Consider the following 70595-nt stretch of genomic DNA (forward strand, 5'->3'; position numbering starts at 1 on the left):
CATGAGAATGCCCTGAGCAAGTCAAGGGTGATCAAATACTTGAGGGGAGGCACAAACCATGAGAATGCCCAGAGTAGGTTAAGGGTGATCGGATACTTGAGAGGAGGCACAGTCCATGAGAATGCCCGAAGTAGGTCAAGGGTGATCAAATGCTTGAGAGGAAGCACGAACCATGAGAATGGCCCGAGCATGTCAAGGGTGATCAAATGATTAATTAGATGGTTGAGGTGAGGCATAGACCATAAGAATGCCTGGAGCAGATTAAGGTTGATCGAATGTTTGAGGGAAGGTACGAACCATGAGAATAATAGGAATCATTTATTTGAGAGGAGGATTATTGGAAACACAATCAAAATTTCATATTAGAAATATATAGAAAAGATCATAAATTTATAGGATGGAAGATTTCTCTATTAGAATGAGACATTTTGAGTAGAGTCTAAAAATAAATTTATGAGAGTTTAGACCCAAAATGGACAATATCATATTATTATGAAGATATATGAATTCTTTTGGTCATAACACGGATGTTTGTGTTTATATTGACAAGAAGTGACAAGAACTGGAGTTTCTAGTCTTGGAGCATACTTGAAGACACAAAAATTGAAGGAACAACATTGCAATATGATCAGGCCGTAGTAGCCACTACAATCGTAGATAATCCATGGAGTCAAAATTGCACGAGGAGCACCAAATAGAGCAGCTAAGAAGAACCATGGCGAAGTCATGACACTTGCCACGGTTGTGGACGTCTATTTTGGATTTTTGACGAGTGGAAAGCAACAAGATCCACAGACAGGCCGTGGACCTTACTGATCACAATGAAGAATTAAGCCAGAAGGCGCGCACCATGGCTGCCGTGGTGCGTTCCACGATCGTGGAGCTTCAAAACGGTGCCTCCCCTTACCTTTTTTAGGAAATTTTGTTTGTCTCCCTTTATTTTTAGAAAACAAATTTTAGTCACTCTTTTATTTTAGAAAATTATGTTAGAGTTTGTCCTACTTTTCATAAATCTCTATTAAAATTCTGAAACTATAAGAGCAGTTTAGAGGAATATGGTGATCAAAGGATCTCACGATTCATCCCGTGACAGGGGATAAGGAGCAGGCCACATCCATGACTTTAGAAGAGCTACGACGTTAATGGCTGATATTTCCAACCCTATACTTTTTTGTCATATTGATAGTATAGTTTGAGTTAGGTGTTTCCTATGTTTTGATATATGCATTAAGTGTGTATGAATTTGTATAGTGCACATGAAGTTGATAAAGATTAGAGTCGATGGGTTCAAATTGTGAACTTGATGATCATGGAGATCGTGCTCGATGGCTCAACAACCTAAATAGTAAAGTGATGGAGCTTTAGAAGAGTTAAAAGGACCAAGGATATGGAGCATGGATCGTGTGGTTGTTGTTACAATTGTAAAGATTATGTTCTCAATGGTTTACTAGAGCATTGGAGGAGCTCAAGAAGTCAAGGATAAGGACCCGAGATCAAAGTGCGATCGATCAAGAAAGACGGTACGAGGAAAAGATTATATGATCTTTTGTCGCCGAAATCATCGAAATGTTTATAAATTGTAGCCTTATGGGAACAATGACGACCTAAGTAGACCATGCATTCGAGTTCTTAAAGGATGCCCCATGAACAAAAAAGAAAACTATACTCGATCAACTAAAAGAGTAGGCCAAGCTCTTCACATGGAATCACAATTGGACATGTGGCTTGACACTCGAAAGCCATAGAGCATTAACTCCACCTAAATTTGATTATTCCTTAAATAATTAATTTAGGGGAAAAGATAGAAATGTATATTAAGCAAATCCATACACTACCAATAAATAAATAAATAAATAATAAATACATTGTCGAGGTGATTGTTTCTTGGAGTGAATGAATTCATTACCATTGGTGAGAATATTAAAAATGGATAAGGATCTATGCATGCGTGCACATGTACGTTAATGATAATTAAAATTATTACTATCATATATTCAAACACTAGAAAAGTAAATAATAATAAATAAAATTCAAGGATTTCTATGGGTCAACTATTTGAAAGAGTCAAAGCCTTGACCAATGCCATTTCATATTACTATATATTTTGAATTAGACAAACTATTTTAAAAAACAATTAAAACTTAAACTAAATACTAGCACTAATCAAGAATACTTTATGACTTATTCACTCATCTCATCTCTCTCCATTTCTAATTAAAGTTCACACTATTCGTGGATTTAGAAAGAACTCGAAGCCAAGAAATGAAAGAGCATTGAATTACATCACGCGCATAATTGTCCCTCCTCCAAGTTAACTTTCGATTGACATGAACATTCCATCTCATACTTTGTCTTTTTTAATAAACTTCTCACTTTTAATTAATTAACTAAGTCATTCTAAATGCTCATGTGTTTTCTACTCGAAATCAAACTCTTTACAATCTTATCCATCCACCGTGACCACTTTCGTAACTCTACGACTAATTACTAGATGTGTCAAATGAACCGAGCCACCCGTAACCGAGTTATTGGCTCATCACTACACTATCATCAGCACAGCCCTTGTCTTATGTATATTCCTTCACCAATATATAGATTCATTCATGTTTATTGAATATAATAATTTGATGCCTCATTCATGCACCTGTCGCTTGTAAAACTTAGACTCTAATTAGTGGATGACAACCCTATTTACCCCTTAATAGAAAATAATTATGGGCACGATGAGATTTATGACTGTGGCCTCTTCGTCTTTTACGGTTTTATCCCTCTCTCTCCCCATGCAAATCCATGCACGTCACTGTTTTTGATGCATCGATGTCATATATCTTCCAAGCTAATGACATCCACTAATCAACAACTTAACCATTAATTAATTAATCCATTTCCACACACTTAATTATCTTGACAAGTCTTTCGGGACCACCATCAAATATTCTTCTTCTTTTGTTCATGGCCTGTTAGATTCCACCACGCGTATTATTTGATAGTGATTAATTAATTAATTTTGGTTAATCACGTATCCATTAAAGGAAAGAAGAAGATGTGACCGTTTTGATTTTGTCTTCATGCATGACTACTCATGATCAAATATTGAAGCAATAAGTTAATATTCTCAGCTAATATCGAAAATCCACGTGTCGCTTTCCTATTCGAGGTGAAGGTAGGTTTTTCTTGTGCTTTGACAAGTGACTTGGAAATGGTCCTTCATGCCAAGAGTCCACATTCATTTTTTTGGCTGTAGTTGATGTGGAGTAATGGAGCTAAGGCTCACACCCCATTGGCACACTTGTCGAAAGAGAAAGCAATCAAAATATAATTAGATTACGGTCGATCGGACGACGGTCGTCGGCGGTTTGTCTAGCCAATCGGATGGCTATGCGAAGGGGAAGGCCATGTTATATGTTACATGGATGTCACACAAGAGGACAAAAATCTTAGCCTTTAAAAGCTCATCCACCCTAGGCACCTAAAAATTTCAATCTTTTCATCTTTACTAACTAGTTCTTTCCTCCTCCTCCTCCTCCTCCTAATTGTCTGTTTGCGATTTGGGTTAACGATGGCCGGTGATCCAGCAGCACTTCCACCGGGGTTTCGGTTCCACCCGACTGATGAGGAGCTCATCTTGCACTATCTTCGTAATCAAGCTGTCAGTCGACCGTGCCCGGTTTCCATCATCGCCGAGGTTGATATCTACAAGTGTAATCCATGGGACCTCCCTGGTAGTAATTAAACAGATCTACTATAAATTGGTTTCAGATTTCATTTGTATATACAATGATATATGATTATATATAATTAATACAACATGTAGCCAAGGCAATGTTTGGAGAGCAAGAGTGGTACTTCTTTAGCCCGAGAGAACGCAAGTACCCGAATGGAGTGAGGCCGAATCGGGCTGCAGCATCGGGCTACTGGAAGGCGACCGGGACCGACAAACCCATTCGGTCTAGCCGGGGAGATGGACACATCGGGGTCAAGAAGGCCCTTGTGTTTTATAAGGGAAGACCACCCAAGGGGCATAAGACAAATTGGATCATGCATGAGTATCGACTTGCAGAGGCCCGACCGAGCAACACCTATCGGCCCCCAAAGTTCTCTAACACTTCCATGAGGGTAACTATATTAACTTTCATCCTCGTAATTTATCTGTCTGTATCTAACCGGGGGTCGATAATACTGGACCTATCTTTCGGCATATATATAGATACTAACTTTTGAACGGTCCAGTGTTAAAGCTCCTTAGAAAGACCATACTAAAGTCTGATGTGTAATCATGTTTTGCAGCTGGATGATTGGGTGCTGTGCAGGATCTACAAGAAACACAGCCACCAGGAGCAAACACCTTCTCCGGTGGATGAAGAACAGGAACAAGAAGAGTTCATCGACACGATGAGGAACGATCGCGGCAACACATCGAACTTTGAGATCGCCAACAGGCACCAATCGGGCGGTCTCCAGTTGCAGAAATCACTATCGGTTTCAGACTTCCTCGAGGGCATCGGAGCTGCCCACAGCCTGTTCGACACTTTGCCTGAACTAATCCCCAACCCTTGCATGAACCAGCAGCTCCTGTTGGCCGAACCAAAGCAGAGATCCAGCGAAGAGTCATCTTCCTCCATCTCTGCAAATTCCACTCTGATGCAGAACAGTAATTACACTACCGATGCAGAAGAAATCCAATTCAAAGATGAAGTCTCTGTGCTGAACCAGAGGTTCTTCTTTAATCAGCAGCTACTGCTCAACCCTTACTCGGGATTGCATTGAGTTGCTCTTCAAATGATCCAAGAGAAAAAAAACCATAAGAAGAAAATGGATGGGAAAAAAAAATTGTATTTTTATATACTTTTCGGAAGGAATTCGAGTTTAACTTTTAGCTGTTTCACAGTTTACATTATATACTCAAATATCCTCTTCTTTGTTAGCCGCTGCTAACTGTTCGAAACAGACACTTCCATGATTTAGAACTGACAGAATATCAACCCTTAACCTTCAAAAACAAGTACAATTCAGAATTGTCGATTACGAATCAATTAAAAATTAACGACCATTCAAGAATATTATTTTTATTTTAAAAATAATTTAAATATTTTAAAATTTTTAAAATATATATATATAAATTTTGAACTCGTTGAAACTGTTTACCTATCCTAGGCCTAATTTACTTATCATTTTACTCTTATTATTTTAGAAAGTCATATTAATCTTGTCGAAAATCTGAAAAGATGGAACTGTCGAAATGACGTGGCTGGAACACGGACCAAGTTGTCATGACCCAGAGGAGTGTGATGAGCTATCTTCTATATTGACCGAGTTGTTATAAAGCCTCCGGTCAATGTTACATGTAGACAGGACCCAAGTTTCCTCGGTCCTTGACACCCCGATACTCAAGACAGATCCCACGAATATATAAGGAGTAGGATAATAGTTAAATAATGAAATGAATGGAGAGTAAGTACGATGACGTACCCTGGCCCAGGAGGTACCTTCTAGTAGACCGATGAGCTAGTCGTGATGCTGATCGAGTCGTCGTGACATGGAAAAGTGAATAAATGTGAACAGGATAAGGAGCTGAGTCCGATGGCGATGTCACGAAGACGAATGTAGCATGAATTTGGATGGCGACACGTAGCCAGAATACAACAATGACACGAAGGTCGAATCGTAATAACGACTCACAAGCCGGATAATATCAACAGCTCATAATCATAATAATGGTGCGAAGAGCGAAACACAACAGCTCGATGACCGGAACACAGCACGCAGGACATAACACAAATCATGGAGGCAGAGTGGAATAGCAGTGACCCGAAGGCCAAATCAGCGGTGGCTCGAGCACCGGATCAACGCCGAAACTGTATGCCAACATGGATCGAATATCGGATTGACGACGAAAGTGTATGATAGTGCGGATCGAGGGATGAAATAGGCGTTGTGAATGTCGCAGCGACGCTAGATGGTCGGATTTGACGATAGGGGGTGCCAACAGTGGCGATGGCGCTGTGCGACCGGTGAAAACTGTGGGTTGGCCGGTGGTTGTCGCTGGAGGAGGCGGTGGTAGCGGTGGAGGCCGTTGTGGAGGCGGCGACGACAACGGTGGAGGTCGCTGTGGAGGCCGCGGTGAGGGCATTAGTAGCTGTGGGGATTGCGATGGTCAACTAAGGAGGCACTCGTTGGTGACGGCAGCGTTGGAGAGCGCCCTAAGTGGCCGACGGAGGCCACTAGAGGTGGCACCAGAGGTGACGGCAGTGCTCCTCGACGGCATCAACATGGAGAAAGGAGCAGGTAGCGATTGTTCAGTGCGTCCCTGTGCGTGAGGTGTCGAGGTGTACATGATGGAAGGGGAGAGGAGCAGTGTAGGAGTTGTCAGTCGGTATTGACGTCGGATTGCCGAAGGCAACAGACCATAACCCTTTCCTCTCCCTGGCCGCACCCTCCTAAAAACACGAAGCCAAAGCCCCTTCTCCTTCTTCCTGGCGGCGGAAGCCAGAACGGCAAAACCCCCCCCCCCCCCCCTTTTACACATGAAATGACCAAAATGCCCCTCTTTTTTCTCCTAATTCCTCAAGAGTCCCTCAAACATATCTTCATCACAAGCCTCCCCCTCAATTCTAGTCGAAGGAGGTGCGAGTCTAACTGACTGGACAGTCTATCGAAAAGGCTGAATCACTCTCGTTAATAGAGTCAAATTGTTGAACTCACCATACAATGTCATGCAAGCGGTCGCTATAGTAATGGTAATGATGCCAAGCGGAGTACGAAAAATAGTACCAAGTCGATAACCGGACAGATGCCGAGTGGGCGACAAAAACGTCAAGCGAGCAATGAGTAAAATGATAGTCGACCGAGCGACACGCGGAATGCCGAGTTGAGCGAGCGACTGAATAAGCGATGTCGAGCGGGCAACCAAGAAAGTGCTAACCTGGCAATCAAAAGGATGTCAATCAGGTCGAGACGCTGGGCGAGCGGTGTCGAGCGCGCGACCACGAAGATGCCGACCGATGGATCAGGAGAATGACTGAGCTGTTAGGACCAAAAGTAGCTAGAGGGGGGGGGGTGAATAGCTCGTCGCGTTCGCTCGTTGCTCGGCGTTGCTTGGCGTTGCTTGTTTCTTCAAGAATATGCAGCGGAAAATACAGAAACAAATGCAACAACGCTAACACGGTTGGTTTACTTGGTATCCACCTCACAAGAGGTGACTAATCCAAGGATCCACACCACGCACGCACCCTCCACTATGAAAACACTCCTTTTCGGTAACTACCGAGGGCGGAGAAGCCCTACAAGACTCTCAGTACAAGAAGAAAGGAAAGGGAAACAAAATACAAGCGCAAAGCTTACAATGAGTACAGAAAACCCTAACCCTAGCTTCTCTTCTTGCCTTTGATCCGCCTCTTGACTTGGAAAGCTTCCAAGATCCTTCAAGAACTGACGATCTGATCTTTGAGAGCGCTGTGGAGGAGCTGGTGAGTAATCTAGAGTGAATCGGAGAAGAGCTATTCACCCCCCCTCTAGCTACTTTTGGTCCTAACAAGTGGTATCAGAGCAAGGCCGCTCTTCACCGGAATCATCGCCGGAAGGGTCAAGCATAACAAGAAAAGCTAGAGGGTGAAGAAGTTGAAGCAAATTCTTCAAGTTCAAGACTTTATCAAGCTCAACTTCAAGATGCAATTCCAAGATGGACTTGGATTTGACACAAGGGTGGCTCCACCATATTCATCTACAAGCTTCGATTCTTGGAAATCAAGAATCGAAAATTTTCTTATGATGGAGATAGAGCAATGGTTTGCTCTTATGGAAGGTTTTGAAGCTCCCACAAATTCCAAGGGCAAAGTACTCAAAAGGAGCAAGTGGAGCAAAGACCAAATCCAAAGATGTGAGGTCAATGACAAAGTGACCAAGCTTTTGGTCAATTTATTGCCAAGCAACATCTTGGAACAAATTGGAGAGTTTGAAGATGCCAAGGAGCTTTGGAGCAAATTGGCAAGAATTCATGAGATCCCCTCCACTGTATCAAATCAAGGAGAATCCAAAGAGGGCGACTCATTGGATCAAGACCAAGAGGAGGACTCCGAGGTTGAGAGATGCTCAACCTCCGAAGAAGAGGAAATCCAAGAAGCTTCATCCTCAAGGGAATGCACCGAAGGGAACGAGGAGGGAGCATACTCCTTGTTTCACGTTTAAAATGATGAAGCCTCCACCTCTAGGATTGAGGGGGAGCAATTCTTGGTGACGCCGGATCAAGAAGAAGGAGAAGCTTCTACATCCGGGTCAAGTGAAGAAGAAGAAGATAGTGCCACATCCGAAATTCAAGAAATATCAAATGGAGGAGCAAGTGTCATCCCTATACAAGAAGGTATAAATGTTTCAATTAAAAATAAAAATCATATAATATGTTTTGAGTGTAGGGAAAGTGGGCACTACAAGAGCAAATGCCCTAAATTGGCCAAGAAGAAGGGCCAAGTGGCACAAAAGGGCAAGGAGAAGCCCAAGGAGACCATCCCCGGAACAAAGAAGAGCAAGGAGCACATCGTGTGCTTCTCTTGCAATCTAGGGGCATTACCAAAGTCAATGCCCTAAGGGGAAGAAGGTGGTCAAGGCTCATGGAGGAAGCTCTAGTCAAGGGGGAGCCTCTAAGGTAAAAAGGAAGGTAACTTTCATTGAGCCTATTCCCTTACAAAATGGTAAAAAGCATGCTAGGTCAAATTTCTATCATTTTAATGCTATTTACTATGAAAATAGAAAGCATGATAGCGTTAAAGAAAAACATATAGCTTTTCATGCTAAAACTACTACACCTAAGGCTAGGATTGTAGGTAAAAATCTAGGCGAAAACTCTAAGGATTTAAGATACATGCCTAGAAACAAAAATGCTCATGGATCAAATACTAAAGACTTAGTGAGAGAAAATCAAGTCTTGAGGTCAAGACTTGATAAAATGGAGAAGACCCTAAAAATGATGGAAAATATCCTATTAAGGCAAAGTGAGCATAACTTAGGTTTAGGAAAATCAAAGTCATCCAATGGCCATAAAGGTTTGGGATACAAACCAAAAGCTAAGAAGGATGTGCCTAGTTATCATAGGGTTCCATATAGTTATGGAACGAACCCTAAGTCTAGAGGTCAAGTCAAGGATACAAGGGAAGATATCCCTAGAAGTATCTTTGCAACCAAAGTGACTAAGACTTCTAAGAAGTCTAAGAAAGTCACGAACAAGGTTACAAGGGAGGCTATCCCTAGAGTTGACCTAGAAAATGTGACCAAGGCTTCTAAGAAGCCCAACAAGGTCACTAGGAAGGTATCTAGGGAAGTTATCCCTAGTGAGTACCTAGAGCATCTAAGGAGCACCAATAGGTGTTGGGTTCCTAGGAGCATCTTCTCTACCCCATAGATGGGTTAGAGAGTGTCAACTCCGATTAGAAGGGTAGTTAACCCAACTTTGAGGAAATTGACACTCAAGGAGCATTTTCAAGGTTTTAGTTAACCTTTGAAAATGAAATGGACCTATTGATTACTCCTTGAAAGAGTAAAAATGTGCCTAATAGTGGAAGAATTGATTTTAATCTTAAATGGCACATATTGGGAAATTCATAAGAACTATCAAGTTTGGATTTTGGTATGTTCTTAGGCAATTTAAGGCAATCCGGGCCTTAAATTTAAAAGTGCTACTCTTGAAGAAAAATGGAATATGCCAACATTTGAGGACATGTTTATTTTCAATTGGCATACATTAAATCAAGGAAATTAGAAATGCCAATTTAGGTTTTGACATTCTCTTGTAGCACTTTAGGGCAATCTAGGTTTAAGGTGTAAGTTTAGCTAAGACTTTAAGGATACTTAGATAGTTAATATAGGTATATTTTATTTATGTTAAACCTTGCCATGATTGTTTGCCCATCATATGCCATGACATCATGTCTATTTTTGCATTCATGTTTTATTATGAAAAATCCAAAAATACCATGTCATGACATTCATACATCATGTAGTAATAGGATATTTTCTTTTGAAAATTATTTTCTTTTGATGTATGCCATAACATAATCATGCATTAAGTTTAATTCCTTGTAATTAAGGACGAATGACATTTAACGACACTTATTGACAAGTGACATCCTGGGTGGATGTCTAATATCTCTAAAATGCCTAGATAGATATGCATGATCCCTAGAATAGGGCAAAACCAAATTTTACATCTCACAAAGACCTCTAAGATGACTTGTATGTGTTTTGTCCACAATAGATACAAGTGAGATGTTAGGAAGATGAACAAAACTCAAGATGTTGTTTTAGTGCATTCTTTTGAGTTTTAGGTTCATCAAAACACATAGTTATGTGTTTTCCCATCATTGGGAAAACTAATGTACAAGTCATGTGCATTATGCCCAAGGAACATGATGGGATATTGGTTTTGAAAATGTTTTTAAAATGTTTTTGGAAAACCTTGGTGAAGGCTATCTTTTGATAGTAATCACCATTGAATAGTTAGACACAAACTTGAAGAAAAACACTAAAGTTTTTGCAAGTTCTCAAGTTTGTGTCAATCTCTGAAAATATGATGTATTTTCATATAAAGCTATTTTTCCATGATTAAGTATGCCCTAAATAATGTCTACACGAAATTTCATAATTTTTGAATTTTTGTAGAATTTTCTAGGGGTTTCTAAAGTTGACTGAAATGGAATTTCAGCAACTATCAGAGCTCCGATCGATCCATGGATCGATTGGAGTTCCTGAATCGATCCGTGGATCGATTCAACAGCTTGCACAGAAGCTCGCTGGATCGATCAGCCGATCGATCCAGGGAGTCTGAATCGATCGGTGGATCGATTCAGAAAGGTTCAATCGATTGGAACCCAACTCAATCGATCCAAGTTCTGGTTTTGGCTGGGAAGGCCTGATTTCAGCATCTTTGAACCTATTTTAGTCTAGGTAACCATTCCAAACCCTTAAATACATTTGTATACATACAAAGGGTGTTTTCATGTTGAAAACAAGGATAGATTGGTTAACGAAGACTAAGTAGAAGTTTAGGTTGAGGTTGTTTCAAATTTTGAATATTTGAACCTCAAAACTTCTAAATTTGGGGTTTTCTAATGTTTTAGGGATTCCAAGTCATTGTTGGTGCATTGACAGAAGTTACCACCATGTCTTTAGGGGGAGGGACTCTTTAAAGACATGAAAATTATTTTTCATAAACCTTGGAAGGTGGTTAACCTTCTGTTGTGAACTTGCTCAAGGTTGAGCATTTAAACTTGAAATGGGGAGAAATGGGGAGTGGATATCCTCATTATTTCAAGTGGACACTCAAGTAGTAGATAATGCTCAAGGTTGGGTAGTTGTCTACATTGAGGGAGAAGTTAAGGATAAATGAAGGGTATGGGACCTTCATTATCGTGTTGATCACAACGAGTGATGTTGTGAACAACGATGAGCAACTCTGCAGGGGGAGAGTCTTCAACAAATGGGTTTGTTGAAGTGTGCCCAGAATTGGAGCATAGGTTGATGTGTGTCCAACGATGGGTTGATGTGTGCCAATAGGGGGAGAATGTATGGTTAAGTTTAGGCTTTCATTACCTATGGGAAGGTCACAGGGGGAGAATGAAAGGACTCATGAAAGGGAGTAAGTTAGGCTTTCATTATCTAGAGGGAGTTTGCCCTCTTAGGGGGAGAATGAAGAGCTTAATTTATTCTTTCATTACCTAGTGGCATGAAGAAGAAGGCTATGGGATTAGCCTAACTTACATATGGGATTGTAAGTGTTATAGTGGTATTGTCAAACATCAAAAAGGGGGAGATTGTTGGTGCAATATCCCTCAGGTCAAGGTTGACCTGGGTAACCAAGCTGAGTCTTGGTTTGGGTTTAGATGTTTGACAATAAGATATTGATTGAAGAAGAGTCAAGTAGGTCAAGGTTGATCGGATACTTGATCGAAGTCCTAACCGGGATGTTAGGCAAAATGAAACACTTAGTGAGTGAAGCTAGGCGATGAAAGTCCCGGTGAGTGAGCAGGTGAAAGTCCCGTGAGTGAAGCCAGGGAAGAAAAGTCCCGTGAGTGAAGCCAGAAGGAAGTCCTAGTGAGTGAAGCTAGGCGGATGGAAATCCGGTGAGTGAAGCCGGTGAAAGTCCTAGTGAGTGAAACTAGGCGATGGAAAACCCTAGTGAGTGAAGCTAGGTGAAAGTCCCGTGAGTGAAGCCGGGCAGGAAAAATCCAGATGGATCAAGGATGATCGGACATCCGGTGTGGAAGTCCAAGTAGGTCAAAGGATTGATTGGATACTTGGCATGAAAGAAAAGTCCAAGTAGGTCAAAGGATTGACCGGATACTTGGCACAGAGAAAATCCAAGTGGGTCAAAGGATTGACCGGACACTTGGTAAGGAGTCCTAGCGGTCAAGGGTGACTAGATGCTAGGCATGACATACCAACAGTCAAGGTTGACCGGGTGTTGGTTTGGGAGGTTTGGGACTTGGTTTTGGACAAAATCGCCGGATCGATCGCTGGATCGATCCAGGCTCCGGATCGATCGATGGATCGATCCGGCCATTCCTCAGAGCCTCGGATCGATCCGTGGATCGATCAGAGGTCCCAATCGATCGATGGATCGATTGGACCGCGCTTTCGCGATAAGCGCCGGATCGATCCGTGGATCGATCCAGCGCTTATCGCATCAGAAGCTCTGGATCGATCCGTGGATCGATCCAAAGCCTCCCCGATCGATTGGGAACATTCGAATCGATCGGGATCCGACCGTTGGCATCGTTTATAGCTGCAGGCGTTCGATGGCTGCGGCAGCTATTCTCCGATTCACTCTAGATTACTCACCAGCTCCTTCACAGCGCTCTCAAAGATCAGATCGCTAGTTCTTGAAGGATCTTGGAAGCTTTCCAAGTCAAGAGGCGGATCAAAGACAAGAAGAGAAGCTAGGGTTAGGGTTTTCTGTACTCATTGTAAGCTTTGCGCTTGTATTTTGTTTCCCTTTCCTTTCTTCTTGTACTGAGAGTCTTGTAGGGCTTCTCCGCCCTCGGTAGTTACCGAAAAGGAGTGTTTTCATAGTGGAGGGTGCGTGCGTGGTGTGGATCCTTGGATTAGTCACCTCTTGTGAGGTGGATACCAAGTAAACCAACCGTGTTAGCGTTGTTGCATTTGTTTCTGTATTTTTCGCTGCATATTCTTGAAGAAACAAGCAACGCCAAGCAACGCCGAGCAACGAGCGAACGCGACGAGCTATTCACCCCTCCCCCCTCTAGCTACTTTTGGTCCTAACAAGAGCCACCGAAAAATGTTGACCGGATGACCGTAAAATACCGATCGGGCGACCATAAGGATGTCAGACGACATTGTTAGATCGTAGAGTTCGCTAGAGGACGGGTGAATAGCGATCGTTAAGAATTCAAAAATCGATTCGAGTATGCAGCGGAAATAAGAAAAGTAAAGGTAATATAATGCTAACACAATCAATTTTACTTGATTCAGAGTTTTCGTCGACTCCTACTCCAAGGTTCGCACTCATTGAATGATTTCGTTGAACAATCACTAATAATTAGAAAAAATGATTACAAAATGAGTACAGGAATTATTTTTTAAAAAAATACCAACAACAGAAATAGAAGATTAAATCGCAGGTTGTCGGAGAGGCTTCGCAGCGTCGTAGGAGTAGTGTGCAATAGAACAGTCGTAACAGAAGTTGTTGTATTTTGCTCCATGTGGTGGCCTCCTTATATAGGAATGCTCCGGGCGCCTGAACTGTGACGTAGGCTCAGCCAACCAGCGCGCTCCACGTTTGCGTCGAGATAGAATTTTGCATTCCGAGCGCCCGGATCCCTTCCAGGCGCTTGGACCACCATTTTCCAGCAAATTCTTTTCCTGCATGAAAATGTTAGTCCGAGGCAAAAACAAAGTTGGATCGACGCCTACTGTTCCCTCGAATGGAGAACACGTCCTCACCAAGTCACTCCCCTCTAGTGATTTACCTTAATTTACCTACTAGACATCTGGTCAGCTCGTCGACCTGTCTGGACTTCGCGCCAACTATCTGGCCAGTCATTCGACCTAGCGAGGCTTCGTGCCAGCTATCCGGTCGTCCCGTCGACCTAGCTTGGGCTTCGTGCCAAATATCCGGTTAGCCCGTCGACCTATTTGGACTTCGTACCAGCTATCTGATCGACCCGCTGACCTAGCTGGATTTCTCCTGCACACTCAGTCAAAGTGTTAGATCACAACAAAGCTAACTTAACCTACTTTGTCATTCATCAAAACCTAAGTTAGATCTGCACCAATAGATATAAGTGAGTGCCTAAGCGGACGGTCATGCAATAAGGATCAAGCGACTACGAAAGTGCCAACTGAGAGGCCGAGAGAATGTCGGCTAGTCAATCCTAAAATGCTGACCAGACCATCTAGAGCATGTCAAGTGTTCGACCGAGTAGCTCAAGTGAACGACCGAGCGGATAATCGAGCGATACTGGTCAGACGACTTTGAAAGTGCTGACCGAGCGACCCAGAGAATGCTGAATTCACGATCATAAAATACTGATCCAACAATCGAATAGCACCGAGCGGGATAATGCCTCCCGGGAGAGGATCGCAAGAGATCGAAAAGCACGATGTCGGTGTCCTGAGTGGGTGCGAGGTTCGTGCGACCGAAGGGCATGGAACCCGCAGGATACCCTAGTCGGAGACCAGTGAAGATACTCTTGCCGAGACCGATGGCGATACTCTGGTCCGAAACCAGTGGAGATACTACGATCCGAGAGCATTGGAGATAACTTGAGCCCAAGTGAGGGAGATGGATGCTCCAATATGCTGGTTCGAGACCAGTGAAAATCGCTTGACTCCGAATGGGTGAGATAAGGGATCTAATAAGCTGGTTCGAGACTAGTGAAAACCGCTCAACCCGGGGGAGGGGGGGGGGGGATAAGAGATATGATATGCTAGTTCGTGACCAATGAAGACCACTCAACCCCGAACGGGGGAGATAAGAAATTCGATATACTGCCCCGAGACCGGTGACGACCGCTCGACCTTGAACGGGGGAGATAAGAGATCCGATATGCTGGTTCGTGACCAGTGAAGACCGCTCAACTCCAAATGGGGAGAGATAAAAGATCTGATATGCTGTTCCAAGACTAGTGAAGACCGCTCAACCCCGAACGGGGAAGATAAGAGATTCGATATGCTGCCCTAAGACTAGTGAAGACCGCTCGACCCCGAACGAGAGAGATAAGAGATTCAATATGCTGGTCCATGACTAGTGAAACCGCTCGACCCCGAACGGGGGAGATAAAAACATTAATAAGCTAGTCTAAGACCAGTAGAAATGACATAGACAGGAGTTTATAGTCGTCGTTCGACTGTTAGCGTAGACAGGGGCTTATAGTCACCGCTCGACTGTTGGCGTAGACAGAGGTTTATAGTCGCCGCTTGACTTCTAGAACCCGTGACTCTAATATAATTCAAACCTGGTCGATCAGCACGGGAGTCTCTAACTCAAGGGTTTATAGTCGTTGCTCGACTTCTAGAGCTCATGGCTCTAATATAACTCAAATCCGGTCGATCGGCACGAGAGTCTCTAACTCGAGGGTTTATAGTCGCCGCTCGACTTTTAGAGCTCGTGGCTCTAATATAACTCAAACCTGGTCGATCTGCACGGGAGTCTCTGACTCAAGGATTTATAATCACCGCTCGACTTCTAGAGGTCGTGGCTCTAGTATAACTCAAACCCGACCGATCGACATGGGAGTCTTCGATACTGAGCTCATGGTGCTAATATAATTTAAACATGGTTGATTGGCACAGGAGTCTTCGATATTGTACCCGTGGCTCGAATATAATTTAAAGTCGGTCGATCTGCACGGGAATCTTCGATATTGAGCTCGTGGCTCGAATATAATTTAAAACTGACCAATCAAAACGGGAGTCTTCGATCGGGGAACTGTGGCAAATCCTATGACCGAAAGAGAAAATATAACAGAAAAATCGACCTACCGACCAGCAGAGACTTTGACTCAGTTTCTTGACTCTCGAATACCTATGGAGTGAGGAGAATATGATATGTTCGCTGAAATCCACCGAGGTCATGAGGATGGCAGAAGTTTCCAGCGTTGTCCATCTTCATGTTCCAGATCAGGCAAAGTTCCCACAGACGGTGCCAATATGATCCTGTCGGGAATATGAGAAAACGGAACTGCCAAAATGACGTGGCTAGAACGCGGACCAAGTGGTCATAACCCAGAGGGGGAGTATGATGAGTTGTCTTCTATGTTAACCGAGTCATCATAAAGCCTCCGGTCAATGCTACATGTAGACAGGGTCCAGGTTTCCCCGGCCCCTAAAGTCCCGATGCTCGAGGGCAGATCCCACGAATATGTAAGGAGCAGAATAATAGTTAAATAATGAAATAAATGAAGAGTAAGTATGATGACGTACCCTGGCCCAGGAGGATGCCCTCTAGTAGACCAATGAGCTAGTCGTGATGTTGATTGAGTCGTCGTGACCTAGAAGAGTGGATAAATGTGAGTTGGATAAGGAGCTGGGTCCGATGGCGATGTCACGGAGCCGAATACGGCATGAATCCGGATGGCGACACGTAGCCAGAATATAGTAATGTCACGAAAGCCGAATCATAATAACGGCTCACAGGCAGGATAATATCAACAACTCACAATCATAATAATAATGCGAAGAGCGAAACACAACAGCTCAATGGTTGGAACACAACACAGCACACTAGGCAGAACACAAATCATGGAGGCAGAGTGCAATAGCAGTGGCCCGAAGGCCGAATCAGCGGTGGCTCAAGCGTCGGATCATCGCTGAAATCATACGCCAACATGGATCGAATATTGGATCGACGACGGAAGTGTATGACAGCACGGATCGAGCATTGAAACAGGCGCCACAAACGTGGAAGCGACGTTGGATGGTCGGATTTGGCGATAGGGGTGCCAACAGCGGCGATGGTGTTGTGCGATCGACAAAAGTCGTGGGTTGACCGGTGGTTGTCACTAGAGGAGGTGGCGGTCGCTGGAGTCGATGGCGGCAGTGGTGGAGGTCGCTGTGGAGGCGGCGACGACAGCGGTGGAGGTGGCGGCGACGGCTGGTGGCGGTGAGGGCGTTAGTGTCCGTGGGGATTCCGACGGCCGGCTGAGGCTTGGAGCAGGTCAGGGTGATCGGATACTTGCGGAAGGCGAGTAGGTAGGGTGACCAGATGCTCGCAGGGAGGCCTGGAGTAGGTCAAGAGTGATCGAATGCGGATGCTCGCGGGGAGGCCTAGAGCAAGTCAGGGTGACTGGATGCTCACGGGGAGGCCCAAACTATGAGAGTAATTGTGGTCCTTTGTTTGATGGGAAGATTGTTGAGATTTATTCAAAATCCCACATTGGAAAGATGTGGGAAAGATCATGGGGTTAAAAGGATGTAGGATATCTCTATTGGGATGAAACCTTTTGGGTAGAGTCCAAGAGCAAAGTCATGAGGATTTAGGCCCAAAGTGAGTAATATCATACCATTATAGAGATATGTGGGCATCCTTTGGGCACAACTTAACCGATAAAGGGTTCGGTTGACCGATCCGGTAAAAACTTCGAGTTATCGACCAATCAAACGAAGGTAGTCGATATTTAGTCCACCAAATCGGTTTTTTGGCCAATCGATAAATTGATCATAGGTAGATATTTATGCACAAGATAAGGTTGAATTTAAATTTTCCGTCGACTAAACTAGCTATTCAATCGATCGAATAATTGAAGATAATTCAATTTTCAACGATGAACTTATGTTTTCAGTTGACCAAACAAGATTTTCGATCAACTGAAAAAATAATTGCTTGACTTAGCCTGTACGAGACGCAATTCAGAGTAAAGGCGGAATTTTGTCAATCGAACCAGGCATTCGGTCGACTAAACCGGTTTAAGTTTCAATTAATTTTTAAGTTTTGTTTAAAGTTAAATTTAAGTTTTTTTTTTTATTTTAGTTTTTAATTTTAAATTAAGTTTTAGTTAATTATAATTTAAGTTCAGTATTGACTTTAAGTTTTAGTTAAGTATTAAGTTTAATTTAAGTTTTAAATTATTTTTTTGTTAGATTTTAATTAAATTAATTAAGTTGATTAAGTTTTTGAATTAATTAAGTTTTAAAATTAGTTTTAAATTAAATTTGAATTAATTAAGTTTAGTTTAAAATTAATTAATTTTAGTTTAACTTTAATTTGTTTTAAGTTTTAATTAATTTTAGATTTTAGATTTAAATTTTAGTTTTAATTAATTTTTTATTTTGAGTTAAGTTTAAATTAATTTTTAAGTAAGGTTTTTTTAAAAATAATTTAAAGTTATATTTAAGTTTTTATAATTAATAATTTTAATTTAATTTTATTTATCTCAAACTTAATGTTGATTAAATTTTAATTAAGGTTAAAGTTGATTCAATTAAGTTTTATTATAAACTCATCACCTTTTAATCCATGTTAGATTTAAATTTAGCTTTGGGTTAATTAAGCAAGTTCAATGGCGAGATATATGAACTTCTTGTGTATAACGATGGACCACTTTCTGAATATTTTCCAAAATAGTCCTGTCCAAAAAACCTAATACTAGATTTTTATCTAAGTAGCTCATGTTTGACTGAGATAGTTTCAGTCAGATCCACTAAGTCTAGTACACCAGGTATAATACACAAGATTCAACCTAAACATGTCTTCGATAAAATTTCCTTAACATACAATCAACTCAACTCATTCTGATGTTATATTATTAGAGTTTGGTAAACATTTTTAACTAACCGTTCTAACCTAACTAGAAAAATAAACCTAATCCTAAGTATGCATTATTGATTAATCAAGTATATTTAATAATTTTCTATTTGCTCCCCTTAAGTTATAGCTTAAATATGATCTATCTAAGTAGTGAATTTGATTCTTTGGAATCAAATATTAATTTGATTTGATTGGTTTGGTTAAATATTTTTAAGAACCCATGCTTAGACTTAATTTATAACATTTTGACTAATTAAAGATAAATATAATTTGTTTGTTTTGTTTGGATTATAGTCAAGTCCTGATTTATTGTACATGACTTATTACGATCCAAGTACTATATTTAAACATTTAGATCTCAGATCAAACTCTTTCAACGTTTTCTTAAATCGCTCGACTTGATCTTTCAAATTAAAATTTTCTTCCTCAAATTTTGCACGCATATAATTTATGTGTCATCTAATTAAAATTTGTAAGACTTTATTAAATAGACATTTTACACCCATATCTTCCGGTGGAAAAATAATTTTCTCAAAATATTTAATAAAAAAAATATAATTTTAAAGATGGAGCATCCCGAATCTCGGATGTTTCAGTTCTTCCTTACGGATGTTTCAGTACTTCCTTACATCTTAAATTCATCATTGATAAATTAAATATTCTCAAGATCCATATTTAAAATTACTATTTCCTTACCAAACAGAATCCCAGATGAACTTCATTTAATTAGAATTGAAGTTAAAACCAATCGAGATTTCAGAATTTAAATATAAGAATAGAAAAAAGTGGATGTAATTACAATGAAATAAGTAACTTATTTATAAAGTTTAGGGAATAAGAGCCAATTAATAGTCATTATTGATTAAAAAAAGGGTGAAATAATCTCAACTATTTAAAAAAACAAAAAAAAAACATAAAAGTTGCTTTAAACAGTTAAAACCTGGTATTTAAAAAAAAATGATGAAACTAATAGCTCAAATAGTTGATTCACAATTAGAATTGGGTTAGGTATTCAGATCCGATCCAGAGTCAGGTCTACCCTTCACAAAATGGACAAAAGTGAACTCTTTTCAAGTGCCAAAATGGACAAAAGTGAACTCTTTTCAAAACCTAACAAGAAAGCTTAACTGTGTTAGACCTCAAAAATACAGGCTAATTGGATGGTAAAACTTTGATCCTCGCTTACTATTCTGGAACATTATAATATGAGATCTGATAGCCGATCGATAAGAACTGTCAACGAATACTCCATATTATCGGTTCCATATCAACTTCACTTTGAATGCAAAAGCACAGAAGAGACTTAACATAGAAATTTATACCTAGTTTGAATCCAAATCACAGAAGAAACAAACATATATTTTCGTCTCAAGACTTAACATGAGACTCAGGAAGCAACATGTAGCCAAAGACAACTTGCCTACGGTATCGCTCTCTAACTCTTATTCTTCGAACAAGGTGATACTACTTTCGTAGGCAAGTCATCCTTGGCTGCAACATACTTCCTGTGTCAGATGTTAAGTAGTCATCGATGACCAGAACAATGCATACATTTTCTATTGATTCCTACAAGAGCTGAAAAGCTAAGAGAAAGGAAGGCAGAGAAGGGAGAAGGGGTGGAGGTGGAAGAGACCTTTCAGTTCCTTATATAGGGTCACTTCTAGATGTATCCAGTGCAGATAATAGAGAACTTGCAAGAAAAGCAGAAGGAACAAGAACATGAAGACTTGCGCGTCGACAGATAAAACATAGATATCTTTCAGCAAGAACACATGCAGTTGTCATCGAATAAGCAAGCATACCTATCTCATGGATTCTCCGAGAGTTAGGAATTTTTGTCTGCTTCTACCTCATTGGACGACAAGGCACTTGTTAAATGCACATGGAGGATGAAAGGCCGCCTTTAAGTTAAAAATATCATCATCGTCAGAGTAAAAATTTTAAATTATAGAACAGAAACAGTTGGTTTTGTTTTATACAATAATGAAAGCACAGCATCGAATGCAAATCCCTACCTCAAACCACCCCATTTTAGGCAAGTCATTGGTCTTACTCACACAGCATGAAGGGGCCGCATCATGTGATTTGTTATTCACTCAGAAACTATTGATATTGGTTCGATAAGAACAGTGCTGCAACTGATTGAATTCATATAACTAGAGAATTGGAGCAAAAATTATAACATATATATCTGCTTTTACGTTTTACTACACAGCTAACTCTATAAAATAGAAGGAACTAAGTGAAAAGATATATATGGAGGTCGCTGAATTCTGAAAGAAATTTTCCACAAAGAATAACTGTGAAATAAAATATCAATGGTGCTGCTCTAGGTGATAAGCTTTTACCTTTATTTATTCATCACAGTGTTTTTTCTCTTTTCTTTTTCATAATTCTGATCTATATCTTCAACCGAGGAAAGAACAAATTTTCTTTTCCAACCATTTTATCCAAATCTGCTCGTCTTTATCATAGCCGGTATGGCTAAAAAGCAAACAATGAGTTTGGAATTGACAAAGGCATTGGCATTTTATCCTTCCCTGCTTGATATGGTCCCTCTTTTAAAACTAGTAGCATAAGCGAGCATTCAAATAGCTATAATAACCTTTAAACGCACAACATTTTCAAAAGCGCATTGACTTGTGCTGGAGGATTATGTCAAGAACATAAGTTGGAAATCAAAATACAGCTTAATCTTTTGGTTTTAGTGCAATAAAGATAGCAGAGATCACATATAGTCACAGATCAGTAAGACATTCCCATGTCTGATCTAACAAGCCTATATCTCCCCTCCGAACAGCCCATAACACAACATCGAAAGTATAAATCAATAGAAAGCTGGATAACCTAATGACAACCAAGAAAACAATGAAACATGTAGAGTATAAAAATTCTACAAGGTGGAATTCTATATGACTGCGTGTTCTCCTATGTGGACCGAAGAAGCAAATGCAATATTGGCTTGAAACCCACTTGGTTTCCCCTTTTTCAATTTTCATCTCAGATTTCCTATTTTTATACCCTTGATCTCTGGCAGGCCAGAAACAATTAACTTCAGTTCCAAAACAGGATCTTGCCTTAAATAACAACAAACTTATCTTTATCTTATCCTATCAGATTAGTATAACAAACTGTTTTGTGATCAGGAAATACCATCTATGCGTCAACAGAAGCTAAATGCCTAAATGGCATTATATAGCAATGTAACTACAGTTACAATCACAGAATCATTTGCCTATAAATATCCATCTGATGTGGGGTGAGCCAATCAAGATTAATGATCCAAGTAATAGAGAAGCTTTTTGAATTTTGAGATGAAAAAAAATAAGAAAAAAAGAAGATATTTATTGGGATTTACTTCAATCAGTTAAGATTGTTGTGAAAGGAGCTAGAAGCATTGCACATGCTGATGATCTTAATAGAGAGATAATCAATAGGTTGTAGATCCAAGTGTCTAAAACAGCTATTTGTACAGCATTCATTTGCATGTGATCAAGAGGGTGTTCGGTGCCAATTCAAAGTGTTGGTATCAGAATATTGGTGTTCAGAACAGTCACAAATTTGGTAATAATGAATCCAAGAATTAGAGAGAACAAGCTTTTTAAACTTCTAGATAGCAACAAGGGAGCCGGACTTACATAGGACCACGCCAAGATTCAGATCCTCATCAGTGTCTCAAAACCAGACAGATGCCCAAAATTCAGTTCAGCAGCATGCATTTCCAGATTCACTGGAGTGGTTTGTCTAGGGTTCCAGGTTAACCAGTTGAGCCAGTATGGTTTCAAGAGCACTGTTCTTCATCTCCATAGGCCAATGGATGGGGCATATCATAAGCAAGAGAAATGCCGTTTACTAAGGAGTGCAATAGACTGAAGGAGAATAGGGTTCTTTTTCGCTGAATTCAGCATCATTTCCAATCCTTAACAAAAGACGCTCTTTGAAAAAAAAAACAAAGAAAAAAAGGAAAGAAAGAAATGGAATAGTAGAACAATGAGCAACGAAATCATATCGCAGTAACTCATAGATTCATCATTCCAAGAATACGCTGCGTATATTCTTAAAAGTTGTCATCTTTATCTTACGAGCGAGAAGATGGCGAATCGACATTAGATTAATCGATCGAAAAGAAGAAGAAGAAGAAGAAGAAGAAGAAGAAACCGATTCCAGGAGCCAGAAAGTACCAATGAGGCAAGAGGATGAAGGCAAATTCCGCAACCCAATTCTGAAACCCGATCGAGCAGAAAGAGCAGGAGCCAACTCAACGAATCCTTCAACTTCTGTTGGGCCAGCAGTGATCAAGATCGGCCCAACCCGATATATATACTGCTCTCGTTCTTCCTCTCCCACGCACAAATCCCACTCTCGCTGAACTATCTGTCAATCAATGAAAAACTGTTTTTAATTCTGAAACTTTATCTCCCTGAACAAAATTGTTTAGTTCCATGTCGCATCATGCTCGCTTTCCATGTTTATGTGATAAAGACTGGTAACTAAAGCACCTTGCATTGTTAGCGCCAAAGAAAGATTCTTTATGATGCCTATCGGAGAGCTAATCGAGTCTTTCAATCCACTTTCTCCCTAGGTCAACCATTGCTGCGCCTTCATCCTCCAAGTTGTTTTCTCGCTATCTGACAAAGCAAACATCTTTAATCATAACTACTGTACTTTTAATTGAGTGGGGGTGCTTAAGAACAAAATAAACTAGAGTTCAATCAACAAAAGTTGTTTATGAATTGAAGAAAACAGTAGCAGAGCTGTTTGTGAGTCATCGTTCTCCTCTGGATAAAAGATACACCTGCACTCCCAGTATCGTCCTTGTCAGGACCGTTCTCTAAATGCAATTTGAATGCTCTTACACGGCTCTTCAATGGCGAGGACTCAGCCTGCCTCATGTCTCTTTTAATGCAGAAGTATCTCACTCGTCTGTCTCACGGGTTCAGAGTTAGTGCATTAAGCATTCGGGTCTGGCCTCTCTCCTCTCTCCCGAAGACCTTACTGAGACTAACTCTTCGCCAACACCATGATTGTGAGTTGGGAAGCTGACGCTGTCAGTGCTCAGTGCCTCTGAGCACCCAACAGCCTTCGAAGTTGGGATGATGATGAGTGATAACCAACTACGCAAGGTTTCTTTATCTCCTTCTCTTCCAAACCCCTACCGATCTCTTGCCAGATACGGATTGGGCACTGAAAGTGGAATCATGACCGACCTTGGAATTCTGTCAGTCCAGCTTCAAAACCTTCCATTAATTGCCTACTGGCCCCCCTCTATGATGTGATGGATGCAGGAAAAGGAGCCGCTGTTGGCCTGGCTGTTACACTGTGACGATACGACGAGAGTTCTTAACGTGGAGCTTCACCCTTGGATTAATGGAAGCATGCCTCAGTTCAAAACAGAACCTATTTACTATTGTGAGTTAGATTCATGGGTTTGGGCATGTCGTAGCAAACTAGAGACTACTGGCACATTACAAGTAGATGAAAGTATCCATGATTTGTTTAGGTTTCAACAAGAAGAGACACAGTTCCACTGATTACTATACCATAGTCAAGACTCTTACAGGTAATCTTGGTCAATAATGTGAAGCTAGCCTCACTTGATCTCGTCTGCTAGTTTAAACAAATAATCACAAGTTCTTAAAGCAGGATGAATAACCATTAACAAAGGATCAAAGTTCTTCAAGGGCGACGTTTGAGTGAGAAGAGGACTTCTCTCCATAACCCCCTTCTTCAATGTTTACCAGCACTCTTTATAGTTCTACATGTGCATTTAACACTTATCCTACCTTCTATGTTGCTCCAACACCTAGGAAATCAATAAAGGGCATCATAATTTTCTTCCTCCCATGTTCTGTTTCGTCATGAAGCCAAGCATTGCTGCTCTGGTAGGTCACTGGTTGATTTGCTGAGGCCTCAGGAGGAGACTGGCCACCAGGGAGAAAACTCTTCCTTGCAGTGAAGACCTTTTCATCAAACCCTCCATGAGAGTGTAAGAGACAATTAATCAGTACACCAAAGCCATATATGACACGGTAAAATGGAAGGCAAAAGAAAACATACAATTGATCATGGAATAGGCAAGGAAAGTGGTGCTGGTGAAGGAGTTGAGGGAGAGGTCAGTGCAAGTGGAGGATGACTCATCTCTGGTGCTGGTGATGACCGAGTCCCCACTGCACGCATTGGTGTTGTTGCTGGTTTTGACATCTTTGCTGTTGGGGAGGAGCAGGGTGTGAGAGAAGGAAGAGATAGAAGAAGAAGTCAAAAATGGCTTTCTTCTCCTGTAAGCATTGCTCTGCTCCCTTTGTTTCCTGGCCATGATGACATGCCAATGGTTTTTGACAGCATTGTCTGTCCTCCCAGGGAAGAGCCTGGCAATCAAAGCCCACTTGTTGCCATACATCCCGTGGGCAGCCAGAAGCCTCTCCTCTTCCTCATCACTGAATGCCTTCCTGTTGATCCTTGGATCAAGCTGGTTGAACCACCTCAGTCTGCAACTCTTCCCTGCCAAAACAAGATGAATCACACAAAAGATCGTTTTTTTCTTCTTCTTTTACTTTGTGTTTGAGCTCCAAGGCATGCAACTACCTGATCTTCCTTCTAGATTCTCGGCCATCAGGTTCCAGTTTTGGGGGCCATGCTTGGAGACTAGCTCTTTGAGCTTGGCATCCTCAGCTGGCCTCCAATGCCCTCTAGCACACAGCTTCTGCCGCCTCCTCTGCAGCTCACTTTGTCGACCATCACCGTCATCTTCCTCCTTCCTTTGGTGGTTGTTGCTCTGTTCATCCTCAGCGCTCTCATGCCCCATGCCATCTCTGAGCTTTACATCACTCGGAGCCATTCCTAGACCTGTTTCACAATGGGCTTCAAAAATGGCCAGCTAAGGACTATAATGCTTCTGTCAGGAAGCATTCAAGCAGAAAGATCAAGGTAGCTTTGAAACTTTGAAAATAAGAAAAAGAAAGAAAATGGAGAAAGTAGAGAGAAGAAAACTTAGGTGAGAGAGACAAATGGCTATGGCAAGCACAGGGTCCAATACAGAGCCACTCGTGTGGCTGTTGGAGTTGGGAGTCTCTCCTCTTCCCTACACACACTTTTATAGATGATATCTGCCCCTGTCTCTCTAACACTCAACAGAGTCATCAGAATTTCTTTTGTGTTCTTGCGTCCCCCACCATTCTTGCTGTTCTGGAGCAAAGAAAGAAAGAAAAAAAAGTTGCCATAAGAAACCAAAAAGCAAGGAGAAATAATAAAGTTACAGCAAGCATTTTACCCTGGTTTTTTGCTGCCAATTTGTACGCAATAGTCGGTTGGCGTACCATAGTTTCATGGTTTTAGTGGAATTGGTACTGTTCTTCTTTTGGCCGTGTCCTGTATCAGACTTCCATGCTCGTGCATTCTCTGCCTCTCTTGCTCCCAAGTAAATCAATGTAGGGAGTTTATAGGACAGTTTCATAGTTTTTAAACTTTGTTTTCTTCTCTTTACCATGTTGCATGTAAACTCCATCTAAACTTCTCTTTGAACAGGTCTGCTTGAATCAAACTTAAGACAACTTTTACAGGAAAACTAGATTATTTTGTTTGCTTGAATCAAACACTTTTTTCTTTCTTTTCTTCAGACTGCTTTTATATTTAGTTTCTGAACTGTTCTGTTGAAGGTGAAGAACATATGATAACCAGTCAAAGTTCGAGGAAGGAATCATTGGAGTTGCAAAGAAAGGGAACGAAAGGACAGCTCCTGCTTAATGAATCTTGAAAGTAGTCTCGTCCTTAAAGATTTAGTTTTTATTCAGTAAAGAAGAAGAATAGGAAGAACAGTCGCAGGGCTCTTGAGGATTCTGTCATCGTGATAGGGTTCAGGTTCATGCACTTGAACCCTATTTGTAGGTTTGTGCTTGTCCTTTTGGACGTTGCACGTTAACCTTTTTTTTATTATTATTCTTGTTTGGAAATAAAGAGAAATAGAGTTTTGAAATTGTCGAAATATATTCCAAACTTTTCGATTTCATTATTTTATTAGAGTTAGAAAGATGCCATCACAATAGAGTTTGGATCCAAGGAAAGGTAATTTTCCTCTCAGATTCGAATATCCACGGGAAAAATCCGAAATAGGACAGATTCAGAAAGGCATTATCGAATACTGATTCAGAAATTTTTTAAAATCCCCGTAACAGACTGGGAGAGATATGAAAATGCCATTTTGATCCCTAAATCCGTTCTAATATCTCTGATTATAATAATAATTATTAAAAGAATTCCGGAGATAAGAATTTAATCCCTGAGATTTGGAGATCCGCCCCATCCTCATCCTATTGTCATCTCTACAACGAGGATGGAAATGGAGATGTGAGTTTAATTTTCGTGGATTTGAGGATGTGAATTCTCCAATTACCTAGAGATGGGTAAGAATGAAGATTTACTTCAAGGACAAGGACTAGAAGCAATAAGATCTATTGATCTATAAAAAAAATAACTAAGAGATGAATCATTTATAATTATGATAGAATCATGACCACGATCCAATCGTAATTGATTACGATTCCTCAAGACGGATGACTGAAAATCATCCTCTGCTCTACACTCAATAACCTAGCCATTTGCCGACCCTCGATGACCTTCAACGATTCGTCCTGATCCAAATTATAATATTAAGGGACGATAAATCCAAACAAAGATCGTAACAAATTATAACCGAATCATATCTATCTCTTGATTTATTTTTTTTTAAACCAAAAAATCTAATCTACAAACCCACCTAGCCACTTGCCGACCCTCGATGACTTTCAACGATTCATCCTGACCCAAACTATAATCTTAAGGGATGATAAATCCAAAAAAAAAAAATCTAACAAATTATAATCGAATCATATCCATCTCCTGATTTATGTTTTTTTAAACCAGAAAATCTAATCTACAAACCCACCTCCGTTAGCCCAATGTCATCTCTAGTTGGAAACAGTATGATTTCCTATTTATCATTTTCTAAATATTAAATTTAAAATATTAAATTTTAATACAAATTATTTTAAATTTTGCATAGTAGACGGACTATAAATCAAAACCAAAAGAAAGCTTTTAGACTAGAGCAACAATATTAGATATGATTTGAACTATAATATAGTAAAATACAACTTAATGACAAATATGATTAACAACGATACATCTTTTTTTTTAAAAAAAACTAAACTTAGAAAGCAAGGAGGCAGTTCATCAGATGCCCAATATGCAGAAAGGTTCTTGACTAATTATTGAATAAGGCTTGCATAACTCCAAGTGATTCATTAGTGCCTAACCATCAACACATCATCCAACAAAGACAATGATTTCATCATAATAAATTTGTGATTTCTAAAATGAGCAATGATATGCAAAGAAAAAAAAAATCCAATAAAAAACTTAGAAAATGATAAATAAATTTATAGCCCATCATTTCACTTTTGTGAATCTCATCATTTTATGTGTCTATTCCTAAATTTTTCTCTGAGATTTTTTTCCCTCTATGTATCATTTTTCTTCTAAAATATACAAAACTATTAGATAAAACAAGATTGTCAGAGTCTACTTAAACTCACCAAAAAATTTGAAATATGTTGATCATATGAGCACTAAAATATATAAGACTACTAGACAAAGCCACATAAACGAGGGTCTACTTGAGACTCACAAGACTGAAGAGGCTCATGTCTCGTGTGTTCTAATTACTATTAACTGCACTCGAGTTGCTAGTTAAAAGCTGAAAGCTGATAATGGTTCATTATTATTACACAAAAGTGAGACATGTTATTTTCATCCACAACATGAGCCATTTTTAACTACAAACTCGAACACCTTTTCAAAGAAGCCAAACCTCTTCTTTTCACCCTCTCCACGCGTCTTTCATTGACCTAAGTTTCATCAAGGCCTCAATCGGAGAATTGCAGGCAACTTTAGCCTGCAAAACATGCAAATTTACTCTTCAAATCAACAATGTAAATTGTACAGGAAACAGTCACTAGACATTGTGTGAGTTCCGAACAATGAGTGCAATGTACCAAGAACAAAAAAAATTATCACAAACAAAAATTTCTTTGTGCAAAATATTTGCTTTATGATTTTTAGAATTGAAAAGAAAGGAAAAAGAGAGAAACAGAGAGAGAGAGAGACTACCATCTCATACACCACCTGAATGTAAATTACTTCCCCTGAAGGGCTGAACAGGAATAAACAACATTGTGAAAGACTAACAACTCACGCCAATATGCATTAAACAGATGTATCAGATAAATAACTTAAATAACAAACTGTTTTAGAATTTTATCAAGAGACAACTTCATATTCCTGTGTAGATTACTATTGCACTAGGGATTGCAACAAATGCTATACTTGCGATAATTTTGCTTAAATATATTCTTTTGGGGGAGGATTTGCATTTTCTGATTGTTGAGAGTACTGGTTCAATACTCCACTTAAGAAGATTAATTTTAAACCACTGTGAAAAAAAGTTACTAAGCAAATTGACTAAATCAGTATTCAGCTCAATCAAGAGAGTTGTCTCAGCTATGCCGAACGCCATCTAAAGAGCAGAACATATGCCATCATAAAGCCACCTATAGCAAACAAAAAGTACGTAAAACAAGAGTGAGCAGAACCTGTATCTCTGGTAAGTCAACTCGCATGAATGGATTAGTTTGGAATTCTTCCTCAAGCGTTGAAGGAATTGTAGGTTGGTTTAACTGGCGTTGACTTTTAGCCCAAGAAAGCTTATCTAATACCCTTTGATTGTCTGGTTCAACAGTTGATGCAAATTGGAGGTTCTTCACAGTGTACTGTAAAGATCACAAATTTAACTCCAGTGGGATAAAATCCAGGAACAACTATAATTATAGAAAAAAAAACCTATAGGAAAGTATAAGTTGCAAAAGGCTAAGAATCAAACATACTATATGCATGATAGAGGATGTCTTTCTGTCAGTCATGATGCATCCCGAACAATTGCAGTTTAAGCATGCTCAAGAATTCAGATTAGTCTATTCATAGCTTCATTTTCAGCCTTGTTTCGCAAACTAACATAGTTCATGGAGCTATGTAGTATTGCTTCAATTCTTCCAAGTCAAACTATGTAGTATTGCTTCATATCTTTGATGAAAAGGAATTCATCTAAGAAACTGGGATTAGGAAATACCATACCTCATGACCACAATAAACACGAGTAGGCCTTGGTAGTGAACCTAATGTGACACACAGAGATTGATACATCTGTTCTGCAGTACCTTCAAAGAACTTTCCGCAACCAGCAATAAACTAGGAACAAGAAGAAGCAAAGAATGTTAGCCTATCAAGAGTGCAATGCATCACAGAACAAAGAACATAGTACCAGACTCACCAGTGTATCCCCAGTAAAGACAGCTGGATTTTCCCCTTTGTCAGTCACATAATAACTTATATGACCTTTAGTATGGCTAACAAACCAGATCAAGAGCAATAGAAACCAAGAGGTAAATAATGCAACACAAAGAGTAATGCTTGATCACAGAAGTTTAATGCTGTGCAATCTAAGGATAATCAACTTAATTAGTATGAGCATTATTTTCGACAATAATAGATTCACTTCCTCATATAGAAGAGCATATTGTATTCCTCTTTCACAGCATTGTATTGTGCAAATCGATGTGGAAACCAAATAATTATTTCCACCCATCGCTTTGGTCAGATAAGATCAACCCAACAAAAGGAAATCAGACAGTAAGATGTTCTATTGTACTGATTTATCTTCAAATAAATATATTAGAAATCTGTAAGCAGAATTTACATCCTGTAAAACTTGGATGACTTCTATCCCACAATCACCTTGACCAACAAATTTCAGGATATATGTTTCCTCTCTTGTATGGAGCTTTCTCCTTTTTAACTTGGTATGCCCTAAAACATATGCATTGTGACATTTGCTGATCCCAGAGTCCTTTTTTTCTTGTCCTTCAGTCGATGGATAAGCACTAAACATTTTCATAAAGTTAACTATTATGCAGTAATATGTCGATCCAGGATCATGAGCAACATATAACAGTCCACTAACCAAAAATCGTATGGCAAGTGTTGCCCATAAAAAATCTATGATAGTAAGATGCAAAATTATCAGAAATTATAAGAGTTCACATTGAAAAAGATATACAACTAAAGGAGCTATATACCATGGTGTATGGAGAGCAACTATTTCGATATCTGGCCCAAGAGCCAACTTATCCTTGTTCTCCAAAGTATCCGTGCAACCTCGTACAGAATCTTTTGATCCACCATAGACCTTGATCCCCGGCACCAACTCCTTCATCTTCTCATTCCCCCCTGCATGATCCCTACATCACATTTCATCAGAAATCAGACAACAAATTTGAGATACAGCAAAAATTACAGATTCCCACAACAGGCTAAACATTAGCATAAAATATAAAAAGAAGCCTTTTGTCACAAAAATAGTAGGGAACAATCCGAGAGGTAAAAGAGAAGAGTTTGGACAAACCAGTGATGGTGAGTGGTGAGCACAAACTTGAGGTCGGCACCGATCTGCTTGGCCTCCCACAAAACCTTTTCGGGCTCAACGGGGTCGACGGCCGCCGCCTCCCCGGAAGACTCGTTCACGATTCTGGAGACGCAGATCGACAAAGGTAAAGGAATGAAGATTAGAAGCGATCTAGGTATATGTAGGCGGGAGGGAAGATGGCTCACATGTAGGCGTAGTTATCTTCCAAGCAGTTGACGTGAACCACCTTCATCGCCGCTCTTGGCTGTGCCGCCGCCTTCTCCTTCGATGGCGAGGAGGCGGATCTGGAGAAGCGAGTGAAGAAAAGAAGATAAAAAGGAGGAATTTGCCGACCGCTTCGATCGAATAAAAGACACATCATGCGGTATAATTTTTTTTTTAACTAAAAAAGGGTATTTTTTAAATATATGGTATAAGTTTATGAATAAAAAAATACTTATTTTTTTTTTCGTTTTATCTGATTTTTAGATAATCGATTTAACTTTTAAAACAATCCGATGGTTATTCCCCCTTAAAATTTTAATAAAATAAACAAAATTTTTTCCATAATTTTAAATTTTTAATTTTTATTTTTTATTTTTTATTTTTTATTTTTTATTGTGACAAAAGATAAATACGTTCGTCTTTCAACGTCCCCGTCAATTTATTTCAGGATCAATATAAAAAAAGTAAATCACAGACGATAATTTTACTTTTCAATCTCTTAAGTAAAGAGAACATTAATCTTTCGATCGGACTAATAAGAAAGATGGATAATTCAACCGCTAGATAAATAAGAAGAACGGTATTTTTGCCACTTTAGTATTAAGGTAGAAGTAGCATTTTAATGATGAAATTAAAAATTATAGAGGCAAAATGGTGAATATAAAACTTTAGGGATTTTTCTAAAGAATCCATTGAAATTATAGGAATAAATCAACATTTCTCTTTGGCATAGAATTTGATAAAAATAATATCCTATCGTTTAAAATGAAATATATTATTTTTTTCATCCATTGAAGTATCGATGGGCAAGAAGACGCCAGTAGAAATATTTGATCAAGTATGGACCAAATAGTAAAACGTGAATCCTATATTTAAATTGCCCATCCACAAGAGAAGTAGCTAATAATAGCCGATGATATTATCTATTTTTATATAGCTTAATATATAATAACAATACGATAAAAACAAAAACATATTTTGAATGGTCCAAGCAGATTCGAATTTGCGAGGTTGGGCGTTACTAGCACGACGGTGTAACCAACTGATCTAGTAAGTCAAAGATAATCACCATTTATACATTTTATAAACAAATAATTTAAAGGTGAAAATCAAATATTTTAATACTAGTACAACACTTTAACCAACTGAGCTAAAATGCCAAGGATTTAAATCTTTATATGTATTTTAATATATAATAATAATACGATAAATAAAAATACATTTTGAATTGTCAACGCAGTTTCGAAGTTCGCGTAATTAATGGGAAAATCGAAATATTAAATGGCCAAGCAGTTTTCGAGCTGGGGCTTTAGCATTATTAGCATACCAACTAAGTTCATAGGCCAACGAATTAAGTGTTTATATATTTCTTAATAAATAATACTAATACGATAAAACAAAAATATATTTTGAATTGTCTATACAGTTTGCGTTTTTAATGAGAAAATCAAAACGTAAAATGGGCCAACAGGTTTCGAACCTGCGACCATCGCATTATTAGCACGACGTTCTGACCAACTGAGCTAATAGGCCAACAAGATAAGTCTTTATATTTACATTAATATATAATATTTATACGTTAAAACAAAAAATATTTTGAATCGTCTAAGTAAACATGAAATGGCCCATGCAGATTTCGAACCTACGACCTTCGCGTTATTAGCACGACGCTCTAACCAACTGAGCTAATAGGCCAACAAGATAAGTCTTTATATTTACATTAATATATAATATTTATACGTTAAAACAAAAAATATTTTGAATCGTCTATGTAAACATGAAATGGCCCATGCAGGTTTCGAACCTGCGACCTTCGCGTTATTAGCACGACGCTCTAACCAACTGAGCTAATAGGCCAACAAGATAATTCTTTATATTTACCTTAATATATAATATTTATACGTTAAAACAAAAAATATTTTGAATCGTCTATCTAAACGTGAAATGGCCCATGCAGGTTTCGAACCTGCGACCTTCGCGTTATTAGCACGACGCTCTAACCAACTGAGCTAATAGGCCAACGATAAGTTTTTATATTTATCTTAATATATTTTATTGATACGATAAAACAAAAATATAATTTGCATTGTCTATGCAGGTTTCGAGCTGCAACCTTCACGTTACTAGCCGAGGCTCTAAACGACTAAGCTAATAGACCATATATGCTTTTGTTGAATTACTAATATTTGTAAAATTATTATACAAATTTTAATCAACTAGCCAACTTTAAAAAATAAAAAAATAAACAATTTGATTTTTATATATATATATATATATATATTTATTGCTAGTTAAAATATTTCGTAATTTCCACCATCTATTAAAGTAAACCAATAACATGTAATATGTGTTAAGTAAGATTCAAATGCTTGTTATCTATGAAATCCGTCTTAGTGTTTATAGCCCCGGAGCAATTTCATTGAATTATAGAAGGAAGTAATTATGAACTTGTTTCAATGATAAATCAACATATTGACCTACTCAACTTAAATTAAGATATCCAAATTAAAAAACTAGTTGAATATCTTCTCCGAGTCAATTCTCTTTGAAAATAATGTCAAGACTTCAGTTTTTTTTTAAATTTATTTTCCCAAAAATAATTAGATTTTTCGTATTTTAAATTTAGAGGCAATTTTTTTAGCATAAAAAGATGTTAAATAAATTATGTCTTTGACTGGTCAAGCAACTGAAATTTAATAATTGACCAGTTTCTCCATCAAGATCACGATTTCTCAATTTAATAATTAAATATTAAAAAAAAGTGGATTCTACGCGCTCTGCCGCTAAGTCTGGGCTGGCAGTGGCTGGCAGTCCAGCGGGTGACAACTCGGTCGATTTCACGTGTGCAGCCACATAGGCGTTCAATGACTGTATTTACAGGCACGTCATCAAACAATTTTAAATATTAATTTTTTAATTTTTTAAAAAATAATAATTTAATCAAGTCGCGTGAACAAACCCGTTTTAGCCGTTAAACTGGAGTGCTAACTAATTAACGGGTTTAGATTAATTAAGCACTCAGCTCTCCACCTGGAAGGAGTCCATATCACGTGTAGATTCGACAACTCGGTGGGACCCACACGATATATTTGTGTGCATGGCAGCTGTCCTGCGGACGCGTGGACGCGGTCGCCGGCGCCCTATCTACTCCGCATGCCGTTTGATCCACGCGTCCGACCACCCGCACGAGATTCTTAGTTACTTTCTAAAATTCATATGATTTTCAAAATAAGTATTTTTTTAAAAAAAAACTAAAATTATATAATATATTAGATTTCAATTTTTTAAGAATTAATTTAATTTATTTTTATCAAATAATTATTAGCTTAATTGCTAATGTTAGTATGTATTTAATTACTTTTAAATAGCGACTCAGACACGGATCGCGCTGTAGACTTTACCTGGTCAAACAGACCGCGGAGGAGTGGAAGTGGAAATGGTCGCGCTTATATATACGCTTACGGCTCACCTTCGTCCTCCACCTCAACGGCTCAACCTCATTATTGTCATTCACTGGCGCTTCCCCTTCTTCAGATTCCCCCCGCTTAGGTAGCAGACAGGAGGAGGGCCAAGGAACGAGAAGGGTTTGGGATTAACAGCCGCGAAAAGCCTTCGATCTCTTAGGTATGTGCGCAAAGTCTTGAATTTTGGCTCGCTGCTTAGGGTGTTGTTTTCTAGAAGCGATTGCTGTTTTTCTTCTTCCTTTTTTTTTTTCCGTCAGTTTTGCTGGTTGAATTAGTGCGTTGGAATAGAATTTCTAGGTCTGGATGGACGGAGATGGATTTTGTGGAAGGAATAGTGAATTTGTGGAAGGGTACAAAAGAATAAGCCTTCAAATTGGCTTTTTTGGGCTCACCGTTACACATTTCAGAAGTACTTCTTGTCCTTCTTTTTTGTGTTAATTAATGATTAGGTGTTTCATGCATTGCTTGTCCGATTGTTTTTATTTGTTTCCTTCGACTTCTAGGGTTTGTGTTCTGTCACATGTGACTGGAGCCTGTTTCTGGTGGTTCCCGTCCAATTTCGTCTTTAATGTTTTGGAAAGCTAAAATTAGATTTTAGGAGTGCTTGAATGATTTTGCCAATTTCTGGTCTTTGGGCCTTGAATTTGTGGCAATTGTCCTTTTTAAAAAAAAAAAAAAAAAATCTGTTCCCATTTTTGCTCCCTAGCCACATGGTGAAACTTTTCTCTCTTCATGCTTAGTTTTAATTTACCTGATCAAGTACACGTTTAGGTATTTTAACATAGTTTCCCAGTTTTTTTTTTAAATTTTGTAGACACTGGCTATAACTTCACATTTGGATTCTTTCTCTCTTTACTCCTCTTTAAAAATAGGAGGTTTCATTTTTTCTATTGTTTTCTGATTTTTTGCTTGCAAATTTTACAGGCAATAGCCTTTTGCAATCCCATGTTTTATTTATGTTCATTTTCAGTTAAAGCATTGTGTTCTATTATTTGTGACAAGCTAGTTGTCTGATTGATTTGTTCTATAAACTTTGGTAACCTAATTGTCTTTGTGTGTTCTTAATTCTGTTAATGTATTTCCACTGCTATATGAAACCATAAGTTTACTTATTTATTGTATGCAATAGGTTGCTGCTGTTTGTTTGGAAAACGGAAGAAAGCCACACCATGTCAAAAAATTCTAAGAGTTTCTGGGCATCAAAAAGTGAAGCTTGGAGCTTTCTGACTTTTGGCAATCAAATTTAGTAACTGATTCGTATGAGATAGGCACCCTGCGGAAGATCCTGAAGTCTTTTCTTGTAACTGGTTTATATGATCAGACATGGCTAGCAAAAGCACAATTCCTGGAGTACGGTTCGTAAGATGCCCAAGATGCAGGAAGGTTCTTGCTGAAATTGCTAGTGTTCCTGTATACCAGTGCGGTGAATGTGGTGCCACTCTTCGAGGTAAGATTATGTGTTGATCACATTGTTTACTTATAATTTTTCTCTTTGCTTGTAGTTTTTCTAATGGATTGTGTTAATTTTTGTTCTTTGCAGCAAAACATTATAGTTCTACCAATCAGAACAGCAATGTCACTGCACCAGAGATTACAGTTTCTGCGTCCAGTGGAGCACATAGTTCAGCATATCTGGATCCACAATTGTCTAAAGCAGCAGATGCTTCAAGCAGATTTTTAAATAAAGGAAATGAAATAGAACATGAAGAAGGTTGCCTCAAGGAGAGACGAATGGAGCTAGAAGATAGTTTCTTCAATGCGAGAGGTACGGATTTCCAGAGTTCTAGTCCTACTCCTGTCGATGTGAGAAATGACAGGTCATCAGACAACAAGGAGAATGACAATTTCTGCAAAGCAAGAGGGATGGATTTGCATAGCTCTAGTTCTATTCCTGCTGATGTAACAAATGTTGGATCACTGGAAGACAAGGAGAAAACCAGCAATCATTATGATGAATATGGTAATGTTTCGAAAATGCCCATTGCAAATGCATTTGATGCCAATCTTTCTTCTGTCAGTGATAGAAGCAACATTGACACTCCTCGGAAACGTGTGCCAATGTCCAGAAGAACTTTTAGACAGAGAAATGTGCAGGATTCAGAGGAAACTAATGCACACAAAGAAGAGAGTGTTGAAAAAATCCAAGTGGTAACACAAATTCAAACTCAAGAAGTTTCACAAGAGCCGTCAATAGAGAAGCCAGCTGCTTTTGATACATTTGGTTCGCATGCAAATGAGTCTTCTCCAAAAGAAAAAGGTGATTTAGTGATAAACCCCTCTTTTGACTCTGAGGATTTCCATTCAGTTCAGAACTGGAAGGAACCAGAAAATCATGTGCATTCAAATCTAGTGGAGGTTCCTAAAGGCTCAGCCGACAATCAAAATGGTAGCATGACAGTTGATGCCGATTCATTTGACATCTCAAGGGCTGCAGAGGTTCCTAAGTTCTCAGTCAACATTCAGCCAGGCAGCAAAGAAGCTGGCTTAAATTCGCTTGCACACATCCAAATGAAAATTCTAAAGAAGGTTGATGGATTGAGAGAGGAAATCAAAGAAATCTTTGACATATCCGATGAGAGCAAAGCACGGCCGCGCCTTCGAGACATTCAAGAAGAAGACCATGCTAAGCACGTTATGTCAGGCCTACATCAAGCTCCTCCCAAAAATTCCCACCAAAGAAAGGCAATTCCTCGACCACCTAAGGCCAATGGCATTCCTTCACAGTTGTACCAAGTTCCTCACAAGAATTTCCATCATGGAGGGCGCCAGGGGTTTGTGAATCTTCCATCTCAAAGCCACTGTCACAACGGAATTTGCAGGGCTTGCCACCATGATCACCCATGCTATGCAACGGTGCATGCCGGTTCCAGTCCCCCACCATGTTCTCACAAATCTCAGGTTGCGCGTGAGACCGAGAAACCAAACAACAATGATGGAAGACAACAGAAGAAGCAACTTTGTCGCCCTGTTTTAGGTGGCTCTCCATTTGTCACCTGCTACAATTGCTTCGAGTTGCTTAGGCTTCCTATGGATTTCTTCATAGTGTGGAGAAGATCTTATAAGCTTCAGTGTGGTGCTTGTTCCAAAGTTCTTACATTTTCTTTCAGAGCTCCAAAACATGGGATTCCCCATTTGTACGATGAGGCTGAGACACCAACAACCGAGTTGGACACCAGTACAGATACTACTTCCAGACATGGGATCTCCAACTTTCCGTCAAATGATAGATCCCCAAGGGAACCTGTTTCTTACTCAGAAGATTATGGATACTCTCTTGGCATCAGCTACTCCTCTGATACCGAAATGCCGGTGAATATTCTCGGCAGATCCACTCTGATGCATAAGAGAAAAAGTAGGCTTAAAACGGGTTCACAACTGCATCAGCTTATGGGCTATGGTTCAGCTAGTGAAATCTTATATCGACACAGCGACAATGATGAAGCATCTGAATTCACAGAGCTGGGCACACCCCACTGTAATACTCCCGAGGAAAGGTTTGTGGAAGATGGAGTGATCAGAAAAGGCTCTTATATTTCAGATCCTTCAACCAGTCAGCACTTCTGAAAGTTTTGCAGGAAACTGATGAAGACGAATGTGATTTTGTGTAGTATGAGATCATTAGGTGCCCAAAGGGATTATAACTTTAGATTTTGTCTACGATCCAATTGTACAGTCCATTGATCAGGCTATTTTTGTATTCATTATAGTTTTTTTTTTAATCCATTGCAGCTATTCTATTGGTCTACTCATGAGCTTTTTCTGAACAAATCTAAGGATTCTACTCAAATTCTTGATAAATCCAGTGAACAACTAGTAAATTTAACACACTTTTGGGATTCAGCTTCCATTAAACCAAATTTTAGGAAAAAGGATTACTAGAGGAATTTAGTCATAAACATTAACTAGTTGAATTTGTAAGTGTTCAAGGTATTCATTTCTTGTGTTGAACTTAAATAAATATATGCTCTAGGCACTCGTCGCGGCGCAGATCAGGCGTTGAAGGCGTCAGCGGCTCGTTCTGCGGCTGCTGTTTCAGCGCCGGGGACAAAAACAGTGGCTGCTCTTGCTCCGGCGACTGTGGAGGCCTGGGGGCGGAAGCGGCGTTATCCCAGGGAATGAGATCGGATACGGCTCTTGCTCCCGTGTCTTCGGCCGAGGTGAGGCAGCGCTATTTATAGGTGGAAATGAGAGAAGTAATCGGCATTGGAAACGGAGTGGATCCCCATCAACCGAACGATCCAACAATAACATGGATTACAGATTGAAAAAAAAAAACTTGCTGATTGCTAGATTTGGTTAAACTTCTTTCAGGAAACTTGCAATTTATTTTATTACAGATATAAAGAATCTATTTGTCCCTTGACCAAAAAGAATAACGGTGCGTCTTCACTCTTCGGCAATCTAATTAACTAGTTGTTGATCATTTAGATCGATTAGTTCCCCGGCCTCGGCGGGAAGATGGAGTCCATGCAGCTGTCGCTGCTTCCGGAAAAATTAAACATGGAGTCGGTGAGATCCGCCAACCAATCATCCACGTCCCTGCCGCCGTCGCCGCCGCCCGTCCCCGCCGCCGTTCCCTGCACTTCGTCGCCAAGCCAGTTATCAGTTTTCGGTTGCGACGCCGACGACGTCCCTGCCTGGAACAGGGGCGAAGCGCTATCGCCGCCGGCACCGGGGTCTCTGTTTTCTCCGGCGGCGGCGACTGCGACGGTGATTGGGGGGCTGAGGAGCGGCGTAGTGGAGGTCTGGCAAGTGTGTTCGCCTTCGTATGTGATTTCGAGGATGAAGGGGTTTTCGTCGAGCTGCTGCACTTTCTTCTTGGCCTCGCAAATCTTGTGGGTGCACCGGTAGTAGCTCCTGCCATTAATTTCTGATTAGAAAGCTATGTAGGGCCAAATGAAACTCTCTCTGAAGAAGTTGCAGAGCACTTGGTGAGGAATCAGAGGAAGAAGAAGAAGAACCTTAGAAACTTGGAACGCAGAATAGCCTTTCGGCCGTACTTCCTCCAAGTGTATCCATCTTCCGGTGGAACGTCGACTTTTCCAGTCACCGGAGCCGGAGTTCTCAACGTCAACCTTCCCTCCTTCCTGGAAATTACCATCGAGTCAATTTCCCGATTATGTGAGAACAAGGTGGGGTGGGTAAGCATGCATGCAATGGAAACTGCCAGTTCACGTTCATGGAAGTTTACCACATTGAGTAAACCAAAAAAGTCTACACGTCAATTTGAATTCCACAAACCTCTTCCTCGGCGTTCGGATCCCTGACGGCCCGGCGGGTAGCTCCGGCAGCAGCTCCGCGTGCGGGGGAATGGCCAAAGGGCCGATGGAGCTGCGCTGCTGCTCCTCCGGCCGGGGCACCTCTGGGAGGAGCATTCGGGATCGGAGCGCAGCGGCGGCTTGTTGGAAGGAGGCGGCGAGCTCATCGCAGGAGATGAGGAGGTAGCCAGGGTCGGCGGCGAGGAGGTAGCCGGGGTCGTCGGCGAGAAGGACGGCCCTGCCGAGGTCCTCGGCCTGCCGACAGGCGGCGAGGATTTGATCCAGGATCCCGCCCTCCATGTCGTTGGGAATTCGGAACTAGTAAAATGGCATGATCAAGATCAGAGCTCGACGGCGGCGGAGATGGCCGGATTTTACGGGAGGATTATTTTAGCAAATCGCGAGGATCCAACACTGACAATTTATTGGGGTCTATAACGACTTGTACGAGTCAATCTATTTATTTAAAAAAATCAAAAGGCACCCTTTTTAATTGATAAATCCAGCCTCTTTTATTTAGTTATGCACATTACACTATTTGGAATAAAATTTTTTATAAATACTGTCGTAATTGACAACATGCATATTCTACCACGATACTTTTTTTTTTTTTAAATCGTTAAAGAGATGTCTTACTCTGATTTATTCTCAAAAGAATATCTTATTCCTGATGCAATTACTCTTTTGTTTTCTATCCACTGTTTGACCGAGTGTGATTAGTTTGTAGACAAGTTCATATTAAACCTATAGACTAGCCAGGGGTGGGCGGGTGAGAAAAACCTAATACATTTAAAGTTTTTTGCTTTTTGAAAAAACTCAAACATTTCGAACTCTCCTCCTAAAAAATCCCTCGCCTGCCTACTGCCTCATCTGTAATGTGTTCCTCATATACATGCTCATTTCCGTTATTTATCTTTTAACTATATGCTGATGCCTCATCTAATTATTTATAGTTTAGATGTTAGTGTCAGTTCCCATTCGAGTTCCAGAACATTTTCTTCCTCTATTCAGCTATCATTATTGTAGCAGATACAACGTTGTAGCAACTACATAATTATAGTAGCTACAACGTTCTAGCCTCTGGTCCTAGAGCGTTGTAGTAGCTACGTTCTGGTCCAAGTAAGTTATAGCAGCTACGAAATCATAGCTGTTACAACATGCTAAGACTACCAACAAGAACGTTGAAGCAGCTACGATTGGGTAGTTGTTACAACATTCTGGTCTAAGCGCGTTGGTCTAAACACAATGTTATGATCTAAGCACATTGTAGCAGTAACAAAATCGTAACTGCTATAGCATGCTAAGACTACCAATAAGAATGTTGTAGTAGCTACGATTTCATAGCAACTACAATATTCTGTCTAAGCATGTCGTAATTACTATAACGTACTAAGACTATCAACAAGAACATTGTAGTTGTTAGGATGTATACTAAAAGTTTAGCTTTTGGTATAAACATTTATCTAGAAATAAGAATCGCATTGGTCAAATGTCTACATTTATGATAAATGTAGTTGTTCAATTAATTTATATTGTAGATAATATGGTGTGTGGTGTCACACACAGAGGATCATGTTATCAGTACCTTATAAATTATAAACAGTAGCTCACGACCAAGATGGAAAGGAACAAACCATTGGAAGATCGTAGTGTAATTAGGTATTAGTTTATCTTAACTATATAATTACACTAGTACACTTAGAGTGTATTGAGTAGGACCATTAGAGGTCGTTTCTTTTATACTGACTTTATAAAGGAACAAGGACCTCAGTTATTATGGAAGTGTGTGCTCTTAATCCTAATATAATAACAAGCACATATATTTGGTATTTATTTCTTTAATTTATCAATGAGTGAGATTTAGTTCGATAAATCAATAAGCCCGATAAGTTGAGAAATGATATCACTTATAGTGTGTGTTGTTGATTATAGAAGGAAACTGTGTCCTAGTAATCTAGGTTGAGAATGTCCCCAAGAGGAGCTCATAAGGATTGTCATGTTAAACCCTGCAGGTGGACTAAGTCCGACATGACGATAAGGTTGAGTGGTACTACTCTTGGACTAAGATATTAATTAAATGAGTTGTCAGTAACTCACTTAATTAGTGGACATTCGACATCTTAAACACAGGGAGACTAATACACTCATAATAAGAAGGAGCCCAAAAATATAATTTGGGATTGATGCGGTAGTTCAATAATAGTTCTCTAGTGGAATGAATTATTATTAATAAAATTAAGTTGTGTGTTCGGGGCGAACATGGGATGCTTAATTTTATCGGGAGACCAAAACCAATTCCTCCTCTCGGTCCCTATCGTAGCCTCTTAATTATAGAGTACTATACCCACCTATACCCACCTTCTTACCCATCCTATAGGGGCTGACCAAGCTAGCTTGGAGACCAAGCTAGCTTGGAGACCAAGCTAGGGCCGACCATGGGTAGGTTCATGGGTGAATTCATGTGGCCGACCCTAGCTTGAACTCAAGCTTAGGTGGCTGGCCCTAATAAAATAAAAAGGAATTTTAATTTTAAAAATTTTCTTATGTGGATAACATGATTTAAAAGAGAGTTTAAAAATTTAAATCTTTCCTTTTATAAGATTCTACAAAAGATTAAGAGAAGAGCTAAATCTCTTTCCTTATTTGTAGATTAAAAAGTTGATTTTAATTTTGGTAAAAACTTTCCTTTTAATAATGTTCATGATTTAAAAGAAAGTTTAAAAAATTAAAAATTCTCTTTTATTAGTTTCTACAAAAGATTAAGAAAAGATTTAATATCTTTCCTTATTTGTAGATTGAAAGGAGATTTTAATTTTTAGAGATAACTTTTCTTTTTGGAAATTATCCATATGTTTAAAAGAAAGATTTTAATTTATAAAATTTTCTTTTTATTAACCAATCATGAAGGGATAAAAATTATTGGAGAAATTTTTATAAATTTTCGGAAACAAATTAGGAAATTTTAATTCTTGTTTTAATTAAAACTTTCCTTGATTTGGGGATTGTAGGTGGCCAGCCATTGATATTTGATATTAAGAAAAGAAAATTATTTTAATTAAATAATTTTTTCTTTTTCATGACAAAGGAATTAAGGAAGTTTTTATTAAAATTTTCTTATTTGTCAAGACCAAGGATTATAAAAGAGGGGGTAGAGGTGCCTTCATGGCGAACAACCTCTATTCTTTTTCTCCCTCTTTTCCTTGGTGGTGTGGCCGGCCCTTCCTTCTTCTCTTCTTCTTCTCTTTGTGGCCGAACCTCTTCATGCTCTTGGAGTTTAATTGGTGGCCGGATTCTTGCTTGGAGAAGAAGGAGAGAAAGCTTGCATCCCTTGGAGCTTGGTTGGTGGAAAAAGTTCTTCATCCTTTAGAAGTTTTTGCTTGGCCGAAACTTGAAGGAAGGAAGAAGAAGGTGCCTTGGTGGTTCTCATCTCGGAAGATCATTGCCCACACAATGTCCGAGATTAGAAGAGGAATACGGTAGAAGATCAAGAGGTCATTAAAAGTTCACAAAGAAAGGTATAACTAGTAATTGTTTTCTACATCATACTAGTTTTATTTCTTTGTAAAAATACCAAATACAAGAGGCATGTGATTCTAGGTTTCGAATTAGTTTACGATGTTGTGTTCTTTTATTTTTTTTTCGAACTTGTGCTTCGATTGTTCTTTTTGGTTAACCTAGAGTTATTTAAGGAAATTAAATATTAACTTTCCTTAAAAGGCTTTGTCTAGGCGGTGGTGGTTGTTCCCATATCCAAGAAGGGTATGTGCCTCGCCATGCAGTCCTGGAAGCCAAATTTGGAAATTAATATTTAATTAACTTTGTGACCTAGGTGATTTGGATCGAACATGTTAAGTTCCGCAGGAGATCCAAATCTAAGCTTAAAAGAACATATAAGTTAAACTTGGGATCAAACGTGTTAAGTTCCGCAGGCGATCCAAGTTTAATTTAAAAGAACACATGGTAGCTAGGAAAGATTCAGATCTTGTATAAAATTTTTGTACAGAGGAACAATTAGGTTTTCCAAATAGCAACCAACAGTAGTATCTACGATTTTGTAGTTACTATAACATTATGATCTAAGCATGTTGTAGCAACTACGAAATCGTAGTTGCTAGAACATTTCTAAGACTACCAATAAGAACGTTGTATCGTAGCTGCTATAATATTCTGGTCTAAGCAAGTTGTAGCAGCTATGACAACATTCTAGTCATAACTAGTAGAAATATCATTTAAACTAACATTGTAATGTATCATTAAAATATCAAGTATTTGTTTTACATAATTAAATGATGTCAACCTCCTACAGAAACTCTACTTCTCGTACATATAGTAAGAAAATACAATGAAAAAGTAACATCCACCAATTTAAGTCTTTCATATCATTACAATCAAATGACCGATAGATGAAGTTGATAAGTAGAGTTCATTTGTCTAAACCCTAGACATACCGCATAATGTAAGCATCAGAGGTATTGTACAAAATATATTTAACAATTGGGACTATCATGCTAAGTGTTTCATCGTTCAAAATTAAAAGATTAGATTCATAAGAAAAGATATTTCATTGATTTTAGGACTTCCAGACTATGACGATGAAGTTCCTTTGCATTTTGATATCGCCTCCACCCCACTTTGCTTTCAACATTTTGTACATTGGGATTATATTGTTCAAAGAATGAAGTAGATAATAAGCTGATCAGCATTAGCAAACAACCATCTCCTGAATTTGATCTTTTGTTTTGTCAACTTTTTATTTTATATTTTTTTATTTGCATGTTATTGCATGTTATTTACTACTACTAGTAGTATATCTAGACTTCTAGACCATGACGATGAAGTTCCTTTGCATTTAGATATCACCTCCACCCCACTCTACCTTCAACATTTTGTAGAACAACCATCTCCTGAATCTGATCTTTTGTTTTGTCAACTTTTTATTTTATATTTTTTTATTTGCATGTTATTTACTACTACTAGTAGTATATCCAGACTTCTAGACCATAACGATGAAGTTCCTTTGCATTTAGATATCACCTCCACCCCACTCTACCTTCAACATTTTGTAGATTGGGATTGTTCAAAGAAAGAAGCAGAGAACAAACTAATCAACATTGACAAACAACCATCTCCTGAATATGATCTTTTGTTTTGTCAACTTTTTATTTTATGCTTTTTTATTTGCGTGTTATTTACTACTACTAGCAATATATCTAGATTAACAGTACAATCACTACTTGATTATATATATGACTTTGAACATATAGGTAAATATAATTAGTGTAAGATTGTATATGACTATATGACCCACAGATGGTGGGTATTAGTGTGATGCTCTCACTGAGACCCAAGTCAGAGGGCCTTTAGGGGAAATCAGACTCCAATGTTGAAAGGATTTGCATATCTACTTGATGTAAGTTATTAAATTTACTGCATCTTCATTGATGTATTTCATTGATTCAAAATTTATAATCATACTTATTGTATTACAGGTTTAGATGTGTGAACATGTTAGAATCATAGAGTCAATACAAGAACTTTGCCCTTCTAAAAATATGCTGATAGAAGTGGACAATCTCACATGTTAAAAAAATAAAGACGATGATTGGAGAACTACCTTCATAAAAAATTAAAGTTAATTTAATTCCGTCAGATGTAGAGGAACATTTTCTATCAACTAATTTTTTAGTAGATGGTGTAAAGTAAATTGATGATCAAATTGCACATAACTTTGTCGCTGTTTCTTTTCCAAAGTAAGCAGAGAATGTTCAGGAGTATGTAGTAAAGCAAGTTCAAGAGCATAGAGCAAAGGGTGCTCAAGATCATGTTGTAGAGGATGTTTAGGATCAAGTTATAGAGGATGTTCAAGAGTAAGTTGAATGTCAATGTTGTTGGTGCAATTTCCCTAGGTCAAGGTTGACCAGTTTGATTAAGCTTGAGTTAACTCAAGCTTAAGTCTTAATGTTTGAGTTTTGATGTTTGACAATATATGAAAATTACAAGTGTAATTGTCTGTTTGGGGAGATTATTGGTGTAATTCCCCTATAGTCAAGGTTTGACTAGTTTGATTTGAAAAAGAGTCAAGTAGGTCAAGATTGACTGGATACTTGATTGGAAAGTCCTAACTGAAGGTTAGGCAAGGGAAAATCTAATGAGAATGTTGTCAGAAGATGAAAATCTAAGTGGATCAGTACTGACTGAACAATTGGTGTGAAAAGCCCTAGTGAGTGAAGCTAGACAGTTGGAAAGCCTTGGTGAGTGAAGCAAGGCAAATGGAAAATCCTGGTGAATGAAGATAGGTGAAAGTCCTAGTGAGTGAAGCTAGGCAGTGAGAAAGTCCTGATGAGTAAAGTCAGGCGTGTGTAAATCTAGGTGGGTCAAGGTTGACCGGGCACCTGGTGTTTGGAAATTTTATGGGTCATGGAGGACTGTACCCTTGGCACGAGACGGTAAGTCCAAGTGGGTCAAGGTTGATCAAACACTTGGCACAGGAAGAAAAATCTAAGTGGATCAAAGAATTGACCAGACACTTAGTGAGAAAGTCCCAGCAAGTCAAGGTTGACCAGATGCTAGGCATGAAGGAGTCCCAACAGGTCACGGTTGATCGAATGTTGAGATTTGAAACCCTAGACTTGAGTTAGTCAAGTTAGGGTTGATAAATCGATCAACCGATCGATTGAACTAGAACCTAATCGATCAGTTGATTGATTAGGAGAGCTTTTGCGAGCAATGATAGCCTAATCGATTAGATGATCGATTGGGGCAGATCGATTGGTGGCCTTTCGCGCAAGAGCACAGTGTGCTCCCCAATCGATTAGCCGATCAATTGGGATACTCTAATTGATTGATTGGGGTAGTTTTTCTTGCGATGACGGAGGAAAGATGGAATCGATTGGTCAATCGATTCCGGGGTCTTATGTGAAAGCACAAAAGGTTGCTGGATTGATCAACCGATCGATCCAACTGGTCCCAATCGATCAGCCAAATGATTGGGAGATGATCGTTGCACACGTTGTGACTTCTGGACGGCTTGGACTGTTCGGATCTTATGTGGCAATCGATTGGGAGAAAGCCCAATCGATTAGGAGCCCTAGACTGCGAAGTATAAAAACAACAACGAGGTTCAAACGCAACAATTCTTCACTCTGTCTTCTTCGCCAGTTCTTGGAAGCTTTAGGGCTGAGGTGTTGCTACACTTCCAAGCTTATAAGAAACATTCACAAGTAACAAGAGATCAAGAAAGAAGATTTTTCATTTTCATTTATGTATTACTTCTTCTTTCGAGTTATATTGCTTGTGTGAGTTGTAAGAAGTTTCTCCACCTCCAGATTGTTTCTAAGATGGAGTATTTTTGATAGTCGAGAGAGTGCTCTGTGTGGATCCTTGGATTAATCACCTCTTCTTGAGGTGGATGCTAAGTAAATCTTAGTGTTAGCATTGGGGAGTTTGTCGCTTCGAGTTTATCCGTTGCAACAACATCTATGAAGCGAGTAAGCGAGTGAGACCAACTATTCAACCCCCCTTTGGCTCCAAAGTGTCCCAGCAAATGTTATATAGTAAAAGATGATAAATTTGTTGAGATATAAACTTTGGTTATTGAGATAAGCAATCATGTTCAAGAGAAGGAGACAAAAGTAAAGGAACTTGTTGATTTACTGGAGAGGAGTGCCAATAATTATGAAATTGGCATTGCTGAGGACAAGACTATACATGAAAAGGACAAAACATTAGTTGTAAAAGACATAATCATAGCTAAAAAAAAAAAAAATATTATAGAACTCTAAAGTCTACTGTAGAGAAAGGTACTAGAAGAGTCTTGAGTAGCCCCTACCCTAGATAAAAAGGTCATAGCCGCCAATATATACAAGGATAAAGCAGTGTACTAGAAAGAGTAGTTGACCAATATTGACTTATAAATTTGAACCAACCTCCAAAAGAAAGAGAACTGATAGTGTAAATAAACGACTACAATACCTACGGGAAAGAGAAAGAGATTATTTAACATAAAGATCCAAAAGCCCCCTCTGTCCCATCAATTAAAACTGTCACAATCTCATTAAATTAACAATATTATGCTGAGATTAACAGTGAAAAATCTAAAGTATTAAAGGTGCGATTGACTATAATTAATTCTTTTAAATCTTTTTGTTATATTTTCCTAATAACTTGTTTGTCTATGTATTTGATCAGTAAGCAAAAAATATATTTTAAGAAAAATAAAGATATTATGATAACAGATGCATTATTAAAACTCAGTCAATTAAAATAAGTTAATTGGTAGCATAGTTGCATAAGTATGTATTTCTATGATAATGATGTGTAATTTGTTGAAGTCCCAATAAGTGTATTATTAACAAAATGATAACATTGTTTTCATCCATGTTATGTTGTATTGAAAATAATACATTTGAATGTTAAATTTTACTATCAACAATGAAAACATGCTAGAACCACCTAGATTATTAGAAGTTACTATATCACATAAAGTTTTTTAGCTGCTACAAATGTAGTAGCTATGAGTATTATTCAATAATAATAATAATAATAATAATTTCCTTATTTATTTTATAATTTGTGTTAAGGTGTTTGTTTGTTTATGTATGGATAGCTTGCTTCCAGTATGGTCCAACTCTTCTTTTGCATTAGATATGCAATCTTTCATGATAGTATTGATTGGACTCAATATACTTATGACTATTGCATAAATGCATATTTGATAATTATAGCAAATGAAATTAAACCTCGGACACACTATTCTACCTATCCATATGTTATTTGACATGTTTTTTTTTTTTTTTGCATATATTCCACTGATAATTGTTCTTTACAAAGGATATGTTTTGAATAATATATGTTGGATCGTAATGTTCGCTAGGGGAGGGGGGTGAATAGAAATCGTTGAAAATTTGTTATCGAGTAAGCAGCGGAAACAGAAAAATAAACACAACGCTAACAAAACCAATTTTACTTGGTTCAAAGCCTTCGTCGACTCCTACTCAAAGGCCCGTACGTGAGAGTGCTTTCGTTAGGCAATCACTAATATTTCACAAAAATATTACACAATTTGGTACGAGAATTATGAAAAGAATGCCGATAACAAGGAAAATGAAATTGAGTTGTAGGTTGTCGGAGGAGCTTCACATCGTCGCAAAAGCAGTGCGCAACAAAGCAATCATAAAAGTAAGTTGTGTTTTTGCTTCAGGTGAAGGACTCCTTATATAGGTAGCTCCAGGCGCCCAAATCCCTTCTAGGCGCTTGGACTGTGACGTCGACCCAGTCAATCAGCGCGCTCCACATTTGGGACAAGATAAACTTTTGCATTCCGGGCGCCCAAACCACTTTTTCCAGCAAAAGTTTTTTCTTGCAAGAAAAAGATTAGTCCGAGGCAATAAACATTATACTACCCTGCAAAACAAAAGTTAGCACAATTATGAAAGCAGAGTAGTAATTAGATTCTGTCTCCTCAAGACCAAAATCTAGTCAAGATCTTACCTAGGATTTCCGAAATGGATCTAAGTTGGATCGACGCTTACTGCTCCCTCAAACGAGGAACACGCTCTCACAATGTCACTCTCCTCCAATGAATTACCTCAACTTACCATCTTGCCAGACATCCGGTCAGCTCATTGACCTTGTCTGGACTTCATGTTGGCTATCCGATCAGCTCATTGACCTAGTTGGACTTCTCTGTAACACTGAGTTAGCACAATAGATAAAGTAGTAATGTAAGACAGTGTTAACAGATTTCAAGATTCACTAGTCCGGGCGACCGTGCGAGGTCGATCGAAAACCAGTCGATCACATATAACCTAGGGTTACCTCTCCTAGGGCTGCCTAACTTCACTCACTAGGACTTCCATTGCCTGGCTTCACTCACCAGAACTTCCACCAACTAGCTTTACTCACTAGGGGCTGACTTCATTCACCAGGACTTCCACCACCTAACTTCATTCACTAAGGGCCGCCTCACTCACCAGGACTTCCACCACCTAGCTTCACTCACTAGGGCCTGACTTCACTCACCAAGACTTCCACCACCTAGCTTCACTCACTAGGGCTTGACTTCACTCACCAGGACTTTCACTTTGGCTAACCTCCAGTTAGAACTAGTCACTTAGTAGACTTCTCACCCACCTATCCTTCGGTTAGGACTTACCTTTGCTAGTCATCTAGTCTTGACTAAACTTCTCTCTTCCAAACATCAAGTCTCATGAGGCCTCCTCACCCCTTCTTTTATATTACTTGCCCAAGGCAAATAAGGGAAGAATTTTTACAAAAATTAAAATCTTCCTCTTGTTTTTTCCTTTTCCCTTTTTATTTTCTTTTTCTTTCCTCTTGATTGAATCAATCACCAAATCATTGGATGATGTTTTAATTTTATTTCTATTTGGTCGGCCACCTTGCTTGGGCACCAAGCAAGGGTGGCCGGCCCCCTTAAGAGGAAGGAAATATATTTTTTTTATATAAAATTTTACAAGAAGAAATCCTCTTATAAAATTTATAAGCTCTCTTTCCTAAAGTAGGAGTTACAAAAGGAAAGTTTTAAAAATTAAAACCATGTTTTAAAATTTAAAACTTCTCTTATAAAATTTCCTTTTTAAACATGGTGATAGAAAATTTAAATTTTAAAACTTCTCTTCCTTCTTTCCTAAACCATGAGGATGGTTAAAAAGGGAAAATTTTAAAACTTTTAAACTTTTTTTTTAAACATATGACCTAATTCAAATAAGGAAAGTTTTTAAATTTAAAATCTCTCTTTTAAAACTTGTAGTTTTCTACAAAGAGAAGATTTTAAAAATTCAAAACACCCCTCCTTGTTTAAATTAATGTGGCCGACCCCCTCTTGCTTGGGCACCAAGCAAGGGGCCGACCCCTTAAGAGGATATGGTGGCCGACCATTGCTTGGTCACCAAGCAATGGACCGGCCCCCTTCTTGGACACCAAGATGGGCCTTTCTTTGGATGGACTTGAGACTGTAATGAGGCTACGACAGAGACCTAGAGGAGAAATTGGTTTTGGCCTTCCAATGAGCTTGAGTATCCCGTGTTCGCACATACATATAAATGCACACACATATAAATGCCCTTGACATGTCCAAGGGTCCAATCACACACATAAAACTATAAGCCATAATAGTTGGATCCTGCATCCACAAAGTTAGCACATCCTACTATTATCCTGTCTAAATTATGTATGACATGTGCATAATTAAACTAATACCAAATACACAGAGGCAAAACCTAGCTCTGATACCAATTGTTGGTTGCTACTCGGAAAACCTAGAGGTTCCACTGTACAAAAATTTTGTACAAAGGTCTGAACCTTTTCCTAGCTACCATGTGTTCTTTTAAATTACATTTTGGATCGCCTGCGGAACTTAACACGTTTGATCCAAAACTTAATTTATTTGTTCTTTTAGGTTTAGACTTGGATCTCCTGCGAAACTTAACACGTTCGATCCAAATCACCTAAATTATTAATTTCATTAAATATTAATTTCCATAATTAGTTCCCAGTACTGACGTGGCGAGGCACATGACCTTCTTGGATATGGGAGCAACCACCACCGACTAGACAAAACCTTTTATGGAAAGCTAATATTTAATTTCCTAAAATAACTTTAGGTTAACCGAAAGGAACAATCAAATCACAAGGAAAAGAAATAAACATAAGAACACTACATCGAAAATAAATTCGAAATACTAGAATTGTAAGCCTCTTGTATTTGGTATTATTTCCAAAAATAACTAGTATGATGCGGAAAGGAAAAATTACTAGTTATACCTTCTAGAAAGACCTCTTGATCTTCTACCGTATTCCTCTTCTAACCTCGGACGTTGTGTGGGCAACGATCTTCCGAGATGAGAAACCACCAATGCACCTTCTTCTCCTCCTAGCTAGGTTCAGCCAAAACAAAAGAGCTTCACCAAGGATGAAGAAAAAACCACCAACCAAGCTCCAAGGGATACAAGCTTTCTCTCCTTCTTCTTCTTCTTCTCCAAGTAGTATCCGACCACCACAAGAGCTCCAAGGAAGAGAGATGTTTCGGCCACCACAAAGAGGAAGAGAGGAAGAGGATGGCCGGCCACACCAAGGAATAAGAGAGGGAGAAAAATAATAGAGGTTGTACCTCTTGAAGGCACCCCCACCCCTTCTTTTATATTCCTTGGCTTTGACAAATAAGGAAATTTATTTATAATAAAATTTCCTTAACTTTCCTTGACAACAATTAATTAAGAAAAATTAAATAAAATTTCCTAATTAATTGTATGTGGCCGGCCACCTCATGTAGAGCAAATAAGATAATTTTTAATCAACAATTAAAACTTCCTTATTTGTCTTTGGAAATTTAAAAAAATAAAATTTCCCTTTAAAATCCCTTCATGGTTGATAAAAAGAAATTTCTATAATTTTAATTTTTCAACATGTGAATAATTTTCAAAGAGAAAAAATAAAATATCTTTCCAATCTACAAATAAGGAAAGAGATCTAATCTCTTTCTTTAATCTTTTGTAGATCCTTTTAAGAGAGATATTTTAATTTTAATTATCTTTAATAAATTATATCTTCCACATAATAAAAATAAAAATTAAAATTCTTTTTAATTTTATTATGGCCGGCCCCCTCTAGCTTGGGTTCAAACTAGGGCCGACCACCCATAAACCAAGCTTAGGCCGGCCCTAGCTTGATTCCCAAGCTAGCTTGATTCCCAAGCTAGCTTGGCCGACCCCATTTAGGTGGGTATAGTACTCTATAAATAAGAGGCTACGATAGGGACCGAGAGGAGGAATTGGTTTTGGTCTCCCGATAAAATTAAGCATCCCGTGTTCGCCCCGAACACACAACTTAATTTTATCAATAATAATTCATTCCACTAGAGAACTATTATTGAACTACCGTACCAATCCCAAATTACATTTTTGGGCTCCTTCTTATTATGAGTGTGTTAGTCTCCCTGTGTTTAAGATATCGAATGTCCACTAATTAAGTGAGTTACTGACAACTCATTTAATTAATATCTTAGCCCAAGAGTAGTACAACTCAACCTTATCATCATGTCGGACTAAGTCCAGCTACAGGGTTTAACATGACAATCCTTATGAGCTCCTCTTGGGGACATTATCAACCTAGTATCTCTAGGACACAGTTTCCTTCTATAATCAACAACACACACTATAAGTGATATCATTTCCCAACTTATCGGGCTTATTGATTCATCAAACTAAATCTCACCCATTGATAAATTAAAGAAATAAATATCAAATATATGTGCTTGTTATTATATTGGGATTAAGAGCACACACTTCCATAATAACTGAGGTCTTTGTTCCTTTATAAAGTCAGTATAAAAGAAACGATCTCAAATGGTCCTACTCAATACACTCTGAGTGTACTAGTGTAATTATATAGTCAAGATAAACTAATACCTAATTACACTACGACCTTCTAATGGTTTGTTCCTTTCCATTTTGGTCGTGAGCTACTGTTTATAATTTATAAGGTACTGATAACATCATCTTCTGCATGTGACACCACATACTATGTTATCTACAATATAAATTAATTGAACAACTACAAACAAATGTAGATAAATTGACCAAATGTGATTCTTTATTCAAAATAAATGTTTACAAAAGCTTAGGCTTTCAGTATACACTCCAACAAATAATAGCCCTATCAAGATTCATTTCTAGATCTGCAGACCGAGCTGCTCCTTTCTTTAAAGTGCTCAGGAAGACCTCCAAATTCCAATGGGATGAAGACTGTACCCGAGCTTTCGAGGAGTTGAAGAAGTATTTGGAGGCTTTTCCATCTTTATTCAAGCCAGTTGTTGGGGAACAATTATGGGTCTACTTATCTGCCACCCCCGAGGCTGTAGGGGCTGTGCTTGTTAAAGAACGTGACAATGTACAACGACCAGTGTATTTCTTTAGTCATCTATTAAAAGGGGCCGAGGCTCGATATACGACCCTCAAGAAGTTGGTTTATGGATTGGTCCTTATGGGTCGGCGGTTAAGACCTTACTTCTTATCACATCCTATCACGGTTCTGACCAATGGCACCATGGGAAGAGATCTAACTAATATAGAAGTTGCAGGCCGGTTTATCAAGTGGGCAACGGAGTTGGGGGAATATGATATACAATATCAGCAGCGCACAGCCATTAAGGCGCAAGCCTTGGCAGATTTCTTAACAGAAATTCATCAGACCAACTCTGAAGAAACTTGGAAAGTCTATGTGGATGGATCGACAAAGCAACAAGGAAGTGGGGTCGGGGTCTTATTGATATCTCCCCAAGGGGATATACTCCAATTGGCTATTCAGTTGAATTTTTGAGCCACCAACAATGAGACAGAATACGAGGCTTTGTTGGCAGGATTGCAAGCAGCTCGGCATGTAGGGGCAGCCAGGGTAATCATTTATTCAGATTCCCAGCTGGTAACTAAGCAGGTGACCGGTAACTTTATGATAAATTGTGATAAATTACAAGTATACCGGGAAGCTTATGAGAAGATGAAAGGGGAATTTGCAGAGATCACAATGACTAAGATCCCCAGGTCGGAGAATGAGAAGGCAGATGAGCTAGGAAAGATGGTCAGTTCCTTAACCACTTGGGTGTTGGACCGATCAACGACACAAACTTTCCTTATAGCTCAGATAGATCTGCAAAATAATAGGGAAGCAACTATCGATTGGCGGACGCCCATGATCAACTATCTTAGGCAGGGTATCTTACCAACCGACCCAGAAGAATCACGGCTGATCAGGAAGCAAGTCCATGCTTATGTCATGATCGGGGATTAGCTCTACAAGAGGTCCTTCTCTATACCCTTACTTAAATGCTTGAGTATGGAGGAAGCCGACCAGGCCTTGCGAGAAATACATCTGGGATGTTGTGGCAGTCATGTGGGCGGTTTGACATTGTCTCACAAGGTACTCCTGACTGGGTATTTCTGGCCTACTTTATATGGGGATGCTCACAAGTTGGTAAATAGCTGCCTATCCTGCCAAAAACATCAAAATTTAACACATCAACCAACAGCTTTGCTTAGAACATCTATAGTCTCATGTCCTTTTGATCAATGGGGCATGGATATTGTGGGTACATTTCCAATGGCGGTAGGTTAGAGACGTTTCTTATTGGTGGCGGTGGATTATTTTTCTAAGTGGGTGGAAGCAGAGGCCCTGTCCAGGATCACAGAAGATGCCGTCATCCAATTTCTATGGAAGAACATTCTTTGCAAATTCGGTATTCCTCACAAATTGGTGTCAGACAATGGAAGACAATTTCAAGGGCAAAAAATCTAGGCCTGGTGCAAGGGGTTTGGTATAACGCAGGCCTTCACTTCAGTAGCATATCCACAAAGCAATGGTCAGACTGAGGTAGTGAATAGAGAAATAGTACGAGGTTTGAAGGTTAATCTGGATCATATGGGAGGTAACTGGGTGGAGGAGCTATCAAGCATCTTATGGGCTTATCGCACAACACCTCGGGAAAGTACGGGTCTGACACCATTCCATCTGGTTTATGGCAATGAAGCGGTGGTACCCATAGAAATCGGAGTGCCATCAGTCAGGAGGACATTATACGACGAAGGAAACGCAGAGCGATGGTTGGCTGAGCTGGACCTCATTAGTGAAACCCGTGATAGGACGGTAGCTCGGCTGGAGGCCTGTCGATAAAGGATGAGACAAAATTATAACAGAAGAGTGATTCCTCGATTCTTTGGAGAAGGAGATCTGGTCTGGAAGCAAATTAAGCCCGTGGGGGACGTGGCCAAATTAGCACCCCAGTGGGATGTACCATACAAAGTCATCAAAAAATTATTGTCCGGAGCTTATTACTTATAGGATGACCGGGGCAAGAAGTTAGATCGACCATGTAGCGCCAACTACTTGAGACCTTACAGAGTCTAAAGAAGCATATAAAGAAAAATAGACCGAGTTGTCACCTACTTGACATACCAGGGTAACAGATCGGGGAAAAAAGCAGGTCATATAGAGCGGTGAGGGGATATGAAAGCGGAAATTGTATGTCCTAGTATTTCTTTCGGCAAACTAAGCAATTTTAGCAAAAAGTAAGCCTTAGAATGCAAGCAGAAAAATAGCAAAGTAATTTACAAGAAATTGTTAAGTCATTATACACAAGTAGTCAAGGAGAATCATTTGAAAGGAGCAAAAATCTCATCCGAAATCTCCTTAAGGATCCGGTCATGATCTAAAAATTCAGGAGGAGGAGCTGATTTCAAATAGTCTTGTTTATAAAGTTGTCGAAGAGCCCCGACCGCACCGTATATAACAGAGGTGGAGAAATGCTGCCCTGCTTGGGTACATAACTCTGTAGAACGTAGGTACAAAGCGTGGCTCTGCTGACAGCGGTTATTCTCTCCTTTATAAAGGGTCAGGGCTGTCGATACTCCTTCTGCAGTAGTTCGGGCCTGAGCTAGTTCGGTTCAGGTGGCCAATAGTTCGGCTGCTTGAGAAGTTAATTGGGCCATCTGGGATTTTAGTTTCTTGTCTTGCTCCTGCGCTAAAGTTTCGGCGGCACGCAACTTCTGAGTCAATTGATCCATAGCTCGCCGATGCTCCAAAGTTTGCTGATCCATGCATTGTTGGTGCACAACTTCAACTTGGTTTTTTTCTTCCTTGAGGCCCTTAAGCTCTCGGTTAGATGTTGCCAAGGATACTTCCAGACTATTCTTCCTTCTGGTTAGATCCTTTACTTTAGCTCTCAGGGCATGACTAGCCTACTCCGGGTTATTCAATTGAAGCTCCAGTTTAGTTACCTTGTCCCACAGCATCTTATTTTGATGATGAATAGCATGGAAGGACTGGTTTATTATCAAGGACTCTGCACAGGCCTGGGACATAGGAGAAACATCTGGTAATAATGAGGAAGATAATAGTTGCAGTAAGCAATCATGGAAGCTGACCTTGATATATAGCTCAGAGAATCTATCCATCTGGGCAAGGGGCGGCAAAATTTCCATCTGATGCATGCTTTCATCCCACAAAGTGGCCAATCGACCTTTCATGGTCAAGGAGCTGCTGGGAACATCGCGCCGTGATTGTAGTCTAGCCTCAGGAGGAGTAGTGGTACGATAATAAAGAGGAACAGGTGGCGGCGGTTGGGAAGGCTCAGCAGCGGAGCTAGAAGGCCCAGCAGCCGACCCAGAAGGAGCTGAGGGAGGCATAGGAGATGGCTCTGGAGGCGAGGTAACTGGGGAAGGGTGATGCGAAGGGCCGACCTCTGTGCTCTGACGCTTTTGCGAAGTGGAAGGTTGAGCTAGTGGAGGCTCGACTTGAGCTTCGGGTGGAGCAGGGGGAGCATCTGCTTGGCTCAGGACAGGAGTCTGGGCTGCAATAGGAGGCGAAGGAGAAGTGGTGGTTACAGTAGGAGACGACGGGGGAACAGTGGAAGGACCCGAGTCTGGCACAGGTTGAGGGGCTCAGCGGCAAAGTCTCTGAGCTAACGATTGATCATCTGAATTAGAATAATCAGAAGGTAGCCGAGCCCTACGTCGAGAAGGAGGGGCATCCTGGCTCAGGTGGTCGTTCACAGAATGTGCTTGTCGGGTTGCTTGTGAAGCTTCTCTGAAGGAAGGGCTGACGTATGGTACATTAGTGTATCTTCGACCAAGGCCCTGACCAGGGATGTAAGTAGCTCGGGGAGGATTAACCGATTGAATAGGAGTCAGGGTGAGGGGCCGAGTTGTACGTGGGGCCCAGGGTCTAACATTGGCGGCCGATCGAGGTGGACACGCAGTCCTAGGACGAGTGGGCCGGGCAAAGGAAGCAGGTCGTATAGTAGAAGAGCCCCTGCGAGAAGGACGGGGTCGAGGATTTGCAGGGGAAGCCCTACCGACAGAGGTCAAAGACAAGTAGGGGAGTGATCTTCTTTGTAAAATAACTCGACCATGCCTCATTATTTCCATGTCACTCAGAGGAAGAGGCTGAACCTCTGAGGCACGGGTTAAGACTTCAGCTGCACAGGATAAAGTAGGAGGTCAGTTACATTAGGAGAAACAAAATGCTTGTGAAGTGGTAACAGAATTGAAAGGGAAGCTTACCCAAGGAATGCGGCGTATCAGGAGTAAGATGGCTCAGGCGGAAGTAGGAAAGCAACTCCTCAGATAATAAGTGGGTCAAATTTAGTTGTCATCCCGCTAAGCGAGAGGAAGCCTCTATATAGGAGGTATCAAGATGAAAATCCTCTAGTGGCGGACTCGGGGAAAGTGAAGATTTCCATCGCATGGGCCACTCCACCTCATGGCGGAATCGGATGAAGAAGAACTTGCTCCTCCAGTTTGGCTCGGAAGGCGGCAAGGGTGAGAAAAAAGCAGTCCGAAGACGAGGCTGGAAGCGGAAGATGCCTTCTTCCTGTTACCGGATGGTGAAAAAGCAGTGGAACAAATGGGCGGACCAAGACAGCTCACATACATCGCAGAGTACCACGAAGCCACAGAGGATCCTTATGGAGTTCGGCGTCAGTTGTCCTAGAGGAATCTTGAAATGGTGGCACACATCAGAAAAGAAGGGGTGTAGAGGAAGACGAAGGCCAACCATGAATTGTTCTTTAAAGAAGGTGCAATATCCCTCAGGAGGAGCGAAAAATTGATGTATCCTGGTAGGGATAATCACATGCGCATTATCCCCAACCCCATAAGTATATCGTAGGTCATCCCTATCCAGTTCATCAAAAGTGAATGAGCCAGGATAATACATCGCCGTCAGAGAGGACAGAAAAGAGGGGGATGCCATGACAAAAGAAACAGGAGGAGAAGAGATCAAGAGGGAAGCTATCGACGCAAAAGCAAAGATTCAGGAGGAATAAGGGACACACTCGGAAGGAAGCGGAAGACGTACAAAGTCTGAAAGCAGAAGCCAGAGGAGATTATTTATAGATGCCAGGCAGAGGGGTAATTTCGTCAGACATCATCCATCGATGCACAATAATTAGCGGGAACAAAGAGAACCGAAGGATCTTCTTTAAAAATAACGCTCTAGGGTATATTTGGGAAAGTGCCGACGCAAAGTACAAGGAGATGGATCTCGGGAAAAGACAACGGTTATGACTTCTGGAAAAATGCCCTTGCTTTCCCGGTCTGAAGTTAGCCTGACCTGGATTACGGGGTAAAGAACAGACTAGGGGGTATGGCCGAGCCAGGGCGGTCAGCAGAAAAGGCAAGCTAAGCAGGTCGGGATATCAGCACAGACCAAGACGCTTTGTTGAAATAAGTTGAATGGTCAGCAGAAAAAGGCAAGAAAAACAGGTCAGGATGAAAAAAGGATTCCTGACCGGGGTCAAATAAGACTTAAACTAGAAGGCCAAATCACACACTCGCAGGGCCACGGGTCGTATCGGTTGGTACATACACGAGGCTATTGATAAAAGGGTGAACATACTATAAGAAAGTTGATATACTATCAGAGAAAATCGAAAGCCAGAGGTCAGGTCATATCACAATAAGATGAAATAGGCCAAAGTAAATTCAAGTTCGAAATTACAAGCAGAGCGAAAGTTTGACAGCCATATTTTTACATTAAAGTGTAGTACATGGTGCCACCTCAAGGATCATTATCAGCAGGAGGCTCAGGGGGGCAAGGCGCAACGTCAGCAGGAGGCTCTGGGAGGAGGAATAAGTCATCGTCATCTCTGAAGGAAGGGAGTGACCCGTCCAGGAGCTCGTTCATTAGGCGGGTAGTGTCTAAGAAATCTTCTGAAGGAGTCGCACGAAGTAGATCCTACTCAAACATTTGTCGAGCCCCGCCATTCGCACCACAGCACAGCATGAGATTCATCAGACCTCCAATCTTCCTCAAGAAGAAGGAGGAGGTGACGTAGGCTCTCCTGTATGCTCTTAGATGACCCACTTCTCCCACTTGGTAATCTGTCAATTCTGCCTGGGCTTTCTCCACGCCAGCTCGGGCTAAAGTCAAATCTTGTTGACCTTGGGAAGCACTCTCCTGAGTTCTCAAAAAGGTCGGCCTGCACTAATTGGAGGGTTACCTGGCTAGCTTCCCAGCTACTTTGAAGGGCCTTCTCCTGGGCGGCACTGGAAGCCAATTAATCCTGAATGTCTGTTAAATTCTTCTGAAGGGACTTGTGGGTCACTCGCAGATTCTTCAGATCGGAGGTCAGGGTAGTTAACCGAGCATCCTTTTCGTCTAGCTCAACTACCAGCGAGCGACGCCTCTCCGCTTCAGAAGCCAATTTGGACTCGTTTGTCTGCAGAGCTGCTTCCAAGGTCTTTATTTTGTCAAAAGCCACGTGGGAAATATTGTGGGCAGACTCTGCAGACTCCCCAATCAGTCGAAGATAACTCGCTAAGTCCCCAGGGGTCGGGTTGAGGGGATCGCGGGGAGTTAGCGGCAGCTCCAACTCTTAAAGACGAGTCTTTAACACTTCATTCTCCCTCTACAAATGGGAGGCGTACTGAATGTCGCTTAGGTTGGCGGAACAAGCCTACGTCAGATATACGAAGGATTATAAGAGATTCCAACAGAGGAACCTTGCTAAAAGAAAACTTACGGAAACTATATGGTGAGCAGCTTGATCCAGTCCCTCCATCGGAGGATTCTTCCAAAACTTCTGATTACCTGATCGCCAGGACGCCGCCAAATCGCCTTGTAGTTCAACCAAGGCAACCGGGGGAGGAGCCTCTTCTGCAGTTCCTTTGGCTGCGCCGGATTCTGTGGAAGAAGGCAGGCGCCAAGAGTCAGTAAAGGCATACTTCTTGTGAATTTTCCCACGAGATCGAGAAGCAGAGGCCGGAGCAGCTAACGGAAGGGAGGCGGATAGGGTTGCAGAACTCCCGGGCTGGTCCATTAAGGGAAGGGGTAGCTACTCGGGAGAGGAAGCCTGAGCAGGAAAAGAGGTCTGCTCGGGAGTTATAGGCCGACCGGGGTTGGGGCAGATGTTCGTGGCAATAGAATGGGGACCTCTGGCCCCATATCCATCTCCCAGTCAGGAGTAATAGTCTTGACCTCCGAAGATTGAGAGGCAGCGGATGAGCGACGACCTGAAGGAAGCGGTGGAGGTGATGCCTGAGTTGCTGGAGTAACCTTCTTTCTCTTGTGCTGGAGCCGTAGACGTTTGGCTGGAGGGGGAAACACGGCTCGTTCTTCTTCGACCTGCTCTACAGTGTCCAGGTCTTCTATAGGAGTCACATTCAAGGGAAGAGTCGAGGAAGCTTCCTCCTGAGCTGGTGCCAGTGGAGCAGGTTGTGAGGCGGATGGAACAGACTGTGCGGCAGAAGGGGTAGACCGGGAAGGGGCCGTTAAGCCCTGCTTAAGCTCCACACTTAAAGCTTTCAAAATGGTGAAGGATTGGCGTTTTATATCTAAAGAATAAGCCCGGAGCATGGCAACCTCTGCAAAGTGAAAGAGAGATACCTCAGTTAGCGAAGAATAGTAAAGAGGAAAACAAGGTCTTACCTAATGGAGCCCCTATCTCCGCCTGAACTAGGCTGAGCCCGAACAAATACAAAAAGCCTTCCAACAATAATATAGACAAGCGAACGCTCATGCCTTGAAGTCTTTCTGAAGCGGCATCGCAGGAAGGATGATGATGATGTACAGGAAGGTTGGAGGGAATCTCAGGGCGCCAAGGGGTTGGCTCGACCAAGGTCGAGGATGTGGGTAATCTAATAAAGAAGAAGCGTAACTTCCACCCCTTGTTGGAAGAGGGCATGCCAGAAAAGAACTTATAGCCAGGCCTAGCCTGTACCATAAACACTCCCGGTTCTGAGCGTTTGAAAGAATAAAAATGATGGAAGAGCTGAACGGTCAGGGGAATTTGGTATATACGACATAGGATGACAGTGCCGCATATAGCTCTAAAAAAGTTGGGAGCAAATTGAGAGGTGGAGATACCAAAGTACCGGCTCAGTGAGGAGATGAATGGAGGTATAGGAAAGCGAAGACCTCCTAAAATCTAGTCTCTAAAAATAGTCATGAAGCCTTCAGGAGGGTTCGCGGGGTGCTCATGGGGTGTAGGAACTCTAAGTTCATAAGCATCACTAAGTCGCAGGTCAGACTGAATCACAAATAGGTCATGATCATCCATGTCAGAAATGAAGCACGAATACCAAAGGATGACCTTACTGTCAACCATTATCAAGGTGAGGGAGGTTGGAGAAGAGGTCAGGTGAGAAGAAGAAGAACACCAAGCGTGAAGAGTCTAGAAAGGGAAGGGCCGATACACCAAAGATAGCAAAGCAGCGAGAGGATGAAGGCAGTCGAAACACTCAAGGCAACGACGGCGGACTGCCTTTAGGGCTTATAAAGGGAGCTTTCCTAGGGAATATCGAAAAAATGTGTCGAGTATATTTTTGGGTGAAGCACCCAAAGCCGTCCGATCACGGAGGGACATGCTCTTATGGGAAAATATGTACAAAAAGGAGTGGTGTCGGCGGCATCATACTGCATAAGCAATAAAGGCGTGGGACAGGTGTCGATCCGCTAGGAAGCGTATTAATGATGGACGTGATAAGGAAATCATGAGATGAAGCGGGGGTACGGAAACACTTACCATGCGATTTTCTCTGGAAGCGACGAAGAAAAGTGGCGGGAAAGAAATTTGAATGTGGCGAGGCCACAAGACATCCTTTCCACAGGCTGAGTAAGATTTTAATATTTCTATCTTCGCAATACATCTGATACTATGTATCTTTTGCCTGCACATGAAGTAGAAGCGGTCCCTTCAAATAGTCCCTGGTCGGGAAATCACCCCCAGGTCGGCAATATCTATCCTGGTCGAGAAATCACCCCCAGGTCGGTAATATCTATCCTGGTCGGAAAATCACCCCCAGGTCGGCAACATCTATCTCCTAACGGGTTTATATAAGAATTCCCGGTCGGTGGTCCCAGACTCTCGTCCCAGTGCGAGTTATAAGTGAGCAAGGCTCTCAAGCCCAACGACCTTCCAGGTCAGGTCCCAGACTCTTTCCCCAGTGCGAGTTATAAGCGAGCAAGGCTCTCATGCCCAACAACCTTACAGGTCGGGTCCCAGACTCTCGCCCAAGTGCGAGTTATAAGTGAGCAAGGCTCTCACGCCCAACGACCGTCCAGGACGGGTCCCAGACTCTCGCCCCTGTGCGAGTTATAAGTGAGCAAGGTTCTCACGCCCAACGACCTTCCAGGTCGGGTCCCAGACTCTCGCCCCAGTGTAAGTTATAAGTGAGCAAGGCTCTCACGCCCAACGACCGTACAGGTCGGGTCCCAGACTCTCGTCCCTGTGCCAGTTATAAGTGAGTAAGGCTCTCACGCCCAACGATCGTCCAGGTCGGGTCCCCAGATTCTCGCCCAGTGCGAGTTATAAGTGAGCAAGGCTCTCACGCCCAACGACCGTCCATGTCGGGTCCCAGACTCTCGCCCCTGTGCGAGTTATAAGTGAGCAAGGCTCTCACACCCAACGACCTTCCAGGTCAGGTCCCAGACTCTCGCCCCAGTGTGAGTTATAAGTGAGCAAGGATCTCACGCCCAACGACCGTCCAGGTCGGGTCCCAGACTCTCGCCCCTGTGCGAGTTATAAGTGAGCAAGGCTCTGACGCCCAACGACCGTCCAGGTCGGGTCCCCAGACTCTCGCCCCAGTGCGAGTTATAAGTGAGTAAGGCTCTCACACCAAACGATCGTCCAGCTCGGGTCCCAGACTCTCGCCCTGTGCGAGTTATAAGTGAGCAAGGCTCTCACGCCCAACGACCTTCTAGGTCGGGTACCAGACTCTCGCCCCAGTGCGAGTTATAAGTGAGCAAGGCTCTCACGCCCAACGCCCGTCTAGGTCGGGTCCCAGACTCTTGCCCCTATGCGAGTTATAAGTGAGCAAGGCTTTCACGCCCAACGACCGTCCAAGTCGGGTCTTAGACTTTCACCCCTGTGCGAGTTATAAGTGAGCAAGGCTCTCACGCCCAACGACCATCCAGGTCAGGTCCCAGACTCTCGCCCCTGTGCGAGTTATAAGTGAGCAAGACTCTCATGCCCAACGACCTTCCAGGTCGGGTCCCAGACTCTCGCCCCAGTGCGAGTTATAAGTGAGTAAGGCTCTCACGCCCAATGATCGTCCAGGTCGGGTCCCAGACTCTCACCCCTGTGGGAGTTATAAGTGAGCAAGACTCTCACGCCCAACGACCTTCCAGGTCGGGTCCCAGACTCTCATCCCAGTGCGAGTTATAAGTGCGCAAGGCTCTCACGCCCAACGACCATCCAGGTCGGGTCTCAGACTCTCGCCCCAGTGCGAGTTATACGTGAGCAAGGCTCTCACGCCCAACGACCTTCCAGGTCGGGTCCCAGACTCTCTCCCCAGCGCGAGTTATAAGTGAGCAAGACTCTCACACCCAACAACCTTCAAGGTCGGGTCCCAGATGTTAGGACCTTCGGATGCGGCTAGAGAGGGGGGGGGGTGTGAATAGCCGACCCCAAATTCACGTTTCTTCCTACAATTCAAGTTAGCGCAGCGGAAATAAAAGATAGAAACGAAAATGGAGAAGATCAAACCTCAAACGCGATGATATAACGAGGTTCGGAGATGATACTCCTACTCCTCGGCGTGTCCGTAAGGTGGACGAATCCTATCAATCCGTCATTGGATGAGACCCCGGGAAACCGGCTAATAAATACTCCTTCTGGGTGGAGAAACCTCGCCACAATCTCTCTTGCAACAGCAAGATCAGAGTACAAGAAATACAGCAAAAAGTCAAGAACAATATAAATGTAAAACACTAGTTTGCTTGTCTTCTCGTCGACTTTTGATGAAGCAGCAACTTCACAGATGCCAACCACAGCAGCAGCTGTTCAGTTGGAAACTCAGCCGAGGGAAGCTCACACGAAGCTTTAGCGATGAAAAGCTCAGCAAAGCTCAGATAGCGAGGAGGAAGAAGTCGTCTGCTTCCCTGTAGTGGCCCTCTATGAACCTGCGAAGAAGACAAAGAAGAAGCAGAAATCTAGCCGTTGTGACTCAACGGCTAGGTCTGGACCGATCAGGCTCCATCCTGATCGGTCCAGGGCGGATCTGATCTGTCAGGGGACCGATCAGGGCCTACGCTGATCGGTCCCCGGACCGATCCCAACTCTCACAGAGAGTTGGTTGCGATCCCTGATCGGTCTGTGGACCGATCATGCCCTAGGCTGATCGGTCCCCAGACCGATCCCAACTCTCACAGAGAGTTGGTTGCCAGAGCCCTGATCGGTGTGTGGACCGATCAGGCCATTCCTTCTCCCAATCTGTTTGGTTACTGATCGGTCACCAGATCGATCAGATGACCCAGTGTATCACTGGATTGGTCAGCAGACCGATCCAATTTCCCAGCCTTAAACCTAAAGCCTTCCTGATCTAGAGAACGAGCTACCGAGCCCTCTCTGACCTAGTCCGGAGAACGAGCTACCGAGCTCTCTCCGACTTCCACGTCCGGTCCAGAGAACGAGCTACCGATCCCTCTCTGACCTAGTCTGGAGAACGAGCTACCGAACCCTCTCCGACTTCCACGTCCGGTCCAGAGAACGAGCTACCGAGCCCTCTCTGACCTAGTCCTGAGAACGAGCTACCGAGCCCTCTCCGACTTCCACGTCCGGTCAAGAGAGCGAGCTACCAAGCCCTCTCTGACCTAGTCCGGAGAACGAGCTACCGAGCCCTCTCCGACTCCATCCAGTCCAGAGAATGAGCTACCGAGCCCTCTCTGACCTAATCCGGAGAACAAGCTACCGAGCCCTCTCCGACTTCCCATGCCAAGCTTCCATACTTGGACTTTTCCCCGTGCCAAGCTCCCTGCTTGGACTTTTCCCGTGCCAAGCCTCCATCCTTGGACTTTTCCCGTGCCAAGCTCCCTGCTTGGACTTTTCCGTGCCAAGTCTCCATACTTGGACTTTTCCCGTGCCAAGCTCCCTACTTGGACTTTTCCGTGCCAAGTCTCCATACTTGGACTTTTTCCGTATCAGGTCAACTCAAGTCCAGTCAACTAGGTCAACCTTGACCAAAAGTTGCACCCACAATCCCCCAAGTTCCTATTCTTGTCAAACATCAAAGTATAATTTCTCCATTCTTGTCAAACATCAAAATATACCTCGAGTCAGGTCAACTCGAGTCGGGTCACCCAGGTCAACCTTGACCTAAGGTTGCACCAACAATCTCCCCCTTTTTGATGTTTGACAAAAACCATAATCAAGTTAGGTTAACCCGATAACCTAACTTAGGTTTTCCAATAGTTCTCCAATGTTCTTCCTTGAACATTCTCTGAACATTCTCCCCAAACTCCAATGTTCTTCCTTGAACATTCTCTGGACATTCTCCCCCTTTTTGACACACATCAAAAAGAGTGAATCAAGGTCAAGAGTTTCTTCCTAATGAAAGTCCCATACCTTTCATTGAAACCCTTAATTTCCCCCTTGATACTAAAATCAACAATCAACTTAGTGATAATCCCATATCACTCATCCTCAGAAATCTTGACGAGTAAAAACTCCCCCTAAAAGTCAACTCCCCCTTGACCAATAGGTAAAACTCCCCCTAAAGGTCAACTCCTCCTTGACCATTGCACCAACAATGTCTTGGAGAGTTTCAACCCTTTAGAAATCTAAAACACCAACTTCCACAGTCGAAAATCAACATTTTGGCACGCTCTGATCGGTCACCAGACCGATCAGGACTCCACTGGATCGGTCACCAGACCGATCCACACTGCCCTGGATCGGTCCAGTGACCGATCCAGACTTCCCTGGACCGATCAGGATCTCCTCTGATCGGTCCACGACTCTCTGATAAGGATTTCTGATTTTTCTCCCGAAATTCAGAAACCCCTAAAAAATTACAGAAAATTTCAAAAATTGTAAAATTTTGAGGATACATTCCTCATAACATATATTATCATGGAAAAAATAGTTTTCTATGAAAATAACTCTCATTTTTTAATCTTGATACAAAGTTCGAAAGACTTTGAAATAGCTCAAGGTTAATCCATCTTTGTATCAACTTGCTCAATGATGAATGCTATCACTAGAAAAGCTTCATCAAGGTTTTTCAAATCAATTTTGAAATGATCTTAAACCATTCAATTTAGGACCACAATCTTAGGGCTAAATGTACATGACTTGTACACAAGTTTTCCCTATGATCCTCGAATTCGAATTAGGCTCATCTAGGTACAAGAACTATGCACCTTGATCCTAACTCATAATCCTAATATATCACACACATCTAAGGTGTATCAAACACATCCAAGTCAATTTTGATGTGAGATATGGGTTTAGATCATCTTAAGCTAAGTTCTCATGCATTTTCTAAACAACAATTTGATCTCCATATCAAATTGTGTTTCTATCCTTAAATCAAATTAATTGATCATAAATGCAAGAGATGATGACATGACATAAAGTAATATCATAAGTGGAAATATGTGCCAATGTCATGATGTCATGACATAAAGTAAGAAACTTAAATAAGGCATGACATATAACTAACCTAAGCATTATCATGACATTTCAAATGATAATAAATTAAATATGATGTCATGACATGGCATATGGCAAACAATATATGGCAAATAACATATAAAGGTATAGAAAATACCTAATTCTAGCCTTAGTTGTCATTTTTGATAATTTTGATCATTTACCATAAATTCTATATTCCTAAGTGTAATAGACCTAAAATCATATACTAAAGATTTTTAGATCACTATGTGCCAATTAGATTGACCCTAGAAAACTCCTCAAATGTGGTTGGCACATCCTAATCACCTTAGGAATAATTTTTAATTTCATTTTCAAGGCTTGATTACACCTTGAAAATTCCTAAAATGCCACCTTTTGCCATGAGTAGGTTAACTACCTATCCAATTAAGGTTGGCACACCCTAAACCATCTAGCGTGAAGGAATCTCGCACCAACAATACCTATTTGAGCTCATTGGGTTCACTAAATATTCACTAGGGATGACTTCCCTAGCAACCCTCCTAATGACCCTCCTAGGCTTTAAAACCTTGGTCATTTAGAACTCATCAAGATCAACTCTAGGGGTGACTCCCCTTGTGACCTTGGTGATGGTCTTCTTAGCCCTAGGTCTTGTTCCATAATCGAATGGAACATTATGGTAAGCGGGCTTGACCACTTGAGACTTAGATTTGTGACCCAAACCTCTCATGTCCTTGGGCTTTGATTTTTGACCCTTAGACCCTAGAGTTGACTTCTCCAAATTCTTAAGAGCCTTTTCTAAAGTGTCAAGTCTTGACCTCAAGACTTGATTTTCCTTCTTTAATACCTCAAGCTTTAATTTTCCATTTTTCTTTTAGGTATTCCTAGGCATATGTCTAGTTGTTTTGAGATTCTTATCTAGGTTTTCCTTAACCTTAGATGAGTTAACTCTAGGGTTGGCATTTTTAGCATTGTCCTTATCTAGGCTAACATGTTTGGCACCTAAGGACATGTATCGGTTTCTATAGTTATCATGCTTATCATTATTGACAATTGCAATAAAACTACTAGCATGTGTCTTATTAGAATTGCAAGAATGTGCCTTAAAGGATACCTTAGGATTTGCCTTAGCTCCCCCTATAGATGTGCTTGGTCTCTTGTCCTTGTGAGGTTGCCTCCCCCTTGGACATTGACTCCTATAATGTCCCCTTTGCTTGCATTGGAAACACACCACGTGCTCCTTGCCTTTGCGTATCGGGACTCCGGCTCCCTTGACTTTTGGTGCCGGTGGAGTCTTCCTAATCCTCTTTGGACATTTACTTTTGTAATGCCCATATTCCCTACACTCAAAGCACATTATATGTAATTTACTTGAAATTAAGTTGCTTGAGTTACCTAGGGTTGAGGATGGATATAAGCTCTCTCCTTCATCCCTTCCAGAGGTAGATGCTTCTTCTTCTTGCTCTAGTCTTGAAGAAGAACTCTCCTCCTCTTCTTCCTTAGATGTTGAGTAGCCCTCAACTTCTAATTCCATACCTCCATGATGTGAGCTACTTGGCTCACTTGACTCCTCTTCATGACTTGAATTGGAGCTCTCCTCATGGAAATTAGCCAAGTTGTTCCACAACTCCTTGGCATTGTTGTATCCACCTATCTTACACAAGATATCATTAGGTAATGAAAATTCAAAGATTTTCGTTACCTCGTCATTGATTATGGATTGGTGGATTTGTTCCTTCGTCCACTTCTTCTTCTCGAGAGGTTCTCCTTCTTTATCCACCGGAGGAATAAAACCTACTTGTACACAATTCCAATTACTAGATTAGTCATAAGAAAATACTTCATTCTTACCTTCCAATATGCGAAGTCGTCACGATCGTAGAAGGGTGGAATCGTGACGTCTTCTCCAAGTTGATCCATTTTCTAGCTCGTGCTCCCCCGGGTGTTAATCCGACGAAGAGCGACCTGGCTCTGATACCACTTGTTAGGACCTTCGGATGCGGCTAGAGAGTGGGGGGGGGGGGTGTGAATAGCCGACCCCAAATTCACGTTTCTTCCTACAATTCGAGTTAGCACAGCAGAAATAAAAGATAGAAACGAAAATGGAGAAGATCAAACCTCAAACGCGACGATATAACGAGGTTCGGAGATGATACTCCTACTACTCGGCGTGTCCGTAAGGTGGACGAATCCTATCAATCCGTCGGTGGATGAGACCCCGGGAAATCGGCTAATAAATACTCCTTTTGGGTGGAGAAACCTCGCCACAATCTCTCTTGCAACAGTAAGATCAGAGTACAAGAAATACAGCAAGAAGTCAAGAACAATATAAATGTAAAACACTAGTTTGCTTGCCTTCTCGTCGACTTTTGATGAAGTAGCAACTTCACGGATGCCAACCACAGCAGCAGCTGTTCAGTTGGAAACTCAGCCGAGGGAAGCTCACACGAAGCTTCAGCGATGAAAAGCTCAGCAAAGCTCAGATAGCGAGGAGGAAGAAGTCGTCTGCTTCCCTGTAGTGGCCCTCTTATATGAACCTGCGAAGAAGACAAAGAAGAAGCAGAAATCTAGCCGTTGTGACTCAACGGCTAGGTCTGGACCGATCAGGCTCCACCCTGATCAGTCCAGGGTGGATCTGATCGGTCAGGGGACCGATCAGGGCCTACGTTGATCGGTCCCCGGACCGATCCCAACTCTCACAGAGAGTTGGTTGCGATCCCTGATCGGTCTGTGGACCGATCAGGCCCTAGGCTGATCGGTCCCCAGACCGATCCCAACTCTCACAGAGAGTTGGTTGACAGAGCCCTGATCGGTCTGTGGACCGATCAGGCCATTCATTCTCCCAATCTGTTTGGTTACTGATCGGTCACCAGATCGATCAGATGACCCAGTGTATCACTGGATCGGTCAGCAGACCGATCCAATTTCCCAGCCTTAAACCTAAAGCCTTCCTGATCTAGAGAACGAGCTACCGAGCCCTCTCTGACCTAGTCCGGAGAACGAGCTACCG

The 70595-nt window shown here is 40.9% G+C and overlaps 5 protein-coding genes and 2 non-coding genes across 10 annotated transcripts; 2 read left to right on the forward strand and 5 right to left on the reverse strand.

Moving 5' to 3' along the window:
- The first annotated feature begins 3466 nt into the window (after nt 1–3466).
- On the forward strand, nt 3467–4924 carry LOC122000500 (NAC transcription factor 29-like). The gene is made up of 3 exons (XM_042554886.1): nt 3467–3722; nt 3815–4116; nt 4288–4924. Exons 1-3 carry the CDS (start codon nt 3560–3562, stop codon nt 4765–4767), a joined length of 945 nt encoding a protein of 314 aa, XP_042410820.1. The 5' UTR covers nt 3467–3559; the 3' UTR covers nt 4768–4924.
- Nucleotides 4925–24252: 19328 nt separating this feature from the next.
- Nucleotides 24253–26035, reverse strand: LOC122002554 (transcription factor CSA-like). 4 transcript variants are annotated; one of them, XM_042557753.1, is made up of 4 exons: nt 26019–26035; nt 25334–25933; nt 24809–25249; nt 24253–24725 (listed from the first exon to the last, which is right to left on the reverse strand). In XM_042557753.1, the coding sequence occupies exons 2-4, from the start codon at nt 25584–25586 to the stop codon at nt 24538–24540; spliced, it is 882 nt and encodes a 293-aa protein (XP_042413687.1). In that variant the 5' UTR covers nt 25587–25933; nt 26019–26035; the 3' UTR covers nt 24253–24537. The 4 variants fall into 4 exon arrangements, with proteins under 4 accessions (XP_042413687.1, XP_042413689.1, XP_042413688.1 ...); XM_042557755.1 differs by lacking the exon at nt 26019–26035 and having other exon boundaries at nt 25334–25594; nt 25754–25948; XM_042557754.1 differs by lacking the exon at nt 26019–26035 and having other exon boundaries at nt 25334–25594; nt 25739–25948.
- Nucleotides 26036–28468: 2433 nt separating this feature from the next.
- LOC122002555 (hydroxyacylglutathione hydrolase cytoplasmic-like) lies at nt 28469–31606 on the reverse strand. The gene is made up of 7 exons (XM_042557758.1): nt 31445–31606; nt 31239–31361; nt 30913–31074; nt 30108–30183; nt 29912–30025; nt 29374–29550; nt 28469–28676 (listed from the first exon to the last, which is right to left on the reverse strand). The coding sequence occupies exons 1-7, from the start codon at nt 31489–31491 to the stop codon at nt 28602–28604; spliced, it is 774 nt and encodes a 257-aa protein (XP_042413692.1). The 5' UTR covers nt 31492–31606; the 3' UTR covers nt 28469–28601.
- A 1640-nt stretch (nt 31607–33246) lies between these two features.
- TRNAI-AAU lies at nt 33247–33320 on the reverse strand. Its single transcript has one exon. It is a non-coding gene; the product is annotated as a tRNA-Ile (tRNA).
- An 88-nt stretch (nt 33321–33408) lies between these two features.
- TRNAI-AAU lies at nt 33409–33482 on the reverse strand. Its single transcript has one exon. It is a non-coding gene; the product is annotated as a tRNA-Ile (tRNA).
- Nucleotides 33483–34930: 1448 nt separating this feature from the next.
- Nucleotides 34931–38672, forward strand: LOC122002556 (protein ENHANCED DISEASE RESISTANCE 4-like). The gene is made up of 3 exons (XM_042557759.1): nt 34931–35087; nt 36057–36374; nt 36468–38672. Exons 2-3 carry the CDS (start codon nt 36251–36253, stop codon nt 38489–38491), a joined length of 2148 nt encoding a protein of 715 aa, XP_042413693.1. The 5' UTR covers nt 34931–35087; nt 36057–36250; the 3' UTR covers nt 38492–38672.
- A 647-nt stretch (nt 38673–39319) lies between these two features.
- LOC122002557 (WRKY transcription factor 55-like) lies at nt 39320–40304 on the reverse strand. The gene is made up of 3 exons (XM_042557760.1): nt 40169–40304; nt 39889–40014; nt 39320–39784 (listed from the first exon to the last, which is right to left on the reverse strand). The coding sequence occupies exons 1-3, from the start codon at nt 40300–40302 to the stop codon at nt 39361–39363; spliced, it is 684 nt and encodes a 227-aa protein (XP_042413694.1). The 5' UTR covers nt 40303–40304; the 3' UTR covers nt 39320–39360.
- Between the last annotated feature and the right edge of the window lie 30291 nt (nt 40305–70595).

Source organism: Zingiber officinale, chromosome 7A, assembly GCF_018446385.1.
Source record: "Zingiber officinale cultivar Zhangliang chromosome 7A, Zo_v1.1, whole genome shotgun sequence".
Taxonomy (NCBI): Eukaryota; Viridiplantae; Streptophyta; class Magnoliopsida; order Zingiberales; family Zingiberaceae; genus Zingiber; species Zingiber officinale.

Coding starts and splice junctions, on each gene's coding strand:
- LOC122002554 (XM_042557753.1), bottom strand. CDS start 25,586: ATGGCTCCGAGTGATGTAAAGCTCAGAGATGGCATGGGGCATGAGAGC. Junction 25,250..25,333: donor GAATCTAGAAGGAAGATCAG/GTAGTTGCATGC, acceptor TTGTTTTGGCAG/GGAAGAGTTGCAGACTGAGG. Junction 24,726..24,808: donor TGCCTATTCCATGATCAATT/GTATGTTTTCTT, acceptor ACTCTCATGGAG/GGTTTGATGAAAAGGTCTTC.
- LOC122002556 (XM_042557759.1), top strand. CDS start 36,251: ATGGCTAGCAAAAGCACAATTCCTGGAGTACGGTTCGTAAGATGCCCA. Junction 36,375..36,467: donor ATGTGGTGCCACTCTTCGAG/GTAAGATTATGT, acceptor TGTTCTTTGCAG/CAAAACATTATAGTTCTACC.
- LOC122002555 (XM_042557758.1), bottom strand. CDS start 31,491: ATGAAGGTGGTTCACGTCAACTGCTTGGAAGATAACTACGCCTACAT. Junction 31,075..31,238: donor CTCACCACTCACCATCACTG/GTTTGTCCAAAC, acceptor AATGTGATGTAG/GGATCATGCAGGGGGGAATG. Junction 30,026..30,107: donor TCTTTACTGGGGATACACTG/GTGAGTCTGGTA, acceptor TCTTGTTCCTAG/TTTATTGCTGGTTGCGGAAA.
- LOC122000500 (XM_042554886.1), top strand. CDS start 3,560: ATGGCCGGTGATCCAGCAGCACTTCCACCGGGGTTTCGGTTCCACCCG. Junction 3,723..3,814: donor TAATCCATGGGACCTCCCTG/GTAGTAATTAAA, acceptor TACAACATGTAG/CCAAGGCAATGTTTGGAGAG. Junction 4,117..4,287: donor TCTCTAACACTTCCATGAGG/GTAACTATATTA, acceptor CATGTTTTGCAG/CTGGATGATTGGGTGCTGTG.
- LOC122002557 (XM_042557760.1), bottom strand. CDS start 40,302: ATGCTCCTCCCAGAGGTGCCCCGGCCGGAGGAGCAGCAGCGCAGCTCC. Junction 40,015..40,168: donor ATCCGAACGCCGAGGAAGAG/GTTTGTGGAATT, acceptor GGTAATTTCCAG/GAAGGAGGGAAGGTTGACGT. Junction 39,785..39,888: donor CTGCGTTCCAAGTTTCTAAG/GTTCTTCTTCTT, acceptor AATTAATGGCAG/GAGCTACTACCGGTGCACCC.